The sequence below is a fragment of the Magnolia sinica genome, chromosome 9 (genome assembly GCF_029962835.1).
Source record: "Magnolia sinica isolate HGM2019 chromosome 9, MsV1, whole genome shotgun sequence".
NCBI lineage: Eukaryota > Viridiplantae > Streptophyta > Magnoliopsida > Magnoliales > Magnoliaceae > Magnolia > Magnolia sinica.
In genome coordinates this window covers 27,395,122-27,467,210 of record NC_080581.1, presented here as the reverse complement: position 1 = coordinate 27,467,210, position 72,089 = coordinate 27,395,122, and the positions used below count along the sequence as shown (strand labels likewise).

Here is a 72,089-nt window from a genome sequence, read left to right as displayed (position 1 = left end):
GCCAAAAACTTGTTCACTCCCCAAGTATAGGGTTGTGATGTAGTAATAAACTCGGTAAGACCGAGGTCGAATCCACAGGGACTGATACCTGTACGTTTCCTGAAACTAGATAGAAATAGAACTAGACTAAGATATGATCTAACCAAATAGAAATTTAAGGAATAATTGTGGAGTAATTATCTAAAACTTTTAAGGAATTCAGAAGAAGGAAACTAGGGATTCAGAGGATCCACTTGTAGGGATCAGGGAGATCTTATGCCATTACCACGAAAAATACTGAACTTCTTTTAATATAGTTTAAAGAGATGAAAGGTATATGAATTAGAATGGATTCCATCATCAAACCATGCCCAGGAGGCAAAGCAAACAATAGAATTAAACTAATTACCAACCACTCAACAATGCATGAAGGTTAAGAAGGATATCGTCATCCAACCATGCCCATGAGACGATGGTGAACAACAGGGCTTCCTGACATCATAAACATCAAAGGGAGAGAGAAATACTCAAAGTCATCGCAGATCTATTGTAATTTTAGTCACAACAAACCATTAAAAGAGAACTGAAAGTATTCCTTTTAATTGAACTAAAATCATCATTGGTCAGTCAGCATAATTCAATGGCATAGAGTCAGTCCCATCACGCCACAAGCTTCCCCTCTTAGCCCCAGCTAAGAGGTTTAGCTCGCCATGATGCGGCTAACCCTTAACAAAAATAAGAAGAAAAAGAAGAAACAACAAAAAAAACACTTTTCTCTCACTTCTTTTTCTGCTCCACATTCAAAGTCCAGTCCTAAGCTTTTCCAGCATCTTCCCTTTTCTCCACGGTTCTGCCTCCAGCCAAAACACTGTCGTTCCCTCGATCCAGCCGTGGATCACCTGACGTGCAGCAGCAAAAAATGCCAGCCTTTTGCTTCCATTTTTCCCTCAAACCGAGCACCTGCCAGCGGCCAAACTCCTCCTATCTCTCCCTCGTTCAAAACCGAATTCGAGCACCCTCCAAGAATGCCTCCCTCTTCTCTCTCCCTTTTCCTTTTATCCCCTGCTAGGGACGGAGGAGCGAGATGTTGTATTCGAAACGGAAACAAATCCGTTTACGCAGACAGAGCTGCCGTAGCCGAGAGTTTCGCCACCGGAAGAATGACATGGTCGGTGATGTTCACCGTGAATATCTTCGAGAAAACTTCCTTGCACGGTCGGTTTTCACTCCTGCTCCATCTGAATGGCTTGGATCATCATGAGGTATGATGATGGTGGCCCACCAGAGTCGACGCAGCTTCCTGCTGCGGAACAGAGTTGCCGCAAGTCGACTCTGCCACCTGCGATGGCCCATTTTTTGAGGCCGGGTTGAAAATCCACTCCGTCCATTGAATGAGGAATGAAAAACTAGGTAGGAATGGCTGGTTTCGGATCAAACTTGGTGTGGCCCACGGATTTCTTCATTGCACCGTCTATCCTGCGTTTACATGCACTGTACCTGTGCGTGTGTGCATGGGACAAAAAAGAAAGCTAGGCGACGGTTTTGGTCACCTCTCGGAGCATATGGACGGTTCTGATTTCCGATACCTGTGACGGATGGGGCCCACTAATGAAAAACGGACGGACAGCGTCCGTCCGCTGTTGATGCGGAAGAAGAAGACGGGTCAGCCCGTCTTTGACCGGGCTGACCGTCCGGTGCGGCGCGGGCAGCGGTGCACTATGTACACGCGATGTACATGCGGAGTCCACTGAGATGTTTGTGAGGAATCCGCTCCGTCCATCCGTATTGTCAGCTCAGTTAACGCGTTGGGACCAATTTTCAAGTACATCTGGATAGCGGGCGGGCCCAAACTCAATGATTTTATGGGCTAATATGTCTGTTGGGCCAATTCCACAGCGATCCAATGGATGAAATTTTACGTGTACGGTTCATTTATGGTCTTCAGGCCACGTATGGAGTTTCAAACTGATTGGATGGTGGGAACCTTATAATCCTGCATTCTGGATGTTTTTCAGGCCTGTTTGAGCTTCGGTTTCTCGATTTTTCTGGGTCCCTGATGTATAATTCTGTTGATCTTGGGTCTCTGGAGTCCGTCCCATGCTTTGGTATCATTAGAGCGTTAAGTCCATGCTTTAAGCACCCTTTTCGGTCCAGGCTCATATATACACTCTGCATTACAAACACGATTAATCAGGCTATTAAGCGGTATCATGCGTGTAAATCTATGCAACAACTGGGTCTGATATGCAATATTTGACCCTCAACAGTGTTGCATAGTAAGGTGATTCCACTTGTAAAGGTTCTGTAGACACACCACACTGAAGAAGAGGCTACTTGGGAAACAGAAGCCGAAGTTCGCAAGAACTACCCTCAGATTCTCGAGGAGTACGAAAAGGTACTAATTTCGAGGATAAAATTTTTTCTTTAAGGGGGGTAGATTGTAACATTTCAAAAATATCTACACAAAGACTCGAGTACCACCTTAGGCAGAAATCATTAAGGACCAAATCCTTTAGAAATTAGGCGGGAATTAACTAAGTGTTAAATAAGATTACCTGTGGAATTAGCACTAATCACTTTAAATACGATCTGTAAGACCCAAAACGAGTAGAACCGTGAATGCCACATTACCTTAAAACTTAGGATCCAACTCAAAACCCAGTTGCTCTCGGGAGCATATTGAAACTCCGTATCGGACCTAGACCGCACATCGAAAGCCCGATTACTGTGAAACCATACGGTTAGGACCGCCTTACTAGACTTGACATCTATCATAGAAATCAAGTCCTAATAGTATCCAGAAATGCACAACTTAAGTCTGGAGAGAAGTGTGTGAGAAACGCGAATATCTTTAGGAAATAAACTAAAACTTAAGTGAATTGAGTCATTCACTTGTAGGCCAAATCTAAGGATTCAAACCATAAGATTCAAACCAAATTATACCCTCGGATCAGGAAAAATTTCCAACACATGTCAGTGCACTCGTGGTCCTGATCGAGTACTGGTGACTGTTGAACTGAAATTGGTCCGCCACGGTCGATCTGTAAATTCGATCGAACCAAAAACTTAACTCAACCTAGATCCAATGTTAGGAAGCTTAAGTCCGACTGCATGCAGAAAAAGGGCCCCTAGATGTGCTTCGTTGGATCAGAACAGTCTGTATTTGGTTATAACTTAAGTATACCATGGCCCTGGGGCCATTCTCATCACTTTTGGACCTATATAAGGGCCTTAAACCCTCTCTGTCATTCCATACGAATTTCTAACCCTAGGTGAGAGAAAAAAGAGAGAAAAAAGAAGGAAAGAGAGAGAAAGTGAGAGTTCAAGCTGGAGTTTGTTCCTGGGATTCCATCCCGCCGCTCCACGTGCTTAACCACCCTTCCCGTATTGTTATTCTGGTGATTCCGATTCTGTTCTTAAGTAAGAAAACCTAACCCTAATATATTTTAGGGTTTTCAATAGTGTAAATGGTGGAATAGCTAACATATTCCCTGTTATAGGTCATAGTGGTGCCGTAAACAAAGACTTAGCTTTTAAACTGAGTTCGTTACGAGTCTACCGACGAAAAGTGTGGATTATAAATGTTTAGGTTATGTTTTTCAAGGCTTTCAATGATAGTTAATGATTTATGACTGACTTGGATGCTACCACATGCTTAAATGCGATATTTCCCACACTTTGCACATATATATGAATTATGTTGAATATAGTGAAATCCATGTGTTTGTTGATATGCTTGAGTGAACATGGAAGTATGATTCATGCTTGCCATGATTATTGATTGTAAATGCATGATCGTTGTATACGTGGCATCTCCTTTGTGAAAGGATTTGCTATAATATGTGTTTTAACTGAGTTATTACATGTGTAATATGTGTAGTTTAAGCGTCGGATAAAATGTCTGAACGAGGAAATACTTGTTGAAATGTGGATAATGAGAGTGTTGAGATAGGATTCTCAATTCCCTTAACTATGGCTATAGTTTCTTTTATGTAACCTATATCGCTACTACGTGCTTTATGGTTGAAATGCCTATGTATGTTAACATGTACCCTATGTGTTTATTGAAATGTTCATGTGAGATCTGTATTTGATTTCAGTCACCACATGCTATTTTGGCTTACTATATGTGAATGCTATTGCTTGGAAGGTGTTTGGGACTATTACATGTCCATGCAATCGATAACAGGTTCTGACCAGGTGGTTGAAGTTGTTTTCGCCACACAGGACGTGTTCGATGAAGCCGTACCTCGGTTGTCGATGGTGGTTAGGCCACATGGAGTGCTTACGCACTTCATGTTGATCAGCTCGATGTGCGCTCATACTAATCGGGCTCCTCAAGTAACCCGATTGACCCGATGTATGTTCACCATGTATGGACGCTACTGCTTGAATCTAAGGTACCAAACTCACCAGTGGAAAGCCTGTTTAACTTTGGTACCTCGATCCGCTAAAACTCATGAACCGAGCATGGTAGTATGGGACACCGTGGTCGAGCTGTTGGCCTACGCTGAGGTGACGAGCCTCCTCGTAGTGACTAGTGAGCAACACCACCTCTTGAGCCGAATATGGTGGCATGGGATACTATATTCAAGCTGTCGGCCTACACTTATCAGGTGATGAGCCCTTTGTAGTGACCTCGAGCATACTCTGAGACTGCGTCGAGGTTACAAGCCTTTCCGTAGCAACTAGAGTATAAACTAGGCCTGCACTGATCAGGTGACGAGCCCTTTGTAGTGACCTAGAACCACAACATCGTATGAGATTTACTAGGACTGACGACCCTAGAATGGATCATTGTTCGAGAAATGATATAAGGGAGGTACCTTAGCTTTCCAATCCTGTTGTATGAAAAGGTCTAATAAGAACTCGGTAATCACGCTCATGCACCACATTGGATGTGACATTGGCGTTGGTGTTGAGCACAGGAAGGGGTGCATGCCGCAACCGTAAGAGGAAGATCGCAGAGGTAGTGCAAGTGAGCGCATGCATCATTAATACATATCATTTTTGCATTAACCAGAGTACTTAGGGATGCTTGATTGTATTGCTTTATCATTACTGCTTGATTGAATTGATCACATGTTAACCTCTGCCTTATAACTCCACTGAGTTGATCAATCACTCCCACGTTCTGGGACAGTGTTGTACACACCAACTAGACTCTGTCTTAGCTGCAGGTGATGGCGATACTTATGAAGCAGAGCCGGACTATTGTGATGACAAGGAGGAGTTCTCCTATATGCAACTCTCTGACGGGTCTATGTAAGCCTGGAGTTACGTTGTCGGGGCTAAAGGGTTTTAGATAGAGAACATTATACATTTTGATTTTGTATATTTTGAATCAAACTTATAATTATTTAACCTAGTAACGTTCATACTCTGAGGGCTTGCTATTACTTTTGTATAGTTTATATACACATCACAGTCTTCCGCTAATGCACTTTAATTGCCTCTGGAGTATGATATGTTGTTTTGGTATAATCTCATTCATGTTTAAGGCACTAACATGGACAACATTAATTATCATTATCTATGTTGCATAAGTGATGTTTTGGGACTCGGGAGTTGGGCTCCTGCTTGACCCCGGATTTTCAGGGCGTTACAAGCCTATACCCCTTCACACCACCACCATAACCAACAAAGATGTACTTTTTAGCCCTTTGGTCCAGCTTATATCTCTCAACTAACGGTATGTAAGAGTAAGTATCTAATTAAATACACGCAGTCTCGACTAGTCTACCTACTAATCACTCCACACTACCTCTAGAAATTTACATTTAATGGTCGTAGAAGGGGATCAATTCACCAAGTAATAAGCTATGTTAACAGCCTCAATTCACAATTCCTTACCCAACAAGCCATGCATTGGGCCATCTCCAAGAGAGTAAAATTCATTCGCTTAGCCACACCATTCTGCTCTGGTGTTTGGCGCATTGTGTTATGCCTAATGATTCATTCATCCTTACAATATCAATTGAATTCCCCATCATTATTCATTCATCTTTACAATATTGATTGAACAAAGATCCTTTCATCCTGACTGCTTTTCCACCATCATATTCCATTGTTTGAAGTTGGTGAAAACATCGATTTATTTTTCATAAAATAAACATACTTTTTTGGAATAGTCGTCAATAAACGTGATAAACCATGACAACCATTCACCAGAAACCACAGGCAACGACCCCCATACATCAGAATACACATAATCAAGAATTTCCTTACAAACATGTTTCCCAAACTTAAAAGATAACCTTGATTTTTTACCATTTATACGATGCTCATATATACTAAAATCAATGCATTTAAAAACTGAAATTAAACAACAGTCAAAAAGTACCTTCATGTCCCACACACTTATGTGGCCTAAGTGTGCATGCCACATACGTGCAGACGTGGAATTCACTATAGACGATGCAGCTCCACCCAATGAAGTGCTTCAGATCAACCTGTAAAGGTTTCCATTCCTCCATGCCTTCATGACTATGAGTGCTCCCTTTGAAACTTTAAGGACACAATCAAACCTGGTAAATTTACACCCCAATGCCTCGAGTGCTCCTAGAGATATCATACTCTTCCTCAACTTTGGAATGTGTCTTACTTCGATCAAGATATGCTCCATGCCATTAAACATCTTGATGCGCACTAATCCAACAACTTTACATGCATTATCACTGCCCATGCATATTACAATTTACAATCAAGTACAATAAATTGAACCTGATAAGAGATCAGGTCTCAGGATCGGGTCTTATCTTTTGGACTTGGTTTAAAATCTAGCCAAGTTAGGTATAGGTAAGGTCCATTTAATTGACTTAGTTAAATTTGGGCTGAGTTTAGTGTAGCTCATGTCTATAAAATTAAATACATTTGATATGCTGCAACTATTCTAGTAAAGAAACCTATTCCATACACATGTAAGAGACCCTATCTACACAACATGCATGTGTCAAAGGGACGTGTGTGTGATCTAATCCATCCATAGTGTAGGGCCAACCAAATGCTCCTAATTGTCCACAACCCAACTCAAACTTAGATCCAAAAACCCCATAGGTACTCAATCAGTATCTTCGGTCTCGGTTGGTGTACCTCATGTCGATAAAATTATGTACATTTAATATGCTACAATTATTCTAGTAAAGGAACATATTCTGTACATATATAAGAGAATCTATCTACACAACATGCATGTGTCAAAGTGACACTTGTGTGATCTAATCCATCCATAGTGTAGGGCCAACCAAATGCTCCTAATCATCCCCAACCCAAATCAAACTTAGATCTAAAAACCCCATAGGTACTCAATCGGTATCTTAATCCTATTTAGATTTGGGTCCGACTCTCCAAGATCCCGATGCAGACCTGGCTAGCCTAAGTTTGGGTACTAACCCAACCCATTGACAACTTGGGTCAAGTTTAGGCCGGGTATATAAGTTAAAATTAATTGCCACCAATTATGGTGGTGATCAATTTTGATGGTGGTAAAAAAAAAGGGCAATGGAGGAGGGTGTAGTGGAGAATAAATTTTGGTTCATTTTCCACGTCACGCTATCCAGATTGTCACAAGTAGTTGATTATGTGTTAACTATTTCTTGTTATTTTAAAGGAATTAAAATTTTCAAAAAAACACATGTAATTTACTTTTTCTCGTTTAAACTACTACATATTGTAGGCTTCCAGTGGGAGAAAACATAAAAATATTTGAATAATGAATTGAACCTGAGGGATCACATACATTTGTTGATTTTGACAGTGTACCTAGTGGATCACAAAGTGGATAGGCCATATCCCATTAGAAAAGGGATTGGCTTGTAGCGAACATCATATCACTGGGCTTCTAAAAGGAACTGTTAGAAGAAGAAGTCTACACATTCAAGTTTAATCCTTCAAGCTAAGACAACAATCGAGAGCCCGACTCAGTCGTTTATATATATATATATATATATATATATATATATATATATATATATATATATATATTTATATATATAAATATATATATCAATAGCCCATCCATATAGTGAGGCACCAGATCTACCACCCTAATAAAAACCATCATTTGGTAAAACTCAGTGGGACGATCACGGACAGTGAACTTTGTCCAATCAATGCAATTTTTAGCTTATGACCCATCAACTTGGCTGAGGTTCCAAATCAACAGCATGATCAATATGGCTGTCATGTGTGCCTTGATCAATGGCAATACCTAAATAGAAATGCAGAAATAGTACGTATTCAATTGAAAAAAGGTTTAAGATTGATGTAGCAAGTGTTATATTTTGTTTTAAAATAATATTAAAATTTGAATTTTCAAATTTTTAGTGATTTCCCTCCAAATTTTAAAAGTTTTGGTACTTTTGAATTGTGTGTTTTATCCCACATCAGATTTGACAAAGTAAACTATCTTGTATATACGATAGTCTTTTTGCCTAGGGCTTGAGCCCCTTTCAGGGGGCATATGAATTTGATCCTGTGGGGGGGCTATGCCAATAGCTCTAATCTATGCCATTGACCACACACGCGTGTGCTGCTGAGTCGAGCCCGCGTGCGCGTGCAGTGTGAGTGTACTCACGTGAGTGTGTGTATGGGTACTCGCGGGACTTTATTTGTAAGAGTGTACTCGCACTTGCACCTTTTTGTTTTAAACTAGAGAGATGCATCCCTTCCGATTGGTCGCACCTATTGGGTTTAAACCCAACGGACCTAACCTTTTGTAAAGGGTGCTTATGCACCACTTCAGAGTCAATAAAAAGACTTTCGATTCTAGTTTCAAAAATATAAAAATTATTCTCTTTTATAAAACTCTCTCTGCTATTCTGGTTTAAGAATTTTACTGAGTTCATCGCTGAGTCAACTCAGCACTTTCAGATTAAACTGCAAGTGATTTGAGCCCGCGTACAGTGAGTGCACCGCTGGGACCGGGTCATAGTCGTTGTATCCTGGAGGTCGATTGCTCTGGAAACCTGTTGCACTTGGGACACTGTCACGCCTCGACTCAATTCAATAAGTTCTTCTTTCTCAAAAATTTTATTTTCTTTTTTCGTTCTCGATTTTAATTGTCTATTTAATTCAACCAAATATTCCAACAATCTTGAAATCAAAATTGTTGAATTACATAGACTATGGCTATAGTAACTGTAAATGCTTCCACCGAGTTAGCCAATATCGAACCGTTCGCTGGACAATGCTTTAAACGGTGGAAACAGAAACTGATGTTTGCATTGACCACCCTTAAAGTTTCATACATACTATCTGAATTATTTACTATAGATCCAGCAAATCAAACCGAAGTAGCGGATGAAAATAATTGTAAAAACTACATTCTAAACTCTTTGTCCAACAAACTATATGACGTGTATGCTTCTTATAAATCTGCTAAAGACATATGGACTGCTTTAGAAAAGAAGTACATATTGGAATATGCAAGTGCTAAGAAACATGCAATTGCTAATTTCCTTCATTATGAAATGACATACGATAAACCTATCATAAATCAGATTTACAATTTTCAAAGTTTAGTTCGCAAACTATCGACAGAAGGAATTAAGTTGGATGAAGTATTTCTTTTAGGAGCACTAATAGAAAAGTTACCGCCCTCCTATAAAGAATATAAGAATAGAATGAAACATAAAAAAGAATGGTGTTTCTTTAGAAACCACTATCATATATATACGAATAGAGGAGGCCAATAGAATCAAGGACCAAAAAGGAAATAGAAATGAGATAAATTCCAAGGCCAATCTTGTGGAATCAAGTCGGGCAAATAATAAGAAAAAGGGCAATTGTCATAACTGTGACAAACCTGAACATTACGCAAATGAGTGTAGGCTCAAAAAGAATAATATAAACAATCAATTTAAGAAAAAGGGAAACTGCTACAACTGTGGAAAGCCTGGGCATCATGGTAAAACTTGCAGGCTTAAGAAAAATAAAGACAAGCCGCAGGCTAATCTTACAGAAACACGAAATGAGTCTGACATGGTAGTAGCTGTAGTGTCAGAAGTCTTCCTTGTAAATAACTTGGAGTTGGTACTAGACATTGGTGTAACTAGGCACGTGTACAAGAATCGTAGCATGTTTACCTCCTACCAAGTATAAAGAGATGATGAACAAGTATTCATGGGGAATGCTAGAATGTCTCCAGTTGTAGGGAAAGGAAAAGTACTTCTGAAACTCACTCCTGAAAAGACTCTAATGTGAATGATGTCTTACATGTTCCTGACATTAGAAGAAACTTGGTCTCTAGTTCGCTCCTCAATAAGGCTGGTGTCAAGTTAGTATTTAATTCAGATAAGCTTGTAATGACTAAGAATGAAACTTTTGTTTGTAGGGGATACTGTAGCGATGGTTTATTCCTTGTAAATGTATCCAATGATAATAATAAGAAAACATCCAGTTCTGTTTATATCGTTGAACCTTTTTATTTATGGCATAGTAGATTAGGTCATGTGAATGTAGTATCTTTAAAAAAATGAAAAGATTAGGTTTATTACTTAATATATCTAATGACGGATTCGATAAATGTGAAACATGTGTAGAATCAAAATTCATTAGAAAACCTTTTAAACAAATAGAAAAATCATCTGTTCTATTAGAGTTGATACACAGTAACTTAGGTGATTTTAAAAATCACATGTCTAGAGGGGGAAAAAGATATTACATAACTTTTGTAGATGACTGCTCTAGGTTCACTAGAGCCTATCTGTTAAGAAACAAAGATGAAGTTTTAGATGTTTTTTCTAAATACAAAATTGAAGTTGAAAATCAGTTAAAAATAAAAATGAAAAGACTTAGAACAGATAGAGGAGGTGAATATGAATCTTCTCAATTTAGAGAATTATGTGAAAAGAATGTAATAGTTCACGAAACTACAGCTTCTTATACACCAGAACAAAATGGAATAACAGAACGTAAGAATAGAACTCTAAAAGAGATGATGAATGCTATATTAAATAGTTCAGGCTTACCCTTAAATATGTGGGGAGAAGCAATTTTATCTTCTTGTTATATTCCTAAGAGGATTCCTTCTAAATCTTCTGAACAAACACCTTATGAACTTTGGAAGAATCATGTTACTAGTTATAAATATATTAAAGTGTGGGGGTGTCTTGCTAAAATAGGATTATTTGAAACTAAGAAAAGAAAGTTAGGTCTTAAAACGACCGACTGTGTATTTATAGGGTACGCACAAAACAGTGCGGCCTACAGGTTTCTAGTTTTAAAATCTAAGGATAATATTCTAAATCCTAATACAATTATAGAAGCTAGGGATGCAGAGTTCTTTGAAAATATATTCCCTATGAAATCTAAATCTATAGGAATAGAGGAAGTCAATGAATCAGATATTTTGTCTACTAGTAAAAATGCATACGAGAAAGTAGTAGAAGAGATACAACCAAGAAAAAGTACTAGGGTTAGAAGAGAAACTAACCTATGAGATAATTTTTTTACCTTCTTAATAGAAGATAATCCTACAACATATATAAAAGCAATTAACTCTCCAGATGCGTCCTTTTGGAAGGAATCAATAAATGATGAGCTAAAATCTATTATATCTATTAACACGTGGGAACTTATGGACCTACCACCTGAAAATAAACCAATAGGCTGTAAATGGGTGTTTAGAAAGAAACTAAAACCAGATGAGAGTATTGATAAGTTTAAGGCTAAGTTGATAGTGAAAGGCTTTAAATAAAAAGAAGGAATAGATTACTTTGATACATATTCGCCTGTAACTAGAATTACAACTATCAGGGTCTTAATAGTGATAGCCTCCATATATAAATTGGTGGTACACCAGATGAACATTAAGACAACTTTCCTAAATGGAGACTTAGAAGAAGAAATATATATGAAATAACCTTAGGGTTATAAGATATCAGGTAAAGAAAATAAAGTATGTAGACTAATTAAATCACTATATGGTTTAAAACAAGCTCCTAAACATTAGCATGAAAAATTTAATGGTGTTTTAAAATCAAATGATTATCATATAAATGATGTAGATAGATGTATATATAGTAAAATTTCTGAAAATGATTATGTTATTATATGTCTTTATGTTGATGACATGCTTATTTTTTAAACTAATATTAAATTAGTTAATGCAACTAAGAAATTCTTGTCATCTAAGTTTGACATGAAAGACTTAGGAGAGGTTAGTGTAATCTTAGGTATTGAAGTAACCAGGAAATATGATGTTATTATATTATCACAATCTCATTACATTGAGAAGATATTGAGAAAGTTTAACCATTTTAACTGTTTACCTATCAGAACTCCTTATGATTATAGTGTGACTCTCATGAAGAATATAAAACATAGTGTGTCTCAATTGGAGTATTCCAGAATAATTGGTAGCCTCATGTATCTAACAAACTACACTAGACCAGACATATCTTTTGCAGTAGGAAGGCTAAGTAGATATACACATAACCCTGGAAAAGAGCATTGGAATACCTTGTCTAGGATTTTAAAATTCCTAAAAGGCGGTATGACCTATGGTTTACATTAAAATGGTTTCCCTGCTGTATTAGAATGATACAGTGATGCTAACTGGATCAGTGATTAAGATGAGACAAAATCCACTAGTGGATATGTCTTCACTTTGGGTGGAGGAGCAGTCTTTTGGAAGTCTACCAAACAGACATATATCGCTCGGTCGATTATGGAATCCGAGTTTATTGCCTTAGAAAAGGCTGGATGAGAAGCCAAGTGGCTTAGAAATCTCTTAGCTGATATACCATTATGGCCAAAGTATGTATCGGCCATGTATATTTATTGTGACTGTCAAGCAGCTATAGTAAAAGCAAAGAGTAAAATATATAATGCAAAGATCAGGCATATTAGACTCAGACACAATATAGTGAAACACATGTTGCGTGATGGAGTCATATCTATTGACTTTGTGAGGTCAGAAAAGAATCTAGTAGATCCTCTGACAAAATGACTATTTAAAAGGTTAGTCAATGATACATCGAAGGGAATGGGGTTGGGCCTAATATATGAGTTGCCAGTGTTGGCAACCCAACCTATACAAGTGGAGATCTCATGAGATAGCTTCAATGGGTAAACAACAAGACACGAGGTAGACGATTACACTGAGTTATATGAGCCTCTTCTATGGTGTATAGTGCAAGCAGCAACGCAGAAGGGTGAGTTTTTTAGAACTCTTAATGGATCCATAACCATATATTTGGTGGTGTATACAGTTGCTGCATACACTTGATGGAATTCACCTATATGGGTGTAGAGGTGGAGACCGCTTCCTATGAGAATCTAGGCGAATTCTCTAGAGCACTCATGAAATTCAGGTAATGGTGTATGACCGAAACGCACCGAACTGCAGAATCACTTGCAGAAGAAGAGTTGTGTGAGTGGCATGTACTTGCAATCTACGTTAAAAGGATTCAGGTTCAAAACTATGGTGTCACCTAATTCCTGTAAATCTGTTTTGCTTACTCTAATGTCGGTTCAAGTTTATGGTGACACCGGCACCATTGCACAACTATTACGCTTTAACCTGAAAGAGTTTTATTTTAAAACATGTTGGGGATTGTTATATTTTGTTTTAAAATAATATTAAAATTTAAATTTTTAAATTTTTGGTGATTTTCCTCCACATTTTAAAAGTTTTGGTACTTTTAAGCTGTGAGTTTTGTCCTACATCGGATTTGACAAAGTAAATTATCTTGTATATAAGATAGTCTTTTTACCTAGGGCTTGAGCCCCTTTCAAGGGGCATGTGAATTTGGTCCTGTGAGGGGGTTATGCCAATAGCTCTAATCTATGTCATTGACCACACCCGCGCGCGCGCCGAGCCGAGCCCGAACCCTAGTCCGAGTCCGTGTGCGTGTGCGGTGTGAGTGTAAAACCAGAGAGATGCATCCCTTCCGGTTAGTCGCACCTGTTGGGTTTAAACCCAACAGACCTAACCTTTTGTAAAGGGTGCTTATGCACCACTTTGGAGTCAATAAAAAGACTTTTGATTCCAGTTTCAAAAATATAAAAATCATTCTCTTTTATAAAACTCTCTCTGCTATTCTGGTTTAAGAATTTTACTGAGTTCATCGCTGAGTCAACTAAGCACTTTCGGATTAAACTGCAAGTGGTTCAAGCCCGCGTACAGTGAGTGCACCACTGGGACCGGGTCATAGTCGTTGTATCCTGGAGGTCGATTGCTCTGGAAACCTGTTGCACTTGGGACGCTGTCTAAGGGGAGCAAATTCAATTTTAAGCCGAGTGACTTAGTCACGCATCGACTCAATTCAATAAGTTCTTCTTTCTCAAAAATTTTATTTTCTTTTTTAGTTCTTGATTTTAATAGTCTATTTAATTCAACCAAATATTCCAACAGTCAGGATCCTTCATTCTACCATGTTTTTGGGTGACTAGAGTATCAAATAACTCTTCTCTAGCTTGAAACAATGATAGCAAACTCCTGACTGTCCATGAGTATATGAGTGTAATGGTCTTCATATGCATAATGTACGCTACATCTACCATTGATCGTAAGCCACTCGGCATATATTGGATGTCCAACCATGCATCCGTCAATTGGCTCTCAACATGCTGGAGAGAGAGAGAGAGAGAGAGAGAGAGGGGGAAGCTTGTGAACGATGGATTGGGTAAGAAAAGGAAAATGTAAGAAATGGGCGGACGAGTAATATAGGATTTTATTATTTTTAAATATTATATATATATATATATATATATATATATATATATATATATTATTTTTAAATATTATATATATATATATTATATTAGATGGCAATAGTATGATCAATTCACTTGCTAAGGGAAGAATTTGTACATCTTCTCTCTATAGTGGGGATTCTTATCCATTGCCTTCCAAAACTAATGTATATTTTCACCATTTGGGTTTCTTTAGTCATTTTTTGCTTAACTGTAATGATAATTTTATTAAACTGAACGAAAAATGCGAAAAGGAAAGGGGATGGCAAGGTGTCTTATAATCTATTTAAATCATCGTTCCAATATTCAAACAATGCAAGTTTTACATGTCTTCATCTACATTAGAGGTTCAACATCTTTCCTAATCAATTTATTAATCAGTTTTTCTTATCTAACGCAAATTTTCATGGCGTCCTCTCCATAGTACTAAGCCCATGGTCATATATCTTACAGAGAAAATATCACCAATTAAATGGCTAGGATGTATTATTCGATGAAATAGAGTTCCTCAACAACACCCATACAAAGTGAAACCCAATAGATAAACAACTAGGGACCAAAATCTACTACAATAACCATTATACACAATAAGATAAAAATCAAACCCTGTGGCCCACCATGTTGTGAGTGTAACATCCACTCCATCGATCAAGTGCTAATTCTCATTCTCTCACCGTACATATCCAAAACTAGCCCTATTATCCAAGAATCAAGTGGATGGAATATATGTCACACGCAAAATAAGGTGGGCCCACACACAACAAGTGTTTTACATGAATCCCATCCAACAATCAAAATAACTGATTGATGGGCCCACATGTGCAAAATACTGGCCCCAGATGAAAACAACACCAACCATTCATGTTGAACATTGAAAAACGCTAATCTATAATCATATGTAAGCCATCAAAAGAATCAAACAGAAAAAATCATTTTAGATTCCAACATGCAAATACCATTTTTCTATGATCTTTGAATCGAAAGAAAAGCCTTCTAAAGTCATTTTGGGTGGAAAGATGATCATGTCCATACCTCTGCTTCACTTCGTAACCATTGGCGTCAGAGGTGCCAAAAACAAATTGATTTTTAAAGAGCTTATCTTTAGCATTGTTGTGGTAGATGTTGTTGTAGCTCTCAAACGAAACAACGAAGTTCCAAGCATCAGCTAGAATGAGATGGAAGGCAGAACAACAATGGAAAAAAAATTAGTAATTAGGAGAAAAGGAAAAGCAAGAAAGAAATCAAGAATGGGTTTCTATAATTCCATAGCAAGGAAAAGCATTTTTCTTGGATGGGATAGATGGGAAAATCAAAAGCTAAAGATAAAAAGGAAAATATGAAATGAGGGGAAAACGATCTATACCAGCAAGGAAAAAAAGCACATTCTTTTGTTCGAATAAACAAGTTAAAAACTGGATCAAAGAGGAGTCTTTTTTAATCCATTGGAATTTGGCAAATTGATGGCATCTTTAAATAATTCTGAGCAAAGACTGCTTGAAAACCATTGAATTATTTGGAGGAATTAAATCAAAAGAAAATTTCAAGATGAAAATTGGTCAATAACACAGACAAAAGATGAAAAAAATCCAATTCCCCTATTAAGACAACAGAACTGAATTGTTTGAATAATAGATTCAAGTGAAAGTAAGAAAAAATCAGGGTGATCAAAGCACTCAGGACTGATAATTTCCTTAAATGTATGAGATGTTACTAGTGCTCCACTAGCAGATGAAGGATTATAAGGATTACGACCATATGGGATATTACCTCTAGTAGCACAATTCAAATTCCAAAATAAAGAAACATAATTGTATAGGTGGTCCGACTCAAACCAATTCCCACCAAAACCAATATGAATCTGACAATACCAAGTCATACGGTACTCTAAACCTTGGGCATACTTCCATGGCCCATGCCAACTTCCAACATTGTAAAGAAACAGGTGGACTGAGAAATGTAGCAGCCTTCTATGAGTTTTAAGATGGGCAAGGAAGGCTCCACAAAGAAAGGAAAGAAATGTTACTAGTGCTCCACAGTGATGTATGTGTTTCATCCACATCGTCCAACCGTTCTTACAGATCATATTATGGTATGAGCCCAAAAATGAGGTCGATCCAAATCTCAAGTGGACCACACAGTGTTGATTGAACGCCCACCATTAAAAACTTCTCGGGGCCACAAAAGTATTGGATCAAGCTGATATATATTTTTTCCCTTCATCCAAGTCTCTATTACCTAATCAACAGGTTAGATGTCAAATAACCATCACAGTGGGCCCTAAGAAGTTTTTAATTGTGGACATTAAATCACTACTGTTTTCCCATGGTGTGGTCCACCTGAGATTTAGATCTACCTCATTTTTGGGATAAAGCTCTAAAATTATCTTTCAAAATGGATGGCCAGCGTGGATAAAACACATACATCATGGTAGGGTCCACATAGCACTAACCACTAGCCACCTGGCTGGTGGCAACTCACTAGCCAAACAGCGTGGTTTCGCATGGCAATGAAATAGGATTGCGTACAGAGTTATTCAATATGCTCGTATGGTAATGAGTAAACTTTGTTGGGCCTACCGTGAATGGATGTGGTTTATCCACACTACACGTTCATCCATTTTCCCAAATCATTTAAGGGGTTGGTTGAAACCAAAATTGAAGCATATCCAAATCTGAACTCGACCATACCACAGGAAAATGTGGTAATAATGATCTCTACTATTAAAACCTTTCTAGGCCCCACAGTGATGTTTATTTGTCATCCAACCTATTCATAACATCACATAAACATGTATGAAGGGAAAACACAAATGTAAGCTTGATCTAAAACTTTTGTGGCCCTCAAGAATTTTTCAACCGTATATGTTCAATTCTTACTATTTCTCGTGGTGTGGTCCATTTGATCTTTGGATGTGCTTCATTTTTTGGGCTCAAGCTTAAAATTATATGATAAAATGGATGGAAGTAGTGGATAAATATATATAAATCACAAGGGACCCGACAGAGTTTACTCTATACGCTAAGCATATAAAGTTACTCACTATGCATTCTACTTCCATGGGCAATAGGATTTAAGAAAGACAAAAAAAACCCATTTTCTGTGGCCCCCTTCCTTATCAGCAACGGATTGCATCCTCTTCATACATCAACATTTTGTCATCTTCTGAAAATGGTTGGTTCAGTGAAGAAAGCACACACCACAAGTATTATATTTTAATATATTGCCTATTAGATGAAGCTTGCATCTAGGCTTTTAGTTCATCTATGTACACATCATCCGATGAACATAATGGATTACAAATAAAACATCATTGTGGGGCGTAGCAAGCGAAATCAGATTGCGTACTGAGTTACTAAGTACCCTCCTATCGTACTGAGTAAACTCAGTTGGGCCCACCTTGAATGTATGTAGTATATCCGCGCCGTCCATCCGTTTACCATGGGAAACAGTGGGGATAATGATTTCTACCGTTGAAACCATAGTATGCCCAACAGTGATATTTGTTTGTTATCAAACCTGTTCATAAGATTATACAGACATGGACTAATATAAAACACAATTATAAGCTTGATCTAAAACTTCTATGGCCCCTAAGAAATTTTCAACAGTAGAGCTTCAATTCAAAATTTTCATGTGGTGTAATCCATTTGAACATTGGATATGTTTATATTTTTGGACTCAAGCCATGAAATTATCTGTTAAGTTTGCCCTGCTCAATTTCATGTTTTCCCTGTTGAAATTCAAGTTTGCCCCGCTGAATTTCATCTTTGCTCCACTCAATATTCAGTTTACCTCGCTCAATTTCATGTTTGTCCCGCTCAATTTCATGTTTCCTCTGCTGAAATTCAAGTTTGCCCCGCTCAATTTCATGTTTTCCCTGTTGAATTTCATGTTTCCCCCACTCAATTTCTAGTTTGCCCCGCTCAATTTCATGTTTGCCCCGCTCAATTTTCAGTTTGCCCTGCTCAATTTTCAGTTTGCCTTGCTGAATTTTTAGTTTGCCCTGATGAATTTCATGTTTGCCCCGCAGAATTTCTAGTTTTCCTCATTCAATTTCCACTTTGCCCCATTGAATTTTCACTTTTCCCCGCTCAATTTAATGTTTGCACCACTAAATTTCATGTTTGCCCCGCTGAAATTCTAGTTTGCCCCTCTGAATTTCATGTTTGCCCCGCTGAATTTCATGTTTTACCCCACTCACTTTGATGGATAACCCACTCACGCATATTTAAAACACATGCCACCTTTCTCACTCCATTTCAACGAAAAACACTCGTAAGCACGTTTTTCTTCCCATTTGCCTCACTAAAACTTTGTTTATCATGTACATATTATCATTCTACATTTGCCATTTTCCATCTTGGCTAGGGTTATGTGAAATCCTCCAAACTGGTTACTGCTGCAATCTTTGAAATTGTAATGACCCAAAAAATTTCGTGCTAAGACCCGAGTACTACCTCTATTTTCCTTAGAAGTTATTTGTGGGTTAATTAGTGCTAAACTCGATTGCTTGTGAAATTAGCATCAATCACTTTAAATTTGATCTGCAGGACTCAAAACCTGTAGAATCGTTAGCGCTATGTTACTCTGAAATCTAGGATTCAACGCTAAATCCAGTTGCTCTTGGGAATTTTTGGAACTTTTGAATCAGACCTGGACCACGCATCGAAAGTTCGATAGCGATGATCTTAGATGGTTATGGTCACCATGTTGGACTTGACCATCACCTCAAAAATCAAGTCCAGATGATGTCCTGGGTCAATTTGATTGAGTCTAGAGTGAAGAGTGAGAATGGTGAGAAATTAAATATAATTTTATGAAATCTGAGTCGTGTCGCTTGCGTGACGATTTTAAGCAATCTGACCGTTGGATTCTGACCCAATTTCACCCTTGGATCAGGGAAGATGGCCTAGGCATGTCATAATGCTTGTGGACCTGATCGAGTTTCGGTGACCGTTGAATTGAGTGTGGTTCGCCACGGCTGATCTGTAAATTCGATCGTTACGAAAACTCAGCCTGACCTAGATCCATGGTCAGTGAGCTTAAGTCCGACCGCACGTGGAAAAAGGACCACCGGAAGTGCTCCGTTGGATTGAGAGAGGCCTGATTTGGTTATAACCTAAGTATACCTTGGCGCTGGGGCTATTTCCATCAACATTAGGCCTATATAAAGACCTTAAAACCCTCACTCTCTTTTCCATATGAATTTTCTAACCCTAGCTAAGAAAGAGAGAGGGAAAGAGAGAGAAAGTGAGAGAGAAGTTGGTGAATCATCTTAAGATTCTTTCCTGCTACTTACATCCTTAAACCATCACTTTTGAATCGTTATTCCGGCGATTCTAAGTTCCTTCTTGGGTAAGTTAATCTAACCCTAACCTATTTTAGAGCTTAGACTTGTCTATGTGTTGATGTAGCTCATTTCTATTCTTGCCTTAGGTCATCTAGTCGCCGTTGATGAAGACTTATCGTCTGAATCAGTTCTGTGCGTTCTTTCTGGTTTAAGGTGCGGATTATATTCATATAGGTTATAGTTTTCAAGGCTTTCAATGTCAGATAATGGTTTATTATTGTTATGGATGCAATTTCACATGCCAAATGATATGTTTATTTTGCGTTCCTGATATGTATGTGTTATATTGAGATTTGTGTATTCTATGTATATGTAGGAAGTATCGTATACGTATAAAATATGAACATGTGCTTGCCATGATGTCATGTATTTGTGCTTGTTGTATGTGTGTCAACTCCTTGGCAAAAGGGAATTGTCCAAATGCGTGTATTCCAACTTACGTCATGTATGTTGATGTAGTTTAAGTGTTTGTAAAAATGTCTGAATGGTCTAAAGTGTAACATATTATCCTATTTGCGGGCGTTGAGAAGTGATTCTCAACTCTCCTATTGGTGTGTATGATTTCCTACATGTAAGTTACATTCTTTGTTGTTTAACTTCAAGTATTACTTATGTGTAAATCCATGTTAAGTTGATATTCTTCAAATGCTCACATACTACATGATTTGAATTGATGTTCCGTTACTGTTCTAAATTGTATATGCATATCTGTTATAGTGGAATGTGTTTGGGACTATGAAATAGTCCAGGAAATCGGTAATCGGCCTTAAGTTCGTGGCTGAGGTTGTTTTCGCCACGAAGGATGTGATTTGACGAACCCGAGTCGTATTAGAGTTGTTGGCAGTGGTTTGGCCACACGGAGTGTTTGCGCACTCTATATCGTTCAACCCAACATGCGCTCGTGCTAGTCGAGTTCGTCAAGTAACCCGATTGTCCGATGTATGTTCACCATGTATGGATGCTATTGTTTGAATCTAGGGTACCAAACTTACCGATGAAATCCTGTTAACCGTTATACCTTGATCCGCTAAGACTCATGAGCCGGACATGGTGGTATGGGATACCGTGGTTGAGCTGTCAGCCTACGCTAGGGTGACGAACCTCCCCGTAGTGACCAGTGAGCACAGCAGACTCGTGAGCCGATTATGCTGGTATAGGACACTATATTTGTGTTGTCGGCCTACATTGATTGGCGAGCCCTTTGTAGTGACCTCGAGTATACCTTGATACTGCATTAAGGCGACGAGCCTTAGAGTAGTAACGAAGGTATGATAGGCGTGCATTGCTTGGTGACGAGCCCTTTGCAGCGACCTAAAACCATATGATCATATGAGATGGCCTAGGACTGACGACCCTAGAATGGATCACTGTGTAGAAATTGATATGAGGAAGGTACCTTAGCTTCCCAATCCTGCTGTATGAAAAGGACTAATAACAACTTGGTAATCATGTTCATGCACCGCATTGCATGTGCGTGGAAGTCGTTGGTACTACGGGAGGTTGTCATGCATAACGTAAGATGAAGACGCTGAGGGAGTGTAGGTGAGGGCATGCATCATTTATACATACATCCTTGTATTAACAAGAGTACTTTAGAGTTGTTTAATTGTAATGCGTTATCATTACTGCTTGATTGATTTGATATCATGTTAACTTTTACAGTATTGTTCCACTGAGTTAATCACTCACTCCCACGTTTTGGGGCGGTGTTTCAACACCAACCAGACTCTGTCTTAGATGCAGATGATGACGTGACCCCTGAGGCAAAGCAGGAGTTCGAGGATGATGAGGCCACATTTTCTTTTATGCAGTTCTTAGGCGGGTTCTTGTGAGCCATGTCCTGATATGCGGGAATTCTGAATTTTCTTTGTAATTGTAATAGATGATGTCATTTACTGCTTATACTTTTGATAGCAACACTTGTAAGTATGACCTGGCATGTATACGTATTTTAGGGACTTGCACATGGACACATATATTTCTTTAAGTCTTCTGCTTGCGTCTTTCACTTATACCTGAATTATGTTTGTAGTTTGGCTTAATCTATCCCATGTTTTATGTACTCTTACAGACAACATACATCCATCATTAAATATGTTGCATAAGTGATGCTTTGAAACTCGGGAGCTGAGTTATGCTCGACCCCCGAATTTTAGGGCGTTACAGAAAAGGTTCAAAATATTCCCTCACCCCAAAGCACCCTTCCTCAACTTGCGTTTGACCAGTGCTACGGTTGTTGAAGGTACAGATCTTAAAAAAAAGACTAGTGGGGTTTATAGTTACTTCCCTTTGTAGTATTGAATGACAATGCAGTGACAATTCACTGACTACCTGTGGAAATTCATGTTTGCCCTGCTGAATTTCTAGTTTGCCCCACTTAATTTCATGTTTGCCCCGCTCAATTTTTGGTTTGCCTCGCTGAATTTCTAGTTAACCCTGCTCAATTTCATGTTTGTCTCGCTGAATTTCATGTTTCCCAGCTCAATTTCATGTCTGCCCTGCTCAATTTTTAGTTTACTTCGCTCAATTTCTAGTTTACCCCGCTCAATTTTTCAGTTTGCCCCGCTCAATTTCATGTTTGCCCTGCTCAATTTCATGTTTGCCCCGCTTAATTTCTAGTTTGCCCTAATCAATTTCATGTTTGCCCCGCTCAATTTCATGTTTGTCACACTAAATTTCATATTTGGAATTTAAGATACAACTGATTGGGTCCTTCTAACCTTGGATCAATCTTACGTTTTATCTACCCTTCCTAGACCTAACATTTGTTTGATTTTAACCTAATCCAATCCCAAAATGATGCCATAGCTGCAGTTGCAGTTGAAAGTGATAGATGGCATAGGAGAAGTAACTATCTTCAACTCTAAAAGAGCCATTTCAACCATATAATCAGCAATCAATCATTTTCCAATTTGCCCCTTTTCTTAGTACAGAGTAAAGAGAATTGACTGAAAGCAGTCTAACAAACTATACTTTAGCAGCGATAAGATATGATGCAACTCTTTGCCGAATCTTTTCCCAAACTCTATTAACCATTTGGACTTGGATTTCTAAGTTTATATAATCTTTAGTACTATGTTGAATCTGAAGCAGAGTGATGTACCACGATTGGTTCCAACTCGACTTGAAGGAAGGTCTCACTGTCCTCATAGTGATGTACCATGATTGGATTTCTAGTTTGCCCTGCTGAATTTCTTGTTTGCCTCGCTGAATTTCATGTTTGCTCCGCTCAATTTCATGCTTGCCCCGCTTAAATTCAAGTTTACCTTGCTGAATACCTAGTTTGCCCCGCTCAATATCTAGTTTGCCTTGCTCAATTTCCAGTTTGCCCCACTCGATTTCGAATTTGCTCTACTCGTGGTTTTATGTTCTTGATAAAGATTACAAAAGTGACTTGCTTCCAATTTTCTCCTCAGCTTTTAGTGTTTCGTTGGTTCCCTCGACCAATGACTATGTCAACTTGTGGAACGACTATGAATTAAATAGTTAACATGAAGTGAGTTTGGCAAAGTGTTGCTCCTTTTGGACTCATGTACTTGAAAATTGGAACCCAAAAACTGAAGAGATTCTCAAAGAGAAAATAATCAAGTTGCCCTCCTGCACTGCCTCTGGAGATGGAATTCGCTTAGTAGAAAAGGATAAACTCTTTATACCAGATGACCTACAACTCAAGAAAATGTTTATAGAAGCTAGCGAAGATGGTAGTCTATTTGTTTGGTACACACAATCCGGCTTACAGACCATTGATTCAAGTAAATAGTATGAGGTTTACAGTAATCTTGGAGTGCAGAAAATTTTCAAGTCTGTGCATTTTCGTCCGAGTTCTTTCTCTAATCACAATAGCCTTGAAAGGGTTGATCCAAGGGATGAATTGATTGCAAAAGGGCTAATTAAAACTATATTGGGTTATCTTGCTGGTCCTCAAATCATTGTGCCAGTGAAAAGTGGATGAACCTTGCATCTGGGATTTTGATTCATCTATGTATACATCATCTGATAAAAATAATTGATTACAAATAAAACATCATTGTGGGGTGTAGCAAGTAAAATTGGATTGCATACTGAGTTACTCAGTATGCTCCTATCGTACTGAGTAAACTCAGTTGGGCCCACCTTAAATGTATGTAGTATATCCATGTCGTCCATCCGTTTACCACGGGAAACAGTGGGGAAGATGATTTCCACCGTTGAAACCATAGTAGGCCCAACAGTGATGTTTGTTTGTTATCAAACCTGTTCATAAGATCATACAGACATGGATTAATAGAAAACACAATTATAAGCTTGATCCAAAACTTCTGTGGCCCCTAAGAAATTTTCAACAGTAGAAGTTCAATTCAAAATTTTCATGTGGTGTGGTCTATTTAAACATTGGATATGTTTAGATTTTTGGGCTCAAGCCATGAAATTATCTGTTAAGTTTGCCCCGCTGATTTTCAAGTTTGTCCCACTCAATTTCATATTTGCCCCGCTTAAATTCAAGTTTGCCCCGCTGAATTTCATGTTTGCCCCTCTCAATTTCATGTTTGTCCCGCTCAATTTTATGTTTCCCCTGCTAAATTTCATGTTTCCCCCATTGAAATTCAAGTTTGCCCCGTTGAATTTCATGTTTCCCCCGCTAAATATCATGTTTGCCCCTCTCAATTTCAAGTTTGCTCTGCTCATTTTCCGGTTTGCCCTACTTAATTTCATGTTTGCCCCGCTGAATTTCATGCTTGCCTCGCTTAATTTCATGTTTGCCCCACTCAATTTTCAGTTTGCCCCGCTGAATTTCTCGTTTGCCCCGTTCAATATCATGCTTGCCCTACTCAAATTCCAGTTTTCCCTGCTCAATATTCAGTTTTCCCCACTCAATTTGCTGTTTGCCCCGCTCAAATTCCTGTTTGCCCCGCTCAAATTCTAGTTTGCCTCGCTAAATTTCTAGTTTGCCCCTCTCAATATCCAAATGTGGTTCACTCAATTAGTAGTTTGTCTCGCTCAATTTCATGTTTTCCCCGCTCAATTTCATGCTTGCTTCACTCAAATTTCAGTTTGCCCCGCTCAATTTTATGTTTGCCTTACTGAATTTTATGCTTGCACCACTTAATTTTCAGTTTGCCCCGCTAAATTTCATGCTTGCCCTGTTCAAATTTCAGTTTGCCCCGCTAAATTTTATGCTTGCCCCGCTCAAATTTCAGTTTGCCCCGCTGAATTTCATGTTTGCCCCACTCAATTTCATATTTGCCCCGCTGAATTTATGCTTACCTCGCTCAAATTTCAGTTTTCCCTGCTGAATTTCATGTTTGCCTCGATCAATTTCATGTTTGCCCCGCTGAATTTCATGCTTGCCCGCTCAATTTTCAGTTTGCCTCGCTTAATTTCATATTTTCCCTGCTCAATTTCATGCTTGCCCTGCTCAAATTTCAGTTTGCCCCACTGAATTTCATGTTTGCCCCGCTTAATTTCATGCTTGCCCCGGTAAATTTTCAGTTTGCCCCGCTGAATTTCATACTTGCCCGGCTTAATTTCATGTTTGCCCTGCTCAATTTCATGCTTGCCCCTGTAAATTTTCAGTTTGCCCTACTGAATTTCATACTTGCCCCGCTCAAATTTCAGTTTGCCCCGCTAAATTTCATGCTTGCCCCGCTCAAATTTACAGTTATCTTAGAGTGTAGAAAATTTCCAAGTCTTGGTGGCTTTTCAGTCCGAGTTCTTTCTCTAATCACGATAACCTTGGGAGGGTTAATCTGAGGAATGAGTTGATTGCAAAAGGGCTGATTAAAATTATACTGAGTTATCTTACTGGTTCTCAAATCATTATGTCAGTAAAAGAGAGGTACAATGCTACATTCCTTTAGCCTTTGTTTTTAAGCTTGGTATTCAACCGAAAACCTGCGCAATTTTCAATTTGCCCCACTGAATTTCATGTATGCTCTGCTCAAATTCATGCTAGGCTTGCTCTATTTTTAGTTTTCCTTACTCGCTCTCATTCTAGGCTCGCTCAATTTTCAGTTTTCCTGGCTCCCTCTCTTGCTAGGCTTGCTCAATTTTCAGTTTTCCTCGCTCCCTCTCATGCTAGGCTTGCTCAATTTTCATTTTCCCTCGCTCAATTTCAGGCTACTTAGATAATATTGATAGTATTTGATCCTCTCTGACGCAATAGATCCTTTTTGCATCATAAAAGCATGAATGCTCACTAAGGTACCCACGAAACAATCTCTATGTACTGTAAATTCTTTTCATTTGGCTTGACGTATCCCTTCTTTCACTTTTAATGAAATTGTTGTCTTTCATTAGATATTGGAGATTGGATTGAGAAACATAATAACCACTATTCAAAACACATCAATCAAAGAGAACTACTCTCAAAGGCTAGCTTAAAATGATGTTTACTTGTCACTAACTTGTGCTGATGTAAGGTATTTTGCTTTTAGGGCTTGTTTAGATACCCTTAAATGAGTTACTTTGTATACCTACAACAATAGATAAGTAGCTTATTCAAAAGAAGTAAGCTCAGTTTAAGATCAATTATAAGTAACTTTTTTACTTAAAGTTACTTAATCACTTCAGCTTATGAAGTAGAAATCAAGATAAGCTACTTAACTCATAGGTAGCTTATATCAAGTTACTCACAATCCAAACTCCCTTGTAACGACACTATTTTTCCAAATTTTATTTCATATAATTAAGAAGTTAGTAACATCCAAACATGAAATTGAGGAAACCCACTTGTCTTAAGGTTTGACTGTGAAACAGGCTACAATGTTTTTCTATCATGGCTCAAATATGTTGCAGCAACTAGCCACTCATGTGCATAAGCATAGTATGCATTCATGCCAATCATCTCACTCAAATTAGGGCCCCTATTGTGGATGGAGGATGGCCCTAAAAATAGCCTAAATTTCTTTTTTAAAAAAACTAAAAATACCCTAAATTTGATATATGTGCTGAATTTCATGTTTGCCCCACTAAATTTCATGTTTGCCCTACTAAATTTCATGTTTGTCCTGCTAAATTTCATGTTTACCCCATTAAATTTCAAGTTTGCCCCACTGAATTTCATGTTTGCCCTGCTGAATTTCAAGTTTCCCCCACTGAATTTTATGTTTGCCCCACTAAATTTGATGTTTGCCCCACTGAATTTCAAGTTTGCCTCGTTGAAATTCATGTTTGCCCCGCTAAATTTCAAGTTTGCCCTGCTGAATTTCAACTTTCCCCTGCTGAATTTTATGTTTGCCCAGCTGAATTTCATGTTTGCCCCATTAAATTTCAAGTTTCCCCCGCTGAATTTCATGTTTGCCTTGCCCTGCTGTATTTCAAGTTTGCCTCGCTCAATTTCATGTTTGCCCCACTCAATTTCTAGGTTGCCTCGCTCAATTCCTAGGTTGCCTCACTCAATTACTAGGTTGTCTCGCTCAATTCCTACGTTGCCTCTCTAAATTCCTAGGTTGCCTTGCTGAATTTGAAGTTTGCCTCCTTAAATTTGTAGTTTGCCTGGCTCAATTCCTAGGTTGCCTCACTTAATTCCTAGGTTGCCTCACTTAATTCGTAGTTTGCCTCACTCAATTCCTAGGTTGCCTCTCTGAATTCCTAGGTTGCCTCGTTGAATTTGTAGTTTGCCTCGCTAAATTTGTAGTTTGCCTGGCTCAATTCCTAAGTTGTCTAGCTCAATTCCTAGGTTGCCTTGCTGAATTTCTAGGTTCCCTCGCTGAATTTCTAGATTGCCTCGCTCAATTTGTAGCTTGCCTTGCTTAATGCTTCGGTTGCCTCGCTTAATTTGTAATATGTCTCGCTGAATTTCTACGTTGCCTCGCTCAATTTGTAGTATGCCTCGCTCAATTCCTAGGTTCCCTTAATTTCTACGTTGTCTCACTCAAGTCCTAGGTTGCCTCGCTCAATTCCAAAAGGCATTCTAAATTTGAAGTGATAATCACTATTCACTAAGATAGATTTTTATCATATAGGCAAATCTTTCTGGCAGACATAGTTGAGTTGGCAGAAAAAAAGATTCAGAATATTGGCAAGATAACCATACATTCTTGTTTTGACACTAATCCGAATGGTAACACATCAGCCATTTTCTCAAATACAAGAGGTTCTCACGAGTTGATTTCTTTTCTGTGAAAAATTAGGCAATAAAAGTCATCTTCAAATGAAAGTTAGTGTCTTAATATCTGGCGAGCCATGAAAATGAAGGTCATTCGGCTGTTCTGTAAAGCCAACAACACTATCTCATCTTAAAGAACTGCATCTTTTTATTTTATTTATTATTATTATTACCTTTTTTTCCATTAGGCCATGTTTATAAACCATGGATTCAGTGTCAAACAGCAGAAAAAGAAAATAAATTTCCTTTGATGTGACTATTTGTTTTGTTTGAATAGTAAAGAAAATCTTGTACGGTACTTATAGCTACGGTTATGATTCATAGCCATAGGTGGGCCGCCAGATTGGCGTGGCTCCACTGGATCGGCGTGGCCCTGCTAGATAGGCCATCAACCTGGGGGGGGGGGGGGGGGGGTATGCCAGTTCGGTGAGCCCGCCCCAATTCGGGTTTATTTCGGGCTATAGCTACGGATTATGCAATATATGGCTACGGTTATAATCCGTAGCTATAGGTCTATTTAACGCGCAAGGGTATTTTCATCCTCAACTCCTCCAACCGTACTTGCAAAGTCTAAGTTAGTAAGATAAGGTTTGTATCCTTCGTAAAAATCGCTGGATAAAAGGTAGCGTCTACAGTGGTAAATTTCTCATAGGATTACAAGGACGCAAATTGCCTTCAGCGATTTCCAGTGGACCGAGCTACATGAGACATGGAGATTCCTATGATAAATCTATTCCGTCTATCAATTTCTAAACATCACAGTAAGATAATAATTTAATGTAGATGTTTCTTTATTTTGATGTTTATAGACTCATGGGAGGAGAGTTTTCATGGAAAGACATGGATTTCTCTGGGTGGGGCCCACCGAAATGTTTGTTACAAATTCACTCATCTATACATTCTTCTAGTTCATTTTAGGCGGTGCAACCAAAAATGAAGTGTATAACTCAAGTGGACAACATGAGAGTAAAGAGTGGGCATTCAGTGAGCACCGTTAAATCATTCTTATGGCTATAAAAGGTTTGTATCAGGCTATCTTTTCGATGTTTTCACTTCATCTCATTGGGAATGACCTTATAAACGGTTTGGATAGCATATAAACATCAAGGTGGAGCCTAGGAAGGTTTCAAGGGTAGGAATTTCTTTCCCAATTTTCCCTCTCGCGTGACCTACTTGAGTGTTTTATCCACTTCATTTTTTGTTGCATGTCCTAAATTGAGCTCTCAAAACTGATGGATGGAATGGATTTCACACATACATTTCATCATACATTTCATTGGGCTCCACCCAGCATCCTTACGCAGGAACTTCTTGCTAGAAATCAGTGTCCCTCCGGCTTCCCTACAACCGCAGGAACTTATGTGGGGGGCACACGCAATTCTCGTATCCTCCCCACAGTGTGGGTTAATTGCGGCCTTGACCCTGGGCCACCTTGATATCTATGTTGAACAGTTGGAATTGAACAAGCACCATCATTGAAAACTTTCTAAGAGCTCACCTTAATATTTATTTTCCATTCAACCAGTTGAAAAGGTCGTAAGATCCTGGATGAATGTCATGATTTAAAACTTCTGTAGCTCACAGTAAGTTTTTAATGGTCAATCACTATTGTTCCTATGGCGGGTCCACCTGAGATTTGGATCTGCTTTTATATTTGCGATTATGATATAAAAAAAAATATAGAAAAACGAACTGATGGCTGGGATATACAATAAATACATCAAGGTTGCCCCATGACTAGGGCCGCACCTTTCTGGGTGAGTCAGGGGCATAGTCTAAGGATCCGCTTAGGTTGGCTGCGGGGCCCATTATAATATGTATCTTATATCCACGCCATCCATCAGTTTCACCCTAACATTTTAGGGTAAGAGCTCAAAAGTGTAGTAGATCCAAAATCAAGTGGACCACACCATGAGAAACTGGGGTGATTAAACGTTTAAATATTTGGATAAGTCTTTATTCATTGATTTTGATGTTTCCTAAAATTTATTACATTGTGGTCCTAAAAAGTTTTTAATTGTAAATCAACACTGTTTCATGTGGCCTTATATTGTAAAATAACCTAGTGAAGTAGATGAACAAGATGGATGTAAGACACATAAATCAAGGCAGGGCCCATAGTCAGGATCCACCGAAGCCATGACCAAAGTGCCGGATAGAATTCTGGCGTCCGCGAGCAAGGCAAAGCGCTTTCCATTACATGTGCATGCGCACGTACACAAGTGTATATATAGTACACGTAGATACATGCTTGCGCACCCACCTACATGCCATGCACGTTTATAGTACGCGCACTACACGTCAAATTCTTGTCCAAAAAATTTGAGCCCCCTCATTCACATCCGATGGAGGAGGTGAGAGATTTTGGGAGGACTTCCCTTGCATAGTGTAGCACACATCACCAATGATGGTACTATAGGTGGATGTATATGTCTTATCCACACCGTCCATCCTTTTTTTTATTTTAGGGCATGTGTCAAAAATGAGACATCCAAATCTCCGATGGGCCACAACAAAGGAAACTGTGGGGATTGAATGAAAACTATTAAAAACTTACTAAGGCATATTGTAATGTTTATTTATCATCCAACCTATTGATTAGGTCATATATACCTAATCAAAGGGCATGGATAAAACATATACATCACAGTGGGCCCCATAGAGTTCACACCATTGTAAAGGGTGGTGAACTCTCACTGCACCATCAAGTCCGGTCAATAAAAATCTTGTGTAATTTTGGTGGGATCTACCATTGTGTATTTTAAACATCTACTCCCAACCAGCTAGTAAATGGGCCAATATTATGAAAAAGGATGAAAAACCAAATTCATATATGATTCAGGTGGATCATAAGATTGAAAACAGTATACAAGCAATACTCACCTTCCAAACCCTTTTCTTTGGTGTGGCCCACTTGAATAAGCACTACACCAAAATCATTGAAGAGGAACTGGTGGGTTTTTGGTTTAGGAACGGTTTTAAGCCATTCTTGATTTGCTACGGTTATAAGCCATTGCAAATCCATTGCTATTTTAACTGTCTACATTGTTATTTACACTATTTTGTTGGTGTGTCCCAATTGAGTTTTGCATCTTCTTGTTTTTTTTTTTTTTTTTTTTGATCTATTGTCTTATTTTAAAACAGATGGATGAAATTGATTCGATTAGAACCCTCTCAGTGGACCCCACAAGGCCCAAGCGTCACATTACTCTATATTGGCCGCGGACTACCGAACCATTTCACCCTTTCCTTACGCCAAAACCCTAGCTCATTTCACATTCGCCTCATTTGCTTTTGTGCATCTCTTGATTTCCTTCTCCCTCTCCCCCTCCCGCTCTCAATCTCCCTCTCCCGATCTCAACCCCCCTTGTACTCTCCCTCCTCTCTCGAAATCCACCAAACACTCATCTCTCTCTTCCAGAAAGCAACACAGGTACCTTCTTTATCTCTCTATGTAAGATCTAAGGCTCTAAATTAGGCATTTCTCATTTCTCAAAGCTTTCTAGATATAGGGTTTCGATTTTCTTCCTTTTTAAATATATATATATATATATTGTATTGTATTCGTATATATTCATGATATCTACACCATCTCTTTTTGAGATGTAGTATTAGATGGGAAGGTTTTCTGCATCTGTTTTTATATTTTGTTGATTTTAAATAGAATTTGTATTCGAAACTGTAAAAATGCATTTTCGAGCTTCAATTTACAATGATTTTCGATCTCGTTATTGTAGTACTTCAACCTGTTGGATTTTATAAATTTTTTTTGGTAATTTGTTGAGTTTTCGATGGAAATTACATCCAGAGCTCTGGAAATGTGATTTCGAGTTATGATTTTGGGCATTTTATGTTGATTTTAGGGAGAGTTTAGTTGAGGTTTGGATCCGGTGTTTGATCCTGTGATTAAGGATGTAGGATGAAATCAGAAGTGTTTCTTGTTCATTATTATTCTATCAAAGAAGGCCATGGAAAGTTGTGGAAATGTCATTTTCTAGGAAATAGAAAAATAGGCAATAGTGAAAGTGGCTCCTCTCCATAGGTTTGATCTCTTCCTCTTTATATCTCTATTTTACTCTTTCAAATTTCATGCATGCTAACTGTTTGATGAAATGGCTCAACAAGGAAGGGATTGGACCTTCCCAACGAGCTGTGTTTATTTCTGAATCCTATCATCCTGAGAGGGATTTGACCTCGTGAAAAGGGATTGGTTTAAGTAACGATCAAGAGTAGGCATCCAATGTTCAATGTGCAAATCATGAGGAATAGGCAAAATCTTTCGCTGTGGTTCTTTACACATTCGTGCATCCTCCATCAACAATCTCATATGATTTTATGATGCATGTGGTTGCAATGTGACTTGATCTGATTTTTGTGTGGCTCCCTGTGGACAGTTTTAACAAAATTGTGTGCCTAGAGATCTTTGGTTTAATTAGCATCATTACAGTTCTGTGGGCCCCACCGTGGTGTATGTGTTATATCCACACCGTCCATCCATTTTGTAAGAGGCCTAGCCAAAAATGAGGCATATCCAAACCTCAAGTGGGCCACACCAAAGAAAGCAATTGGGACAATGACAGCCACTTTTGAAACATTCCTAGGGCCCACCATGATGTTTACTTGCCATCCAACCAGTTCATAAGGTCACACAGACCTGGATGAAGGGAAAACACAAATATCAGCTTAATCCAAAACACAAATATTTAGGGATGTGTATTGTCAAATCCCTAGTTGGGAATTTGCATTGTTGAATCCCTTTTTAGGGATTTGTATTGTCGAATTCCACATTAGGAATTTGTCCTGTCTAATCCCTAACTAGTTGGGGATTTCTTTATTATTATTATTATTTTTGTTTTTAAACGTTGAATATAATGTATTCAAAGATGCATCTAACCAGGATGAATGGACACTAAAAAACACCACACCCTTCCAAAACTTATGTTAGACACAAGATTTTACCCATGATTTTATACGATGTAGGCCACCTGATTTTTGGGAGGCAAGAAAAATAGGAAGGGATTCACATGATGGACGGATTGGATATTTTTAGAATATCACAGTGGGCTTTACACATTGATTTGTATGTTAAGCTCAATGTAGAAACATTTTTAGAACATCACAGTGGGCCTTTCTCCTTTACCCAGGCCGGGGACCAGCAGCTACATTGCACCAGGTGCAGCTAGATATTCTATTACATTTTAGCATATATTGAGATAGAGAATCTTAATTAAGAAAAATATTAATGATTAATTTATAGAATTTATTATTTTCTTTACCATTCAAATGACCAAAAAAAAAAAAACACTAAATCAAGAAAAACGATCTTCTTTATCTATAGAGTCCACCTATCCAAAGAAGCCTAGAAGTCTGACAGTTGAATGGGTGGGATTGTTTAGTCGATTGAACTTATGTAACTTCAGCCATACACGATACTATTCACTTAAGTGATTGATTACAATCAGCAAAACTAGGGCACCACACGTGATGGTGGGGCTCACAGACCTTCATATCAATAAGGATCCTCTTAATTAGAGACCATGAATGAAGCAAGAACTGCTTGTTGGACTTAATTTTTTATTTTTTGAAAAATTCCAGTTTATGCTTTTGAGTTATACGTTACTTTGATGGCAGGCTTTTCTTTTTTGGGTTGGTAGGATTTATGTCCTCTCTTCTTCTTTTGGGTCATTTTCTGTTTCATTTGTGGGTCATCTTCCTGTTTTCTTTTGCTTTGGTGGGCCATGTTCTTGATTGTTTCAATTGGAGTGCCAGGTGAACTCCATCCTTCTATTTTGGCACTAGCCTAGAATAGATGATCCACTTGTGCAAGATCCAAGTCACTCATTAGGTGATCCCAATTTGTAGCTCCATGGTTGAAAAAATCAGACTTCTTTTGTTTTTGTAATTGAGGAAGCATATGAAGAGTTTAAGCACGTGCTTCTTGCATTTATATTTGACAAAGAAGATCAGACATCTCATGTGGCAAATGAGGTATGCTGGAAGTTTATCTTTTTCAAAATTAATTAGATAGTTTTTGCCATCTTTGCTCTTTGTTCAAAATTTATTTCTCATGTGTTTATCTTGCACATGATGTGGGTCCTTCATCAAAGCAGTATTAATTTGCTGGAGAACAGACGAGCAGGGTATTTTGAGGAAAAGCAGGTCCAATTAATTTTCGGGGATGTATGCAATGCAGTATTTGCAATGCATTCTGAATCACCATCGACTGCTCATAGGTAAGGCCCTTTGATCCTTGAGCATTACTCTTTAACCTCTCTTTATGTTGATCTTCTTTCTGTCAATTTGTGTTGATTTATGATTTGAGAAGAACCCTGTTTGGTTCTGGTTGTGGTGGTTATCTTCTTCCTCTTAATTGCTCTTGGAAGGGTTATGAGATGTGATTCTATTCTGTTGGGAGAAGATATAGGATACTGATCCTAAGGAAATGTATAGTTTTTGGAGGATCTGAATTCCATGAATTTTGTATTGATGGTGTGGTGATCCAGTTTATTGAATCATTTGGAAAAAAATAAACCATTTTGTTGATCTACTGAGCCATGCTGTGGATGGAAATGCCATGAAGATTATCTCATTTTGGAAGATACCAACCCTCTAATTTTGTATTGATGGTGTTCAGAAGAGAAATTCTAAGCGAGAAGGTAGACATCTAGGTACGTAATTCAATCATCGCCCCGTATTTTATAAGAGACCAAGATTGGTCTGTCATTTTTTGAACAATGCATGTTAATGGTGTATTTTAATTTGACATTATCTACTTAGTACAACACATTCCTTTTCTACATGGCTAGTAGATTTAGCATATGCTGCAATTGCCTAATTGTATACTTTACCAGAAAATATAACACTAAGAATTACATGGAAAATCACAATAGAGGAGATCAAGTGCTTTAACTTGCATTCTTCTGTTGTCTTCTGTTTCCTGCTTCCACTTTCATCACTAACATCTTTCTCATTCATGACTTCTTGCATATGATTAAAATAGGGAAAAATTACTGTGTTGCATGATTATAAATTGGAGAAGTCTGAATTTTTTGTGAGTAAGATGTCTAAGGTTCTTAACATCTACTACCAAGTAATAAAAATAGACTGCATTGAATCAAAGAAAAATAGAATAAACTGGATTTCTCTAGAAAATCCCTCATTTGAAGCTAGGTATAAAAAAATGGTTATGTAACAGTAACAGTGGGACCTCGTTATGCGATAACAGGGCTGTAATGCCCGATTTGAAAATAAAAAAGGCTTGTAATGGCTTGTAATGGCTATAACAGGTTTGTAATGGACTGATAATGGGGGCAATATATATTTTTTTCTTTAAATTTTTTTTTGACTGTTATGGCCCCTATTGTATTGTTCATATGGCCAGCTGTTATGGCAGCTGTTACTGTTACCGTTACCGAATACTTTTATTTGAGGACTCTTAGAGCAAGTTCTGCATCCAATCAGTTTTCAAGACATAATACTTGCCCAAGCTGCACCTCTGGGTGAAGCCAAGAAGCTCATTGGTTGTTTCTGAATTATGAATAATACACGATGGTGAATGCTGTCTCTTCATTTCTCTTCAATTTTAGAAGCTAAAGTGTTGGATGTCTCCAAGTTTCAGCAGTATCAATTTCCATGTTTCCTTAATTCCATTTGATTTTTGTGTGATATTTACAGTTTCTATACACCAATCTATAAAAAGAGGTAGGATCCAATGTGCATCCAGTGCCATATATTAGATGGTATCAGTCCTATGATAAGATTGGCAAATGTGTCAATCCATCCAAACCAGCCAACTGGTAGACCAGGTTATGGATGGGTCACTGGTTGAAACTGTTTCCAACCATTTGATCTAAGATTTCTTTTTACCATCCAAAAATATGGTGCTCTGCTAATGGTATGGTTTGAATCCTCACCCAAGTGCACGAATCAAGGTCTTCTAGGGTTGTCACCATTTAGTAAATGGTACCAAAATGCATTCTAGATCCTAAATCATGCATTATCTACCTCGGGTAGGATATGAGATCTTTTAGAACTGTTGTTGCCAATGTACCACAATTTAATTGATTTTAGACATGATTTGACATTGTTTCAGGGGGCATGGTTCATTTAAGTTTAGATATGACTAATTTTGAGAAATCTTAGTTCTTTTTTTTTTTTTCCAGGTCTGCCAAGCCTGGCTCAAATGTTTGACATACATCATGGCGAGCCTCACTGTGATGTGTATACGAAATCTACTTGGACCATCAGATGTGTCAGTTCATATTTCAGTCAGATTGGTTGACGGAAGAAGCTTATTTCCTTGCACATTCTCCAGTACTTGGTTCATGGGTTAATCTATTCTTCTTTCTTCATCTTCCATTGCATTATATGAAGTCGAAGACGAATAGCCTTAAAATACTAATTTGTTTGTTTGAATTGGCTCAGTTGTATGTGTGGTGTCATGATTTTTGGTAATAAAAAATTATCGTTGCCTCCATGAATTATTTAATATTCATGATAATTACCTAATAGCCATCATATCCAAGAAATGAGTGGAGTTGTAGTCTTTGGTGTCATAGTTTCACGAATTACCAGAATATTGATGTTCCTGTTTCATTGAATTGGTCTCTTGTAGGAGAGACATGAAATCCCCATTGCTCCAGCTTCTCTGTTTCTATAAATACTAACTTCGAATTTTTGTTCTCAAGTGAAGGTCTTCGAAGAAGTTCCTGCTTAAATAGTCTCAGTTGCCATTGTGTTGCCAGAGTTCGTAGCCAGCCTGCGTCATGGTTCTGCCCACTGCAATGAATGCTACTTAAGGTGAGAACCACCTTTTTCATGTCTTGCATCATCATCATCATCAACTAAGCCTCATCCCAACTAATTGGGGCAGGCTACATTAATCCTCTTCCGTCGTTCTATCAACGACACAAATCCTTTTTCATGCCCTGGATGTTCTCCAAAAGTGACATGACAGGAAAGAAATCGATGTGGAAGCTCACATACAGTGCCTGTATGAATATATCTCATTAAAAAAATTGTATCCAACAACCGTACTTAGTTCTTGACTTTTTGTACTCTTCCTAAAACTTAGCAACTTTATTGAAATATCTTCCGGTTATGAATTTTGATTTTTAAACTCAACTGTTTTATTTCTTTTGGTTGGATTACCTCAACTGTACAGTGCCATTGTCATAGACAAAACAGTAGGCATCGCAATAGGTATGCCTCCAATCAAGAGAACAAGAGATTATCAATCCCATCCCTATACTTATGGTGTTGAATCGGGTAGATGACAATGATCTCTACAATCATGCTGACTGCAATTGAACAAATGCCAAAGTTACCAATCGTCGTTAGAATCTGCTGGAAATGTCCAACTTTGTTGGTACTGTCAACCAGATGGGCGGCTTTCCCAAAGAAGGTGTGAACACCAATTGAAAAACATTCCACTGTCATGTATGGTCACTCAACACTGGCCTTGTTGGATTATCCCAATAAATATTGGGTTACTGATTTAAGAAGGGTTACTGTCAACTTATTTTGATGAAGAAGAATATTATGCAATTAGTATTGGATTCTAGCGTTATAGTTGATTTTATTGTCATCTTTGCCTTTTTTTTGTATCCACTTACATGGACTATTGAGTTGCTTCTTGTGGACCCTTTGAAATGATGAAGCAAGAATCTGCATTATGTTTGTTGCCATAACATATTATGGCACTAGTTGTTTCATTGTTGCCATAACATATTATGTTTTGACCAGGAAATGGAACTAGCCAGCCATGATATCTTAGTGGGCAATGTAAGTCATTTTACCTCTTCTCATGATTTTGTGTAATATTTCTTTTTTCCTTTATGTTTTGATTTGTAATTTCTTTTAGCATGTAATTCTCTTCTTATAGAACCTTATTATCTGTACTTTCAAGTTTATTATCAAATTTTATCAAATACATGAGCCTCACTGGCATTCTTTTTTTGTTCATCAATTGAAATGAAGGATACAAAAGAGAAGCGTTTCTTGTATGGTATTGTTGCAAATGATCGAACTAGAATAGATGTTGACAAGTAAGGTGTATTTCACTATCAGATTTTGTTTCTTGCCATATGCCATTTTATAATTGGTTCCTTATCCTAAAACTTATGATATTAGTTTTGATTAAGGAAATCATTAATTTACAGGTTTGACTATATTGAACGAGATTGCCGAGCTTGTGGCCTTGGTTACAATTTTGAATTTCAGAGGTATGTCTTGAGAACTTTCAAATTTCAGATTACCTCTTTGTTTTTATGGATTGGTTATGCAAAATGTATGTCCATTATAATTTTCAATTTCATTTAGTTGTTTGCAGGTTAATGGAATGCATTTTTGGATTGTGCATTTTGTATATTTTTTCTTGTTTTTTATTCTTTTCCTTTGTATATTTTGTATATTTTGTATATTCTTCTTGAGCTGCTGACGAGGAAGGTGGCAGTACCAGTAAATAGTGGGCTCGACTTGGCTACATGGGTTCATTCAGTCGTTAGAGAAGAATGGACTGTTGAAGTCTTTGATAAGAGCCTGCTTGCTGAAGGTGCGAGCGAAGAGAGGATGGTGAACTTGCTCCAGGTTTTGAATGGAATCCCCTTCTATGAAAATGGGTTCAATGCCTATTGGCTGATGTATATGGGGTCAAGTCCATCTCAGAGGAGAAAGGTCTCAGCTGCATTCCAAGAAGCTTCTAGACATGGGCTTACAGTAGCAAGAACTTGGGCTTTCAGTGATGGTGGATATGGAGCTTTATAGCATTCCCCAGGCTCATACAATGAACAAATGTTCAAGGTCTCAAATACCCATTTCCCCATTTTTCCTTTTTTTAGTTATGATATTTTTTGGGGAAATGATATTTACACCCCTTGTTTTTGATACCTGCACCCCAACTGTGGACACACTGTAATATTGCAAGGACACACTGTAATGGTGATGTCCTTTGCAGAAGTCCCCAGTCATGGACAAGGTCCCAGTATGTACTGACAACAGCTGCAATTGCTGAAGTGATTGCAACCAATACCCTCCAACCCATTCCCTTTTCTATCACTCATGCATTTCATTTTAACATTATTAGTATCAATACCAAATATTGAATTTGATCTTGATCTTTTTTGGCATATGGAAATACCTTTTCAAGACGAGAATGATACTAATTATGAAGAAGAAGTGGGAGGTTGCTGATGAGTTTGACAGCGACTTTGATGAAGATGTGAGTATTTTTACATTTTTTTTTCCTTCGTTCATCCATGAGTAGTTCACATTTCAAGTACTGAATGGGCCTTCTTGTAGGATACTCCAGGTAATGAAACATAATGACACTTAACACTCCCTTTTGGAAGAATACCTTCTAATAGAGAGAGATGAAGAAAGCTCCGAGATTTCCAGAAGTGGAGAGGTTTCTCTTTTTCCTCACCTTTTTCAAATGAAAAAGAGGTTATTTCATGGCTAGAATTTTTAACATGCTGTATGCATTCTTTACTTGCTGAAACTTCATGCACACAGTTCCCATTCTTATATATCTGCTAAACATTTTACTTTATTTCAATATGCTAAATCTGGGTTTCATGGACCTGAAGGCTTTGGGAGTCATGGGAGAGGATATGAAGGATACAAAGGTGTCCACGGATGGCAAATTAGTCCTCGATTTCATAGAAGCCATTCATGCTGTTGAAAGAAACCAGGCTGAATTAGATGCTCGCATATATAGTGAAGAAAAGAGACTGTTGAAGGTTAGACTTTTAGATAATTCAACGTGACCATAATCACATATACAGGCTGAAAAGTGATATATGCGTATGAAGATTCTCTTGGAAAATCATCCAATATTTCAGGTAGAAAATTGATCCAAAACGGTCAATGCTGTTTGATGAAGGATACATTCGGGGAGTTTCGAAGGATTCAATCTACATGAAGACACTTTTGGGGTTGGAACTGGTGCTCCCGTCTATTTGGCTGCTGTTCTTGAGTACTTGGCAGCTGAGGTTTTGGAGCTGGCTGGGAATGTTGCTAGAGACAATAAGAAGTCCTACATCATTCCAAGGCATGTTCTTTTAGCTGTGAGAAATGATGAGGAACTTGGGAAATTGCAAGTTGGTGTGACAATTTCAAGTGGTGGTGTTTTGCCAAACATAAACTCTGTTCTCTTGCCTAAGAAGTCTGAGAAAGGGAAGTTCGAGGAAGCTTCAAAATCTCCAAAAAAGGATTGATTGAGTTGGGATGAATGCTTGGGCCCCTCTTTGTAATTCTTATTTAATGGATTTTTTTGGAATTTCTTCAAATTTTTAATTTTGGTTTTGGTGTTAGGATGGTCTCTGTTCTTTTTCTATATTTCGTAAATAATCTTACCGTTAAGGTTTAGATGTATGCAATAGATGTTATCATTGGATCTCCATCAATGAAGTTTCATCTAGGGTTTAAAATTGTTCCTAAAATATGACTATTGGCAACATTAAGAAGGGTTGGGTTTAAAACTATTCCTAAAATGTGACTGTTGGCAATGGAACGGTTTAAAACCGTTCCTAAAATTTTCAACGGTACCACTGGTTCTGAACCATTCCTTTGTTTTGCGACGCCTCATTTAGGAACGGTTTTAAGCTGTTCCTGAAGCAGTTAGAAACAGTTTAAAACCATTCTTAAATGACAATTTTTGGCGTTGTTAGGGCTGATATTTGGGCCTTGAGCCTAACATGGGAAGCACCTAGTAGTCGAGGTAGATTTCACATGAATATCATGGTGGGGCCCACTTTACCCATCTTATGCTTATAAGAGTAAGGTCTCCTTGGATGTGATTTGCAGTAGACCACTTTCTATTCTGATTGAGGCAGGATCTACTCCAACCACTTTCAGGTTAAACTAAATGTACATTGCAATCTATAGGTCCAATACTAGGCTTGTATAAAATCCAATCCGTCCATCGTGTACATCTAACGATGTTTTCCTTAATGGCCAAAATCAATTCCAATCCAAATCTTAGGTGGGCCACTCAACTGGGGACAACATCCTGACCCTTCTTTACTCCTTGAATGGGAATTTCATCATTTTGTAAAAATTAAAGGTACTCACAAAAAATTTGTTTTCTCAACTCTTACATGCACACTGTCATGCACAAAGATTTTCCGCCCAAAAATTGTTTTGGTGGGAAGCTATGTGAGGGAAGCAATGTAGAGCCCACCATGATGTTTATGGAAAATCTACCCTATTCATCCATTTTTCCAGATCATTATAGGACATGGGACAAAAAATAAGGCAAATCCAAAACTAAATTGGGCCGCACAACAGGAAACAGTGAAATTGAACATCCACCATTAAAACATTTGTAGGTTTATAAAATATTTGGATTAAGCTAATATATGTGTTTTCAGTTCATCTTAATGACCTTATAAATGGTATGGATTCCATATAAACATCACGGTGGACCTAGGGAGGTTTTAACAGTAATCATTTCCCTACCCACTGTTTTCGATCATACGGCCACTTAGAGTTAGATTTGCGTAAATTTGGGTCCCATGTCCTAAAATTATCTTTGCAAAATGGATGGATGTTGTGGATTTCTCACAAACATCAAAGTTCCAGCATTGGGATGCTAGGTGGGGGCTCACCGTGATGTTGGTGAGAAATCCACCCCGTTCATCAGAAAACAAAAAATGAGGCGGATCCAAAACTAAAGTGGGCTATGTAAGGGAGAAATTTGGTAAAACAAATGCCCACCATTAAAACCTTCCTGGTTGTCAACTTAATGTTTATATGACATCCAAACTGTTTATAAGGTCATTACCACTATGATGAAGTGAAAACACCAAAAACTTGTCTTGGTGAAAAACTTTTGCAGCCATACAAATGTTTCAAAGTGGTCATTGAATCCCCACTTTTTCCTATGGTCTGCCCATTTGAGTTTTAGTTCATTCTCAATTTTGGTCACATAGACTAAAATGAGCTCACGAAATGGATGGACGGGATAGATTTCTCATCAACATCACGGTGGCCCTACCTAGGCATCCCAAGCGGAAAGCCTTTAATAGGAAATCCATTTCCTGAATTGCCTGTTGACTCTGTAGTAGTGAGGTGGCTACTGGACAGTGCTTCATGTGCTCACCTTGATGTATTTGTTTAATCCATGCCATCCTTCTATTTGATCAAGTCATTTTAGGGTCTAAGCCAAAAAATGAGATATGTCGATATCTCAAGTGGACCACACCACAAGAAAAGAGTGGTGATTGACAACCCATTATTAAAATTTTCCTATGGTCCATTGTAATGTTTATTTTCTATCCAACTTATTGATTAGATAAACAAAACATGGATGAAGGGAAAACGCAAAGATTAGCTTCATCTAAAACTTTGGTGGCCCTCAAGAAGTTGAAGTTTTTAATGGTGAGTGTTGAATTACCACTATTTCCTATGGTATGGTCCACATGAGAATTTTATCCGCCTCATTTTTGGTTCATTCCCTAAAATGATATGAAAAAATGGATGGATGGCATGGATAAAACATATATAATATGATATTTGTGTTTTCCCTTCTTCCGCATTTGTGTACTTATGAACATGTTATATAATAAATAAACAACAACGTTAGCCCGATGGATGTTTCAACAGTATATATCATTTTCAGACTATTTCCTGTAGTGTAGTGTAACGCCCTGAAAATCGAGGGTCGAGTAGAAGTCCAACTCCCGAGTTCCAACGCATCACTTATGCAACATATTTAATGATGATTAATTGTTGTCTGTATTAGTGCATAAAACATTAATAAGATTAACTCAAATTAACAAAATATAATCCAGGGACAGTTGTAATATGCAAGCGAAAGACTGACTTAAATATGTATAACTATATAAATCAGTATAAGTCCCCCAAGTATGTATGCATTGCCAGGTCAATAATTACATGTATTGTTTCAAATACAAAATGTCAAAAATGTAATAGTCCACTACAAGTATAACCCTGAAGCCCCGTCGATCAGAACAGTTTATGCAAACCCGCCTAAATACTGCATGTAAGAGAAGGCATCCTTACCTTCCCGTAACGTGGGAGTGAGTGATCAACTCAGTGGAATAATAAAGCAAAGGTTAACATGTTCTCAATTCAGTCAAGCAGTATGTAAAATAATACAATCAAACATTCCTAAGTACTCTGATTAATGCAAGAATGGTATGTATAAATGATGCATGCCCTCACTTGCACTCCCTCTGCGATCTTCATCTAACGGTCGCGCATGTCAGTCACTTCCTCAGTGCTCTGCCCAACGCCAAACGGCACATGCAGTGCGGTGCATGATCGTGATTACTAAGTTCTTATTAGTCCTTTTCATACAGCAAGATTGGGAAGCTAAGGTACCTCACCTATATCAATTCTGAAATGATGATCCATTCTAGGGTCGTCAATCCTAGTAAATCTCATATGATGATACGGTTCTAGGTCGCTACAAAGGGCTCATCACCTTATCAATGCAGGCCTAATATGTACTCTTGTTGCTACGTAAGGGCTCGTCGCCTCTACGCGGTCTTAGAGTGCGCTCGAGGTCACTACAAAGGACTCATTACCTTATCATTGTAGGCCGACAGCTCGAATACAGTGTCTCATACCACCGTATTCAGTTCACGAGGCTGTGTTGCTCACTGGACACTACGGGGAGGCTCATCACCCCAGTGTAAGCCGACAACTTGACCACAATGTCCCATACCACCATGCCCGGCTCATGAGTCTTAGCGGATCTAGGTACCAAGGTTTAAAGGGGTTTTCACTGGTGAATTTGGTACTTTAGATTCAAGCAGTAGCATCCATACATGGTGAACATACATCGAGTCAATCGGGTTACTTGACGAGCTCGACTTGTACGAGCGCACGTTGAGTTGATTGACATGAAGTGCGTAAGCACTCCGTGTGGCCTAACCACTGCCAACATCCCAAGTACGGCTCGGATTCATCAATCACGTCCTATGTGGTGAAATCAACCTCAGTCACCTATTCAATGCCTATTACCGATTGCCTGGACTATTCCATAGTTCCAAACACATTCAATTATAACAGATAATCATACAAGCTAATCAGAACAGTAATGGATCAACAATTCCAATTATACTAGCATATGAGCATTTGATGGATTTCAACTTAAACATGAATTCACATATATACAGTGCCTAAGTAAAACAGACAAAGAATATAAGTTACATGGAGGAAATCATACACACCATTACGGTAGTTGAGAATCTCTTCTCAACGCCCATATAAAGTATAATTTATTACACACTTGTTCATTCAGACATTTCTACAAACACTTAGACTACATATTCCAACATACATAACGTATATTGGTCATAACATATACTGGGGCAAATCCTTTCGCCAAGGACTTGTTACACATACAACTAGTATATATACACGACAATTAATCATGGCAAACACACTTTCAAATTTCATACGTATACGATCCTTTCTACAAATACATGTAATATACTAAACTCAATATAGTTCGTATATATCTGAAACACGAAATAAACATCGCATTTAGCATGTGAAATAGCACCCACATCAGTAATAAACCATTATCCAACATTGAAAGCCTTGAAAACCATAACCTATACGTTTATAGTCTGCACCTTACGCCGACAAACGCGTAACGGATTCGTTTTAGACAGTTAGCCTTTGTCAACGGCGGATTGGCAACCTATAACATAAATTAGGTTAGCTATTTCATAACTTACACTATCTGAAACTCTAAAACAGATTAGGGTTAGGTTTTCTTACCCAAGTATGTTGTCGAAAACGCTGGATTTGTGATACAGAGGCGGTGGCTAAGTGTGTAGAGTAACGGGATCGAATCCTAGGAAGAATCTCCAACTCTCTCTATCTCTCTCACTTTCTCTCTCTTTCCTTTCCTTTTCCTCCTCTCTCTTTCCTAGGATTTTAGAATTCGTATGGAATATGAGAGAGAGAGAGTTTAAGGTCCTTATATAGGCCCAGGTTTGATGGAAATGGCCCCAAGGCCAAGGTATACGTAGGTTATATCCAACGGGCGTCTGTTTTAGCCCAACGGAGCACTTCTGGTGGCACCTTTTCTACATACAGTCGGACTTAAGCTCCCTGACCATGGATTTAAGTCAGGCTGAGTTTTCGTTCTGATCGAGTTTACAGATCAGTTGTGGCGGACCCGTTTCAGTTCAACGGTCACAGTCACTTGATCAGGGTCACAAGTACTCTGATATGTGTGGGACATTTCTCCTGATCTGAAGGTGTATTTGGGTCAAATTCTGACGATCTGAATCCTTATATTTGGCCCGCAAGTGACACGACTAAGATTACTTAAATTCAGAATTTACTTCTAAATATATTCACGTTTCTCACACACTTTGTTCCAGGCTCAAGTTGCGCATTTCTAAACACAGTTAAGACTTGATTTTCGAGGGGGTTGTCAAGTCCAGTAATGTTGTCATAACTGTATAGTTTCGTGGTTATCGGACTTTCGACGTGCGGTCCAGGTCCGATACAAAGTTTCAAGATGCTCTTAAGAGCAACTGGGTTTTGAGATGAATTCTAGATTTCAGGATAATGTAGCGTCAATGATTCTGCACGATTTGGGTCTTGCAGATCATATTTAAAGTGATTAGTGCTAATTTCATAAGTACTCTAGTTTAACACTTACTAATATTAATTTAATTTCTAAAGGTTTTGGTCCTGGGTGATTTCTGCCTGAGGTGGTATTCGGGTCCTTGTATGGATTTTTTCGAGAAGTTACATGTAGTCTCTTCAAGCTTTGATTGTGATTCAATTTTGAGATCATGCTTGATCATCTTTTCTTCCATAACAATTTATGACATAGATCCAAATCATAAGTGGACCACATTATAAATTTTGCTTGTTTCTTACAAAATGGTCTTAATAGACGTTCATCATTTTTTTTTCATTGGTGTGGTCCACTGGAGATTTTGATAAGCTTATAAGCTGATAGGTCATACTTGAATGTCCTAATGAAAATAGATAGGTAGTGCAGATATGCAACATGTTCATCAAGGCGTGCCCCATCAAACGCACGCTGATTCGTCTTGCATCGCAACCCCTTTGAACACATGTTGAACACTTTCACTGAACTATGAATGAGTGCATATCCACTTGAGAAGATGTTGCATCAGTGGTATGGAGATTCTGGAAACAATCGAACCTCACACCAATGCACACTGACCTACACTGAACCCTTAAAATAGCACCGATCCATTCTGAGTTATACTGTAGCCCTCGTACGCATGTCGACCACTTTCACTGAAGTACAAGTGGGTGCATATCCACTTGAGAAGGCACTAAATTAGGGTACAAAGACTCCGGAAACAATCAAACCCCACACCGACGAACACCAACCCACACTGAACTCCTTAACTGACACCAATACATTTTGACTTGCACTATAACTCCTTCGAACGCAAGTCAAACACTTACACCGAACTATGAATGGGTGTGTATCCACCTAAGAAGATGCTACATCGAGTATGGAGACTCCAGAAACCATCGAACATCACACTGATGCACATTAACTCACACAAAACCCCTAAAATAATGTCGATCCACTCCGACTTGCTCTGCAACCCCTTCGAACACATGTCAAATGATTTCACCAAACTACAAGTAGATGTGTATCCACTTGAGAAGATGTTGTATCAGGATATGGAGACTCTGAAAACACTTGATGCTCACATTGATAAACACTAACCCACACTGAGCCCCTAAAATAACATCGTTCCACTCTTACTTGCACTACAACCCTTTCAAACACACATCAAACGCCTTCACCAAATTACGAGTGAGTGCATATCTACTTGAGAAGACAATGAATTTGGGTATAGAAAGTCCAGAAATAATCGAACACCATACTGATGAACAAAGACCCACATCGAACCTCAAAACTATCACCAATTCACTTTGACTTGCACTACAACCCTTTCGAACGCACATCAAACGCTTTCACTAAATTATGAGTGGGTGTGTATCCACCTGAGAAGACATCGCATTAAGGTACGGAGACTCCAGAAATAATCAAACCCAACATCAACGCACACTGACTAACAACGAACCCCTAAAATATCACTGATTTACTTCGACTTGCACTGCAACTCCTTCACTACCAAAAAAAGGGTAAAACAGACCACACTAGTTTTTGCTACGGATATAAACCGTAGCTAAATTTATTACGGTTGCCACACCATTACCAATTAATGGTGTTGTAAGAGGCTCTACGGGCCCTAAATATATATATATATTCTATCTAAGCCGTCCATATATTTTCAAATATTAATTTAGAAGACGAAGTAAAAAATCAGCTATATCGAAGGCTCAAGTGGACCACACGGTAGGAAACATGGAGATTAAATCACATTTGCTTCCTATGATGTGGTCCTCTTAGGCTAAGTTTGTCATAATTAACTAAAATAATTTAATAAAATTAATGGTCGGAATGGATAAACCAAATACATCATGGTGGGCCCCATGGAGCCCTTGTCAGGACCGTCCACGGTCCTTGTCACGAAACGACGCCCAACGGCGTTATTTCTCTCTCACTCTCTCTCTCTCTCTCTCTCCGTTTCCCGATCCTCTCTCCCCCTCCCGATCTCTGCTCCATCTCTCTCATTCTCCTCCCTCTCTCTCCAACGCAACCCTGCCGTCTCTTCTATCTCTCTCCATTGCAGCAGCCCGGAAGCTCTTACCCGAAGAAGCACACGCCGTGAAGTTCCTCTCCATAGGTTTGACATCATGAATAAGCAATTTTATTAGTTTCTATTCATTAGATTACTGTAAATCCCTATCACCCATCTCTCGGCCCTTTATTTTAGATATCATTTGCTTCCTGATTAATGTTTTTATGATGTAATCGGCCTCAAAAGAAATGCCATCATGATGTACGCTTCATGGGACGCGAGTCTTGGTCCACCAGGCCAATAATCTGGTGGCCCACCAAGTGCAGGGACCATAACGTAAGAAATGCAGTGATTGGACCATCATAACCGTTGGATTGTTGAATCCAGACCACTAGTCATTTTGTGCTTAATTTTTTTAACGGTCCATTTGCAGATCACCGACGAGATAGCTATCATAGCCCAACTGCCATACTTTTGGGCCGTGGCCCATCTGAATGATGGCCACCAAAATCAACAGATCTGATTACCCTACATTTTTCAGATGTAGGGTGGTCATGGAATCTTGTTTATCTAATTACTGTGCAGTGGTAGCATATATATATATATATATATATATATATATATATATATATATATATATATATATATATATATATATATACATATATATATATATATATATATATATATATATATATATATATATATATATATACACACACACACACACTTCTCTTTTTCTGTCTTTCAGATTTGATACATGCTAACTGTTTGATGAAATGGCCTGCTATCTGTTTGTTGAAATGGCTGGATGAAATGGCATGCTATCTGTTTGATGAAGTGGCTAGATTTCATGCATGCTATCTGTTTGATAAAATTCCTCTGTTTAATATATTAGTCTTTTAGAAGATCATTTCTTAAACTACACTTTTTCAGTAGAGAATGGATCACCTTCAGGATAAATCATTGCCCTTGTGGCGCCATACCATCTTTCCTGTCAACATGAAAATGGTAGGCCCCATCATGAAGTTCACTTGGCACAAAAATCAGGACAGTCTGCTCATCAGATGCACCAAACTGTTGGAATCAATGGACAGACGACGATCTGATTTGACATATTGGTGTGGCCCACCTAGAGCACAGATCAGCAAGAAGGGTGGGGCATACCATGTTCATGGTTTGGATGTTTTACACGAGTGGCAGGTTGGAGAGAGATCATATCAGTTCTCTTTTTCAAACTCATGTCAGTACCCAGATTAAGAAAAATTCCAACTTCCAATCACTGTTTTCATGATACAACAACATGGGTGTGGAAACCATGCAAAGCTCCTCACCTTCCAAATTCAAGTCCATCAATGAATAGATATTGTTATCATACAATAAAAGAAGAAAAGAATAATGGGGGACCCACCTCCAGAAAGGAAATAAAATCTGAGGAAAATTAGATTTCTTACTCTTCGTCCAATTCAAAGCCCGGTATGTATTCCAAGCTCACATCGAAAATCACTGGACTGTTTGGAGCCACTCTAGGCCTTCCAGGTGCTGAATTGAGGCCTTTCGGAAATGCCAACTATCCCAAAAAAAAAAAAAGTTATGACTTACAACATAACATTGATATGATGGAATTGGGTCTGTTTGGATAAACTTAATTGTGAATGTTCCCCGTTCAACAATATGGAACAGATTGTAATGGAATGTTCTTTTTCTTTTTTCATTCTTTCATTCATTCTTTTTTCTTTTTTAAAAGAGGAAGCAGCCTCAAATTGCCGTTGTCTTCCTTTCAAGTCTTAGTAGAAAGCAATATAATTGCAATTCTGAGCCTATTTCATTCATATGAATAGTAAGGGCGGTAGTTGCAATATTGATTGTTTCTGTATTTTTTATATGATCGTCGATAACTTATGCATCCAAATGCAGCAATAGTCAATTGTAAAGGTAAAAGATTGTTGGCCACATTAAAAAAAAAAAAAAAAAAAAAATCTTAAAATAATGCATATAATTGATAAAAATTGATGACTTACAGTTTGATGGTGATCCTTGATAAAGTGGAATGACACAATCAAATTCGTATAGCTGGACTCATCAGTTGGGATAAGGCTTATGTTATGATGATCGTCATCATCATGAAAATGCATATAATCATAGTATTAAAAAAAAGGTTATGAAATGGCTATTATGTAATAGTAAAAATGGGACCCGTTATGTGATAAGATGCCTAATGCCATTTTGAAAAAAAAGAAAAAGAAAAGAGGTTGTAATGAGCTGATACATTTTCTTCCTTTTTACCAGGCAACAATGAATTACACAATTTTTAGTTGTTTGTATTGAGAAGGTAAATAGCCATGCTAGGCAAGTGAAAAATCTCAGGACAATGCATTTGTCAGACATGCATACAACTGTTGAAAACCTGACAGTTGACACATCCTTAAAATCATGCGGTGGCCCACACAGCACCGTCAGTGGGCAATCCAGGTCCCTCATGATATGCCCATGAAAAGTTAAAGCTATTCAAAGACTAAACTCCAATGACATGACTGTACATGTTGGAGGTAAAAGAACCAATGGAAGATATCTACTGTTGAGGCAAAGGGTTGAGGTTAGTTTCTGTTCTAGAGGGCATTGGGTTGGATCCTTGCCTGTAAGAGACCTCACAAAACTAATACCTGTTTGGTTTCAATATAGTTTCCAGGGGACAAACCCAATCCGATGTTTAATTGGTGCCACGGAAATGCTCTTTGAGCTCATCTTTTAATGCTAGAATTATAGAAATGTCAGATATATGAGGTATTTTTTAGTCACAGTTTATACGAACAAGCAAAATGTCATCGAATTGGATTTGTTCTCCTCTTTCTTTGGGAAGGTAATTTTGTACTTGTTTGTTTGAATTTTGATTGGTGTGAATTTTCTTTCACAATATAATGATAGAAAACAACGAATTTTAAATAATCCATGTCGTGGATTCTGCTTTTTCACCTCATCAATTCCACCTGGAACTATAGGAATCAGCGGGTTTTCAACCTGGTTTTCTGAAATTTGGTTAGTGTAGATAACCATTTCCTGGAAAGTGGTCTTTTGTCCTTTTCTTTTTCCCAATTTTCTTTCATGCTAGAATGATAGAAAACAACAGATTTTGAGATTAGAAAAGAAGAAAAGAAAAAGAAAAGATGGTCGATATGAATAACCCATGTATTTTCAGTTCATGTCAGTAATCCATGTCACGGAGAGATATCTTTGGGATTTTTATTTCGTTCCTCATGATGGAATGATAACCAATTGTCAGTCTAATTTATCTTGCATGGAAATCATTCTATGGATTTATTTGAAATTTATCTGGCATTTGTAACACAGAAAGCATTTCTATGGACATTAGAAATTCATTTGTCATTGGTACTGTAGAAAGCATTTCTTTGGAATTGTTTCTTTTTCTTTTTCTCGTCATGCTAGCTTGACTAGAAACATCAGATTCTTATCTACTTTACAGGCATCAGTTGATACGAATTACGCTTGTTGCAGCATGAGGTCTTTCATTTCCCCCCCTCCCCTCTTTATCCATGCTGAAGGGTTTGAAAAGGAAGGGATTCAATATATTTTATTTGTATTTTCATATGAGTAACCCATATGTGGAAATTGTCTTTTGGGCCCTTCTTTCCTTAAGCTAGAATGACACAAAACAACGGAATTTCCAGTTTTGTTTGACCACTATAAGCCTTTTGTCAGCTCATGAAGTGATTCATAACTTGCTCAATGTTTCTAGAACTTGTCCAATATATTCATATAATAATTGCATAAAATGTATTGATCTACTTGAGATGGTATGAATGACTTCTTCATGAAAAACTGCAATTTGTTTCTCATCTCTTATAGTTTTCTAGTTCACTGTATCCCCCTCTTTCCCAAAGTATAGAAGAACAAACTTTTCTTTTTATTATTGTTTATTTTATTTTATTTTATTTTAAGTTACTTCAAATTGAAGCATTCGACACATAAGGTTCATATTTTCTTGGTTTTCTGTATGCATCTGTCCTGTGACTAAATGCCCCAAAATTTGAGAAATTTATCTGTATTTGTAATTTATTAGGATCCTATAAGAAGTGCAGTAATAGATTCTTGCATACGTGTCACAGACAATGGGAGAGAGAGCATTAACAGGAAGGTATGACTGTAAGAACGCCATTTGGGCAATTATATCATTAGGATAACAGTATGTTTTTTTACACTAATTTAATAATAACAGTTCTTTTTTCAGCTTACCTTGTGCCAATTTATGGTTCCTATTTATAACTATTCGCTGGCAACTTACAGGTATTCTTCATTTTTACACTATATAATGCTTCTAATCATGATGACCGACTTAAGGTGTGGAGATTTCTTATGAAAGTAAAGCCGACATTTTTCTTAATTGCTATATAGATGAATGCTTTAAGCGATAGCAATCATGAGTGTGCAAGTATAGTTCCAGTGGGATCTTGCAATCAAGATCTAGAGAAGTAAGCAAGGTAGATTATATTCTTCTCATTTATGCTAGTTCACTGGTCTTTTTGTTTAACCATTTCTTGGTTAAAGGAAAAAAAGAAAAAGAAAAAGATAAGGAGCCTGACTCCTTCGGCCTTCTGAGTTTTGGATGTCCTAAAAAAGAACAAGATCAGAGTTGTTTAGACTAATCATTGGTTAAAATCTATAAACCAATGTCATTTTGAAATCATATCCAGTGTTATGCAGCTTGGTATGCTCACGTTCCTGGGTTGAAAGTTCTGACTCCATACTCATCAGAAGACGCTCGGGGCCTTTTAAAAGCTGCTATTAGAGATCCTGATCCTGTAGTTTTTCTTGAAAACAAGTTGCTGTAAGTAGCTTTTCGAACGTGGAACTATTTTTGTCATGTGAAACTTGAAGTATTTATCTGATTAGCATTGATTTTGGGATGCTCCAGATATGGAGAGTCTTTCCCTGTTTCAGCGGAAGTTCTTGATTCCAGTTTCTGCCTTCCAATAGGAAAAGCTAAGGTATGATTTTTTGGAGTGCTAAGTACATGTTTTGTCTTCTATCAGTATTTACTTATGATGTAGTGCATCTTGATTTTCCAAAATCAATTGAACTCCATTGCTCAACACTTACTATCCTTTCTTTGAATGCTTGAAGATGTAATGAGACTTGAAAATCTCAAGCGTTTACAATCCAACAACCGCTTTACATGCCATCACATATGCCTAGATAGAAAACAACTGCAAGATCCAAGCTGTCCATCAGTTGGGCCCTGTTCCTAGTCAAATCTAGCAGTCGATCCATCAGATGTGGCAAAGTCTAGAAAACAAATGTGATGCAGGACGTGAATTTAAATATGATATGCAAGATTTCAGGCTTAGATCGCACCAATTTAGAAACAATCACACAAATTCCACATCCCGCATGAAAATCTAAACATTCAATTAAAGGGGAATCTATGCGGGTCCAAGCCGGCACAGGCTAAGACTGGACCAATAAAAATTATAAACCAAACGATGTTAAAGGGAAATAAAATCAACTACTCATGCATAAAAATCAGTCCCTAATCCAAGTGATTCCCTAATTTCAATTCAAGGAACCCTAAGGTGATAAAAATGGGCAAATCAATTAGGGATCATGTAATTTAGGGTTAGGATTTATGAAAAACGGCTATGAGAGGATAAAAGAGGATAAAAACCTGAGCCAAAAGATGATCCCGCGTGTGGACAGCAACAATGGCCCAGACGGACGTGCATGTGATCCCGGCCGCACGTGTGTGGGGCCCACTATTCAGAAAAATGCCACCTTGGCCCTGGTCAGCCAGGGATGGACTCCAAAACTCCCAAATTTCAGCTTGATCCGATGTACGGTTTGTGCGTGGTGCTCCACCGAAGTTTCAGCTCGCCTGCGGGCCGAAATCTGGAAACCTGCTGTAATGAAGAAATCGGATGCAACAAAAGGACAAATTTGAAGTACGAATGGTGAGGGAAGATGAAAAAAAGATGATGGAAGATGGGTGTGAATTGGGATCGATGTGGCTTCGCACCATGGTAGTTAGCCCTTCGAAAAGGGAGGGCTTCGCACCCACTTTTGAATTCTTCCACAACTCACGAAGAAGCAGAAAAATAAAGCAGGAATTTTTTTATTAACTTCAATGAATGAAAAGAACTACAAGGAGTGCCTATTTATAGGGAGAATCCTATACCCAAAAACTCGCACCATGTGCGACACCTATTACTTGGCGATTAAGTAAACTAAAATAAAAATCAAACGAGGAAATCTAAAGCGTTCACAATGTTCTAAATAATAACAATAAGCAAAACCTAAAATATAAAAACAATCCGATGAGTGGGCCACGATCATGAGATCCCATGGTGGGCTTTTCTTGACTATCGGGCCACTTTTCTGAACCAAAACTTGTCTTCTAGCTAGGAGGCCCTCTCTGGACGTCGTCATCGAGCCAGATCGATGGTGGGGTCCTCCTTCTGCGTACGTACGTGCGTAGGGGGGGCGGCGTGAGTGCGCGTATGCGCATGATGTCCCCATCAAAATGGACAGCTAAAACTTGCTTGGACAGCTATCAATTTGTCCCATATTTAGTGGCCTACACAATCATAGAGATGGGCCATAGCCCAAAAACCAGGGGAATCGACTATGTTAGTCATCTGATCAATGGTACAAATGGACTTAATGCAAATTTGAGTGCACTTACAGAGCTTCTGTTGGGTCACTTCAGTGTCATTTCTCAAAGAAGAAAAAAAATGTTCTTACTTGATAGATAGATTGGAATCCGCTAAATTGCAAATCTAAGTGCCAATCTAATTACAATTGGGACTGGATTTCAATCCAAGGACTGGATTTTTCTTTTTAATTTTTTGTGTTTTTATTTAAAGGGACTGGATTTCAATCCAAGGGTGTTTGGCCACTTCAGCATGAGAATCAAGATGGTCTCAGAAGATTCAGCTGGAACAGTAACTGCATTAACATGGTTAGAACAGATTTTTTTTTTCCTTCTTTTTCTTTTTCTTTTTATCTTTAAAAACAAAATAAAATAAAATAAAATCTTTTTAAGAAGATTTAGAACAGAATTGGTAGGACTGGACGACTGATCCTGTTGACCATGTCAACTCAACACGACCCATTGGGCTTGAGCTAGGGACATGAATGGGGCAGGTCAGCCTAGGGGTCAACTGGCCCAAGATGCTTTTGAGATGGGTTTAGACAAAGCTAAATGTATAATAAGGCTTGGGTTGGAAATATGGCCCATTTAATTAAATGATTGGGCTTGGGGTTTTTTTTTTTTTTTTTTTTAAGGTTAGCTTGTTAGTACACACCCATGTCAGTACACACACTCCATGTTAGCCACCCCCGCTAGGGATACCCAACCTGATCTGTGAACATAGCTTATCCATGGGCTAGGGCTGATGAAGTGGCCCAACTTGTCCCAAAACCCAACAAAATTAATGTGTTTACATGAGGGAAAGGAGATAGAGAGCAGAGGATTTATTTGTGGTTTGATCCTACAAAAGACTACCATTCCTACTCAGTCCTGTGGAACATGTATCAGATAGTGTATGTGAACCTCTGTCCTTTTGAAATCCTTACAAAGTATATAAATTTGAACTTCGTGGATTTGGTTTGATTAATGATTAGTTGATTGCTAATTTGATAAATACATTTTTATTTATTTTTTGGCTGGGAATTGGAGCCGCTGGTGGTTGCAACTCCTTCGACCATACAACCAGCAGCAAAGCCAACTTTATAATAAATTTTCTTTTGTGATAGAGAATTTTCCCAAAGGTGGTTAAATTTTGTTACATGGGTTATTGATAAGCTCTTTTCAGGTGATTACGCTATAGTACCTGGCACCAGAAATCGTCCTTGGATCCTGACATTACTCTACTCCTATTGATGTGTGGTAAGTGGCACTACACCAAAATCGTTTATTAGGAACGGCTACACCTTTTTTTCTTTTTTTTTTTGCGGAATTGTGATTTATGTGGGTCCACTTCCTTCTCACAGAGTTCTCGGGTTTTGAACCATATGCCCATAAATGTATAGGAACCAACATTCACTGATTAATATAAAATAGCTGACAACCTAACTCTGCTAGCTTTCCATCCATGGCAGTCTGAAATAGCAATAAATCCCTACTGGCCTAATCATAGGCAAGTCCAATCCGTTTGCATCAACAACAGAATGTGGACCGTCAGAAAGTTTTTGTTTTTTCCCCCAACAGTTCGTACCTTCTGTGTCTGTCCAGAAAAAGAGCCAAACTAATCTATAAGGTGGGTCCACCTAATGTGTGTAATATCATCTGGATCTACAATCGCTGGGCTCTTGAAAGCAGTCCCAGGATGTGGTGATGAATCTCTATCTGGGACAGTTTTGCATTTTTTCTAGTCTTAGATCACCCAAATGCCATTCTAAATTAGAAACTGATCCACTACAGCCTGTTGCATGCTTCCTTATAGAATGCAGACCATCTTTCCTGAAGTGTCGCTTGTGAAGGGCATACAAGCCATATAAACAAACAGGCCCACCATAAAGATCTGTACGCTGAGGCAGAACATTGGCATCTACGGATTTCAATGGTGCAGTCTGCCTGATGAGTGGATGAGCCTGGTTTTGACACCAGGTGATCTTTCATTGTGGGCCCTGCTGTTTACATGGATGGTATGTTCTGTGTGAGTGGGAATAGCGAGACTGCAAGCTAAGTTAACATACATTCGCTGTAGGTGATCAATTCTCTTCTTAACTTTCCCTATTTTCCTTACATTTTGTTCTGGATAGAAAGAAATGTTACTCAAAATCAAGATGCAATAGAAAATTGAAGCAGATTTTAATACATTGTGTCATATAAGAAGCTAAATGTTCGATCCAACCAATTCATTCATATAAGAAAATGAGATATGCTATCCGTACGTTTTGCAGTGACAAAAAGAATCCAAAAATAAAAGAAATAAAACCCATCAATCCCATCCGTCTGTTGTTAAAACCCTCCAAAATTGCGCAATGCTGCTATCAAAACAACATAAGTAGAAGACCCAAGAGTGATCACACATGCCATCAAGACCCAAGAGCGTGTCTGGCATGCAAATGCAGTGTGGATTCTGGATTGAGACAACAGGTTTTTACCTTGGGCTTTGGATTCAGTTATCATGCAAAGCCTTCATTAAATATAATCTGTCGAAACTCTGGCCTGCCACCCTGCAAAATCCAATCCAAAAATAATAATAATGGTAGTGTTAAGGACGATAGAATTATAGCATAAGCAATTAACTTTGGAGTTGACTGGTATAGTTTAAAATTCAAAACTCATGTCAAATGTATTTTTCTTTCCTGATACTTAGTTTCTTCTAACATGCACTTATCTTTCTTTGATTGCTATATTGAAAGAACATAAAAGCAGGTGGAAGAGGAAGAAAAGTCATAAACATCATCGCCATCTTAGCCTTTTCTCCTAGCGATTTCAGGGTGCCTTTTGAATTGTAGATTGGCAAGAGTTCTACAAACGGCTCTACCCACCAAACATTACTCTCCATCACTAATAGATCATCACATGTCATCTGCAAATTTAATGTTTTTCTTCAAGTTCCTCATCTCATGCCCTCCATTAACAGATAGAACGAGAAGGAAAAGATGCGACCATTACAGCTTTCTCAACAATGGTGGGTTATGCCCTCTAGGTGCGTGTGCTCTTTCTTTTAAGCTGTGGTGCCAATGACCAATATGTGATTAATAGGTTTATTCACAAGCTAAAGATGTTGAACTATTTAGAAATGTGAATGTAGGATGCATTGTATGATTTGATTGCTCCAAAAAGAGTGCAATACAAGCAGGTATCATTTTCTTTCCTGATTGCATTTTATGTACTATTCCTAGCAGCATTAATTGTATTAGTTTAGATGAGTTGATCAATCACAGCAAGTTCTTGCAATGGTAACAGACATCATTGTTATAATTTTTTTTTATATTATATATTAGCCGTAGCTCTTCTTTTGAAAATCGTAGCTATTGCTAACTTCAGTATGTTGCTACGGATTTCATTCTATCTTCGGCTACAGATATTATCCGTAGATATGTTTACATGTGCTACAGAAATTATAGCTATTGATATCTAAATTGCTATGGATTTAATTCGTAGCCATAGCTTTTTGACCTTTAGCTACACCACCAATTGCATGGTCGTGCTACGGACTATAATCGTAGCAATAGATATTTAGCAACGGTTTTTATCCCTAGCCTTTCCCCCTTTTTCTGGTAGTGCTTAGAACGCATGTCAAACACTTTCAACAAACTATGAGTGGGTGTATATCCACTTTAAAGATACTGCACCAGGATACAGAGACTTCAAGAACACTCTAAGCCCACACCAACGAACATCGACCCACATGGAACCCTTTAAATCACACTAACCCACTTCGACTAGTACTGCAACCCATTCGAATGCATGTCGAATGCTTTCACCAAACTACAAGTGAGTGCGTATCCACTTGATAAGACGCTGCATTAGACTATGGAGACTCTTGAAATAATCGACCATCACATCGATGAACACCGATCTACATCGAACCTTTAAAATAACACTGATCCACTCTGACTTGCACTGCAACCCATTCGAACCCACGTCAAAAATTTTCACCAAACCACGAATGGGTGTGTATCTGTAACATCCCGAATTTTCATGGCCAGAGTTTGTACTTATGCCCGAGGAAACCTGGTGTTAATAATGTATAAATTGGATGCTTTGGAAATCGCACCTTATTATTATTATTTTTTTCTATTTGGATTACATCCAGATACATTTATGAAGGTAACATTCACAAGAATAAAATCTACTGTATTGATTATTTCATCGGAGTAAAGAATTCAGTAAATAATCAAATTCCCTCTCAATGGGAGCTTATTACATGCATCGAGTTCGCAGCGGAAGTATAAAACTAAATCATAAAACTGTCTTCTTATTCTTTCAACATAATCTTCCTCAGGAAGATTGTCCACTAGGTCTTCAATCTGTACGTCACCTACATAATCTGTACGGTTGGAAGAGGGTCAACGCCCTACTCATACTGATGGTTATCATTTAAGATTAACATTAATTCAAGAGATTCATAAGAGTTATGTAAGGGTTCTGATACATCACGTACTTCATTATTATGAGAGATATCAGTATTCACAAACAATTTACATGAATGTAAGCTAGTAAAGTGTGTGCGGCTCATCATACGTAGTGATCACTATCACAATGTGGAAAATAGTTCATAATATCTGGCTCGACTCGCACTCTCACTATACAGATATTCGCCGGCGTATCCAACGTTAACATGACTTTACGCAAACACCTCAAGGCGACACAACGACGTGATTGAAGGATTTACGTAATACGATGTGTTCATTGAATGACTATTTGTGACACCCAATCCCGATAAGTGATGTAACACGCATGACGACTTACTTACATCGATTGTGTACCACGCCAACCAACTCATAGAATTATGTGCTAACCAAAAGGGATGCTACCCGTAACGCATTACGTCCACGATAAATATTTGATTCACTAGTTGTGATACCTTTAACACATCACTTGCAGTGATAGGGAATGTAAACTGAATTGTGATACCCAAAAAGGGTAAATAAATTATGGTAATAAATCAATTGAAAGGATAACTCTCAGTAATAGGTGAACATGAAAAAGCAAGATAATAATCATCAATTAAATCAAAGTAAGCTTAAAGGATAAAACTCTCACCTTTAGTATTTTGGTCGTCTGTCAATAAGGTTGTTGGCCTAGGGAGATCTTAAGGCTACACATGTTTTCCTTTATCTAATTCACGGATTTGAGATGGTTAGGATTATAATTGCGTTGCTAATATTACTATATTTTATCTAAGTTTAGGAAAGGTGGTTTATCATAAGATCCACCACTTCTATTGTTGTGGGAGAAAGAGAGTTTGCAAGGGAATGAGAAGGAATAGATTTTGGACCTGACTGAGCTTGAGCAATGACCCAAAAGTCGGTGTTTTCCCGAAATGGCCTGACGGAATTTCGGCTTCTCTTCATTCCTCGCTCGCTCTCTCTCTCTCTCTCTCTCTCTCTCTCTCTCTCTTTTTCTTCCTTTTCTCTTTCTTTTTCTTTTCTTTCTTTCTTGTTGTTATGTACAGCAGAATCTGGACCATTATTCTCTCCCACGTTTCTTTCCTTCCTATCTTTCTTGTTGTTTTCCTCCAAATGCCCGATGGAGTTACTTTTATAGCGGTGTGGACCTTTTAGATTTTCCCTGCGTATCTTATGCAGACGCGTTTGCGTATCGGAGGAAACGACGCAGCCTTGCTGCGTAACCTTGTTTCTGCGCAGCGAAATAAGAGGAGTGGCCTGCGTAGCCATTAAGATCAGCGTTGTCATCGGCCTGATCCTTCCGATCCAATTTCGTGGAAGTGGTCGGAACACTCCTTGCAGAGGTTTGGATGGTCTGGATAGGAGCTATGATTCTAAGGTGGGCCGTCCAACGTGTCGAAATGCCCAAACTGCTTTCGGATTCTCTGCGCCTGTCATGTTTTGCGGAGGGAATAAATTGAATCATAGCTAGGATGACTCTAGTTTGGAGGGCAGAGATGGATCGTAATGGGTGGTTGAGATGGCCAGAAGGTTACACACGCAGATTGTTAGGTGTGGAGAGGGAGAAAATTGGGATTCTTTCTGTTTCCAAAAAATCAACCGCACACAGCCTAACTTGTGGCTGAGATTGTGTGCATGTGCTGAGATTGTCTGCGTGTGGGAGCTTTTCATTTTACGAAATGTAACGCCCTGAAAATCGGGGGTGGAGTAGAAGTCCAACTCCCGAGTTCCAACGTATCACTTATGCAACATATTTAACGATGATTAAATATTGTCTGTATTAGTGCATAAAACATGAATAAGATTAAGCCAAATTAACAAAACATAATCCAGGGACAATTGTGATACGCAAGCGGAAGACTGAAACGAATATGTATGACTCTATAAATCAGTATAAGTCCCCAAAGTATGTATGCATTGCCAGGTCAATAATTACATGTATTGTTTCAAATACAAAATGTCAAAATGTAATAGTCTTCTACAAGTGTAACCCTGAAGCCCCGTCGATCAGAACGGCCTATATGAATCCGCCTGAGTACTGCATATATGAGAAAGCATCCTCATCGTCTGCAAAGTCCACCTCTGCCTCATCAATCGGGTCTCCATCTGCAGCTAAGACAGAGTCTGGTTGGTGTGTACAACACCGTCCTGTAACGTGGGAGTGAGTGATTAACTCAGTGGAACAATAAGGCAAAGGTTAACATGTTATCAATTCACTCAAGCGGTAATGATAAAGCAATACAATCAAACATCTCTAAGTACTCTGATTAATGCATGGATGATATATATAAATGATGCATGCCCACGCCTGCACTCCCTCTGCGATCTTCATCTAACGGTCGCGCATGTCAGTCACTTCCTCAGTGCTCTACCCAACGCCAAACGACACATGCAGTGCGGTGCATGATCGTGATTACCAAGTTCTTATTAGTCCTTTTCATATAGCATGATTGAGAAGCTAATGTACCTCCCTTATATCAATTCCCAAATGGTGATCCATTCTAGGGTCGTCAATCCTAGTAAATCTCATACGATGATTCGGTTCTAGGTCACTACAAAGGGCTTGTCACCTTATCAGTGCAGGCCTAGTGTACTCTTGGTGCTACGTAAGGGCTCGTCGCCTCTACGCAGTCTTAGAGTACGCTTAAGGTTACTACAAAGGGCTCGTCACCTTATCAGTGTAGGCCGACAGCTTGAATACAGTGTCCCATACCACCGTATTCGGCTCACGAGACTGTGTTGCTCACTGGACACTACGGGGAGGCTCGTCACCCCAGCATAGGCCGACAGCTCAACCACGGTGTCCCATACCACCATGCCCGGTTCATGAGTCTTAACGGATCGAGGTACCAAGGTTTAAAGGGATTTTCACTGGTGAGTTTGGTACTTTAGATTCAAACAGTAGCGTCCATACATGGTGAACATACATTGGGTTAATCAGGTTACTTGACGAGCTCGACTAGTATGAGCGTACGTTGAGTTGGTTGACATGAAGTGCGTAAGCGCTCCATGTGGCCTAACCACTACCAACATCCCAAGTACGGCTCGGATTCATCGATCACGTCCTACGTGGCGAAATCAACCTCAGCCACCTATTCAATGCCTGTTACCGATTGCCTGGACTATTTCGTAGTTCCAAACACATTCAATTATAACAGATAATCATACAAGCTAATCAGAATAGTAATGGATCAACAATTCCAATCATACTCACATATGAGCATTTGATGGATTTCAACTTAAACATAAATTCACACATATATAGTCCCTAAGTAAAACAAACAAAGAATGTAAGTTACATAGAGAAAATCATACACATCGTTAAGATAGTTGAGAATCTCTTCTCAACGCCCATATAGAGTACAATATATTACACACTTGTTCATTGAGACATTTCTACAAACACTTAGACTACATATTCCAACATACATGACGCATGTTGGTGATAGCACGTATTAGGGCAAATCCTTTCATCAAGGAGTTGTTACACATACAACTAGCATAATCACATGACAATTAATCATGGCAAACGTAATTTCAAATTCTATACGTATACGGTCTTTTCTACAAATACATGGAATACACTAAACTCCACATAGTTCATACATATCTGAAACGCGAAACAAACATCGCATTTGGCATGTGAAATAGCACTCACATCAGTAATCAACCATTATCCGACATTAAAAGCCCTGAAAACCATAGCCTATACGTTTATAGTCCGCACCTTATGCCGGTAAACGCGTAACGGATTCGTTTTAGACAGTTAGCCTTTGTCAACGGCATATTGGCAACTTATAACATGAATTAGGTTAGCTATTTCACAACTTACACTATCTGAAACCCTAAAACAGGTTGGGGTTAGGTTTTCTTACCTAAGAACGGAATTGGAATCGCCCGTATAGCGACACAGGAGTGATGACTAAGCACGTGGAGCGCCAGGGAAGGATCCCGACATCTATCTCTCTCTCTCTCTCTCTCTCTCTCTCTCTTACACACTTTTTTATCCTCTTTTCTCTCTTCTCTCCCCTTAGGGTTTGCAAAATTCGTATAACATGGGAGAGAGAGGGTTTAAGGTCCTTATATAGGCTCAGGTTTGATGGAAATGGCCCCAGGGCTAAGGTATACTTAGGTTATATCCAAATATGGACCATTTCGGTCCAACGGAGCACTTCTGGTGGCCCCTTTTCCACGTGTGGTTGGACTTAAGCTCCATAACCATGGATTTAGGTCAGGCTGAGTTTTCGTTTCGATTGGATTTACAGATTAGCCATGGCGGACCAGTTTCAGTTCAATGGTCACGGGCACTCGATCAGGGTCACAAGTACACCGACATGTGTGGGACATTTCTCCTGATCCGAGGGTGTATTTAGGTCAGATTCTGACGGTCTGAATCTTTATATTTGGCCCGCAAGCGACAAGATTCAGATTACTTAAATTCAGATTTTTATTTCTAAATATTTTCACGTTTCTCACACACTTTGTTCCAGACTCAAGTTGTGCATTTCTAGACATAATTAGAACTTGATTTTCGAAGGGGTTGTCAAGTCCAGTAATGCGATCATAACTATATAGTTTCGTGATCATCGGACTTTCAACGTGCGGTCCAGGTCCGACACGAAGTTTCAAGATGCTCCCGAGAGCAACTGGGTTTTGAAATGGATTCTAGATTTCAGGGTAATGTAGCGTCAACGATACTGTATAGTTTGGGTCTTGCAGATCGTATTTAAAGTGATTAGTGCTAATTTCATAAGCACTCTAGTTTAGCACTTGCTAATATTCACCTAATTTTTAAAGGTTTTGGTCCTGGGTGATTCTACCTAAGGTGATACTCGGGTCTTTGTACGGATTTTTCCGAGACGTTACAATTTACACCCCTTAAAGAAAAATTTCGTCCTCGAAATTAGTACCTTTTCGTACTCCTCGAGAATCTGAGGGTAGTTCTTTCGAACCTCGGCTTCTGTCTCCCAAGTAGCCTCTTCTTCCATGTGATGCGTTCACAGCACTTTCACAAGTAGAATAACCTTGCTACGCAGCACCTGCTCCAAAAATAATTTCGAGGTACATCAAGGTATAGGGACTCCAAAAATAATCGAACTCTATAACGATGAATACTTACCTACACCGAACCCCTAAAATAGCACCGATCCATTCTTGCTTGCACTGCAACCCCTTCGAACGCACATTAAATGCTTTCATCGAACTATGAGTGAGTGCATATCCACTTAAGAAGATGTTGTATTAAGGTACGAATACTCCAAAAACACTCTACCCCACACCGACACACACTGAGCCATACCAAACCCTTAAAATAACACTAATCCACTTTGACTTGCACTGCAACACATTCGAACGCACGTTGAAAGCTTTCACCAAAATATAAGTAGGGCGTATCCACTTGAGAAGACACTACATCAAGGTATGGAGGCTCTGAAAACACTCAAACCCTATATCGAAGAAAACAAACTAACACTAAACCCCTAATAACAACACCGATCCACTTCGAATTGCACTGCAACCCCATCGAATGCATGTTGAATTCTTTCACCGAACTATGAGTAGGTGCGTATCCACCTAAGAAGACACTGCACTAAGGTATGGAGACTTTACATATACTGGAACCCCACATTGACGAACACTAACCGACATTGGATCCCCAAAATAACACCGATCCACTCCGACTTGCACTCCAACCCCTTTCGAAACCATGTCAAAAGTATTCACCGAACCATGAGATTATGTGTAGATACCTAAGAATAAATTGTATTAGGGTACGGAGACTCAAGAAATAATTGAACCCCACACCAACGCACATTGACGCACACTGAACCCCTAAAATAGCATCCATCCACTCCGAGTTGCACTACATCTCCTTCGAACACATGTTTGCTGACTAGGACGATCACGGACATTGAAATTTGTCCAATCACTACAATTTTTGGCCGATAGCCCATCAACGTGGTTTAGGTATCAGATTAGCGGCCTAATCACTATGGCTCCCATGTGTGCCTTAATCAATGGCCATACCAAAATAGAAATGCAGAAATAATACACATTCAACTAAAAAAAGGCTGAAGATTGATGTAGCAATGATCCTTCATTCTACGATGTTTTTGGGTGACTAGAGTATTAAGTAACTCCTCTAGTTTGAGACAATGATAGAAAACTCCTGATTGTCCAAATGAGTCTATGATTTTAATGGTCTTCATATGCGTAATGTATGCTACATCTACCATTAATCATGAGCCTCTCTACATAGCCACCTGACATGCATTGGATGTCCAACCTTGCATGCATCAATTGGCTCTCAAAATGCTACAGAGAGAGATGAGGCAAAGGTCCACATTCTACCCAAACATGTGCCTCCCATGATAAGGTTGATGGTACCACCTTTTTGAGTTAGGTTACCTATAGAATAGAGCCACCTAATCCACAAATTGGATGTCCCACACATGCTTGCATAACCGCATATGAACCTAATCAAATTGGTTAGAGGGTTGGAATATTCCTCTTTCATAAATTTTTTGGAAGCCCCCCACCTATAGTGTGCTTAATTAGATCAATGATCCCGATCATTGGACAATGGGGTGCCCATGTATTTGTCTAGACTGAGGACCTCCTAATTTCTCTCCATAATAAGTCCATGAATGAACATTTCAATAAATATTTCGAACAAAGGAATAAAGCATTAATATATGCTTACACACATTAAGTGGTTTTATAATTGAAGTATGAGAATAACATCTCAAACAAGTTGCTTGAGATACATTATACTTCCAGAATAACTTATTAATGGACTGTGGACAACTAATCAAAGAAAAATATTGTATTGCAAGACCTTTTAGATTTTGTTCAGATGTAAGGCATGTGAATTAAATTAACCGTACAACAATACCATGCATGACACAACTGCCTTTTGACATCAGTAAAAATCGATCGCATTGAATATTTCTTTCATATAGCTAGAAAAATAATAATTAACAACTTATGTAGCTACAAAGCAATATGAAAATGAATATGAAATGCAAGGAACAAAACCATTTTCGAAGGAAGACAAAGCCTTAAGCCACCATTTAAGTTGGAGAAATGAAGTAAGAGACTAAAAGGCAACTGCATCTGGATGTTAACTTAGCGGATGGGTCCGCAAGAAATAACTTGATAATTTTGATGGGGCAATACGATGATGAATGAGTTCAACAAGAACTTGTATGCTACTAAGAGCATGGTTTGGATGTGATCTTGATAGATGATCTTGTCACTTTGAATGGTGAGGGAGACTTGTGATTGTGGACTGAATATGGTATATGATTCAATAAGATGACACAATACAGGACATTGTTGGGCATCTTCAAACAAATAATGATATGCACCATCTGAGGTACATTGGCCAGAAGATCTTATTAGCGTGACAAGTTGTTGACCTATGACCAGCTGTGGAAAAGCATATAATGTAGCAAGGAAGTACAAGTTTGGATTAGAGCTAGTAATAAAATACTCAGAATAGCCCACTCGATTTTCTCTACTAGAAGAAATGCTAGTGAAGTAAAGATGCTAAGGCTGTGGAGAGACTTAGTGGGCATGCTTTATATATAAAAAAAAAAGATCTATTTTCAAATAGCATGTGAGATTGGAACCCTAATACAATTAATATGATGAGGGGTACCAGATAGTTTTGATTCCACCTACCATGGTCTTCACACATATCAAACATAATTACTATGATTTTCCCCATCGGGACCTAGATAAAAAATTAAGTTGGTGCATACTATCTAGTGAGCCACATGTATCACACAAATGAATACTTAAGGAAAAAAAAAAAGGAGATGAGTTGCACCATTTATATTTCTATCTACTCGTGCAGCTCACTGATTTTAGAGTCAAGGCGGGAATGATCATAATGAGGACATGGATGAGTTGTCCATATCTTTCACATGTTTGCAACTTGCATATTTCCTTAAACACATCTACGTGCAAATAAAATCATATCCGAATTTTCAAAAAAGAAAAGAAAAAGAAAATTGTAATTTTACAAAAATACTACCTACTTATTATAGAATTTATGTTCAGGTACCTTTATTAAGTTACCTCATTAATTTAAGTAATTATCAATGGAGTAACTTCAGTTAGAATTATTAAGAAGTTAGGCTTTGTTCTTACAAGCTAGGGAGTGGGCAAATTGAATGGGCCCTATAATGATGTTTATGTGAAATCCACCCCAACAGGTAGGTGCATTACCCATGTTAGGCCAATAGCCTAAAAAGTTAGCCCTCCTAAATCTCAAAAACAGTGTACAAGGCAACCCTTACCCTCCAAACTCTTTCCATTGGCATGGCCTGCCTAAATCTCGGATGATACTAATGTTTGGGCCACAAGCTTAAATTTTCACATGGTATGTAATGGTTCGAGTTGATTCCACATAATCATCACGATAAGGCTGGTAAAAAATAAAAAGTGGACATATCTCTCCAAATTATTTCCTTTGGTGTGTGTAAGCCCCGTATCCTAGATTGTACTGTTCCGTAAACTTCCAGTCTTCCCGGTTGAATTCCGGCAACCTTAGACCCTTAACCGGTATTTGTGCGTGACCCTGAGTCACACGCCATCAACCCGAGCCGACTCGAGACATGTACCCTAACGACCGTGCCGTCGCTGCTGTTCTGATGCCGCGACTCACGCTCTGAGGCGATACCCAAGCCAGGAGATGTGGGCCCGTGTTCGGTTCGAGGAAAACGCCGCGCGTTGCAAAATTCAAAAGAATCTCTACAACATGTCACCTCAATCCATCAATCAATCCCATCAACGGTCAAGTACATGTCAAGTACACATCACCTCTCACCCTTCCCTAACCAACCCCTAAAGTCAAAAGTTTCTTACAAGCCCATACTTTTCTTACACCATCTACCACAAAAGTAAAAAAGTCTCTTACACATCCATCACCACCACCTCCATCACCCATCTCTCTCTCTCTCTCTCTCTCTCTCTCTCTCTCTCTCTCTCTCATTCTCAAAACACTTTCCCAAGCAAGAGAGAGCCACACGTCTAAGCTCTCCCAAAGCTCTCATGGAGGAGCTTTATTGTGGCCCACTTCCAACCCCTCTCATCTCCCATCTCAACCATCCAAACTCCATCTCCTCCATTAGGATCGAAGCCAAGGAGTGAAGGAAACCAAGGGAGCAAGAAGGAGACAGTGGGTGATCTTGGACCTACATTTTCTCTTTTTGTTATCTATTTGTCTTATGATTTAAGGGCCACAAATGGTGGGACCCACTTTGATTTATACTTGTATCCAAGAGGGGCCCATAGTGGCGGGGCCCCTCCGTTATCTCCAATCTCGTTCTCTCTTTTCTCTCTCCCTTTTTCCCTAATTATTGCCCACCATGAAGTATATATTTTATCCATGCCATCCACCTTCATGGGATCCACCCGTTGGATGAGTTGGATCTACACTGTCTAACCCGTTACCGGACATAGACGGAAGGAAAACACAAATATTAGATTGACCCAATCAAGTGGGTCGCGTCCATGTGGGGCCCCCCATGATGCCTGTGTCATATCCACACTGTCCAGTGTCCAGGGACGCTGGACGTGGGCTAGGAGATCAGTGCCACGATCGAGGAGGATCAGTCACCACCATTTTTAAATGGTGACAAACTAACCAAGGAAGCTAGCATATGTCGACGGTGGGGCCCATGGGATTACCGATCTGAATTCAGATCATCACACTATAGTGGGTGTTTTATCCAAACCGTCCATCACCCCTAGACGGTGGGGCCCACGCCCGTGTGGGGCTCGTTTTCCACACCCACATCCATAGCTCAACTGGCAGACTGAGTGAAAGATACCTCATTTGAACGGTGGGACCCACTCACAGCTCCATTGGTAGGTTGAGTGAAAGATACCTCTTTTCAACGCTAAGGTGTTGGTACGGCTCCCTAGTGAGGGTGGCTAACAGAGAAATGTGAGTGACGGTGGGGTCAATGGGACCCACCCCTGTCCTCCATCCAACCAGATGGGCCACGCCATCATGTATGTGTTTTATACAAACCGTCCACCATCCTTGGACGGTGGGGCCCTCCTTGATGTATGTGACGGTCCAGGCCATCCAAAGGCCTGGACGTTGCACTGTGGTAATATAAATATTATTATATTATATATATATATATATATATATATGTATATTCTATTAAATATATTATATATTATATATATTCCTGAATGGTGGGCCCTTCGTGGGACCCACCTCTGCCCTTTTAATGCAGAAGCTGCACGGCAGCAGATATGTATACCATATGTATTATATATATTTTATATTTTATATAAAATACATGAGGGTGGGCCCTGCATGGGACCCACCTCTGCTTTACAAAACGGGCAGCAAGCTGCACGTGGAGCAGCTACATGGCTCTCTCTTGACGTCAGCAAGTTGCATGTCCCACATGCTGTATGTGTTTTACACAAGCCATCCATCCATTCTGATGGTGGGCCCATGCTTGATGTATATGTTACATCCAAACCATTCATCCAAAGGGCGAGTCAGTTTATGGCTTGAGACCAAAATGAGATAGATCTAATATCTGGTGGACCATACTGCAGAAAACAGTGTTGAGTGAATGCCCACCATTGAAACCCTTCTTGGGGTCACAGCAGTTCTGGATCAATTTGAAACTTATTTTTCATCTTAATCCAGGTCTGTGTGACCTCATGAATAGATTGGATGGAAAATAAATGTTATGGTGGGTCTTGAGAATTCTAATGGCGGGAATCATTATCACCACTGTTAATTGGAGTGCAGTCCATGTGATATATATATATATATATATATTAAAAAAATACTCTAAAATGATCCCTAAGGATAGATGAACAGTGTAGATGGTGCGACCCACTTGAGGAAGGTTAGGCCCAAGCCATGCAGCCCTTGTGACATGTATTGGGCCCATTAGTGCGACCCATATAATGCGGTCCATGTAATGCGGCCCACTTGTTATGTAAGGCCCATGGGCGAGGCCTGTGGAAATGTATTCAAGGCCCATGGGTGTGGCCCATTGTGGTACAGTTGAGGCCCTTGTATGAAGCCTGATGCGATATATCTGAGGCCCATGAGTGAGGCCCAATATGATGTATGTGTGGCTGTTACATTGTGTATGAATTCCTTATGTAGGCAACTCTTTGGGAGCAATGTTGGTTAGATATCCACATTGATGGGCAATGATGGTTAGATGTCCTCATTGTGACCTTACCTTAGGCCTTGTTAAGCCCATTCTCTGTGTGGGTTAACCCAAATAAGTGAGCCCCATTTGCCGTATGTGACTATTAATTTCGATTATGAGTATATGACAACATAGTATCATGATACATGTTCATACGTATCATCTGCATGCTTGTGATGAGATGAGTGATTGATCATCACACATGCCCTTAGGCAGATTGTTATGGACTCCCTGGTAAGGGAAGTTACCCACATGAGCGCGCGATACGCGCATGTTTGCCGTATGACTGGATTGCGTGATTCATGCATCTTATATTGTGTGACATGTATACTGAACGCCTTAGCGACATCAGGATCGTAGCCTCCACAAGTGTATCGTGGTTGGTAGGATTGGATACCGAAAATCTTGTTCTACATGGGATGCTATAAATATCCCTGGATGAAAGTCCCTAAACCCTTGTAGTACCAGGAGGTTGCTCCAACGTATAGACCGAGTGGGTGCATGAGCGCCGAATGCTGATTACCAAAAAGTCGCGCTTTCCACCGTGTCGTGGTCAGCTGGAAGGTGGTGCAGCCTTACCCGCCCGAGAGAAGGGGGCAAAGCTAGGCTGAGTTTGACCAGCTCGAGGAATGGGTTCGCTATCGACGAGCCGAGCCCGATATTGGCAGGCGGATAGTGAGGTCTCTTCTACTCACCTTATTGCGCGCGATGGGGCGGCAATCTGGTTGGAGTGTACTAGACCTCGGTAATATTCCAGATTTGACCTGTATTGATATGTGGACTTAGATGAGGATTTGTATGCTTGAGTTGCATCTTGCATCGCATGGCCTTAGTATGGTCGACATCATTCATGCCTTGTATCGCATAGCCTTGGTACGGTTAATGGTATTCATGGATTCATCAGCATGTTCCGCGTTATTCTGATATTGTATAATTGTATTACTACCTTGCACACACACTTTCATCACCCTTTAAGCTTTCTATAAGCTTATGCACGACTGTTGCGTACAAGTGACGTTGGACCGCAGCAACGCTGAGGCAGGAACACATAGCTGATCATCTTGGAGCTTTTGTCCATTATCATTGTATTTCTCTTTATGCTCATTGTATTTGTAAAGTTTTTAATCATAGTGAAAATGTGATGGAGTTTTTGGTTGTTGTTTGTGGGTTATGCCTTTAATTATGCTTATTACGAATCAAATTGATATTGAAAATCCTCCTTGTATCATTCCAGGATCGGAACTTGGCGAATGGGCTCTGGGAGCCGAGAATGGGGTTCTACCTTGACTGTTGGCGCCGGATTCGCCAATTGAGAATTTTGTGAGCCCAGTTTCCGAGTTTGGGGTGTGACAAAAGTTGGCATCATAACATAACTTGGGAATAATCGAGAATAACATCACATGTCTGCTATGAGTTTAGAATGAATAAGTCCCGAAGTTCGGATAGCTTAGCGATCTTCCATGATAGGCATTTAACGTGCGTACCTTCTAGAGTTTTCAAAGTTGATGGGCGCCTTCGCTCTTTCCTGCAGGTATGCCGCGCAGGAGAGTGACCCGATCGACTCCTGCTTCATCACGTGAGACTCCCGCTCCACCATTCGCGGCTCCCTCCCTACCACCTACGATCCCCACTCCACCACCAGAGGTTCAGGATGCTGCTCCTTCACCAGAGACCGGTGCAGATCCGACCATATCTGTGAGTGCCTCCCAGTTATAGCAGATGTTGCAGGCTATGACAATCGCCCTTCAGGGGCAGGGCAGGCACCCCGTCGTTTCGCTAGCCCAGGCAGAGCAGGAGCACGCGAGTGCCCTCCTTCGAGAGTTTTGAAGGCTCGATCCCTTGTGTTTTCAAGGCGAGCCAGACCCGACAGTAGCTGAGAAATGGCGCTCTGATGTGGAGAAGATATTTAATACGATGGGATGTACGACCGAGCGGTGAGTATGATTATTAGTATTTCTTCTCCGTGGTGAGGCTCAGCACTGGTGGACATCAGTCTCCCGAGCAGCAAGCACCGATTTTGTGTGGACCTGGGATGA

General features: G+C 39.0%; 1 protein-coding gene and 4 long non-coding RNA genes across 17 annotated transcripts; 4 read left to right on the top strand and 1 right to left on the bottom strand.

Annotated features, from left to right (window-relative positions):
- Positions 1–31,470: 31,470 nt before the first annotated feature.
- On the top strand, positions 31,471–34,658 carry LOC131254769 (uncharacterized). The gene is made up of 3 exons (XR_009175860.1): positions 31,471–31,548; positions 34,023–34,103; positions 34,226–34,658. It is a non-coding gene; the product is annotated as an uncharacterized LOC131254769 (long non-coding RNA).
- Positions 34,659–36,499: 1,841 nt separating this feature from the next.
- Positions 36,500–38,163, top strand: LOC131256185 (uncharacterized). The gene is made up of 3 exons (XR_009176635.1): positions 36,500–36,914; positions 37,860–37,898; positions 38,094–38,163. It is a non-coding gene; the product is annotated as an uncharacterized LOC131256185 (long non-coding RNA).
- Positions 38,164–39,261: 1,098 nt separating this feature from the next.
- On the top strand, positions 39,262–40,456 carry LOC131254768 (histone H2A.1-like). Of its 7 annotated transcripts, none has more exons than XR_009175856.1 (4): positions 39,262–39,333; positions 39,424–39,519; positions 39,701–39,853; positions 39,956–40,140. XR_009175856.1 is itself a non-coding variant. In XM_058255495.1 (2 exons), exons 1-2 carry the CDS (start codon positions 39,305–39,307, stop codon positions 40,328–40,330), a joined length of 363 nt encoding a protein of 120 aa, XP_058111478.1. In that variant the 5' UTR covers positions 39,300–39,304; the 3' UTR covers positions 40,331–40,456. The 7 variants fall into 7 exon arrangements, 1 of the variants encoding a protein (XP_058111478.1); XR_009175857.1 differs by having other exon boundaries at positions 39,424–39,557; XR_009175854.1 differs by having other exon boundaries at positions 39,263–39,333; positions 39,414–39,519.
- Positions 40,457–47,665: 7,209 nt separating this feature from the next.
- Positions 47,666–57,700, top strand: LOC131254765 (uncharacterized). 7 transcript variants are annotated; one of them, XR_009175852.1, is made up of 8 exons: positions 47,666–47,851; positions 51,825–51,899; positions 52,103–52,242; positions 52,456–52,589; positions 52,677–52,749; positions 54,622–54,716; positions 55,573–55,646; positions 57,128–57,700. It is a non-coding gene; the product is annotated as an uncharacterized LOC131254765 (long non-coding RNA). The 7 variants fall into 7 exon arrangements; XR_009175847.1 differs by having other exon boundaries at positions 52,049–52,242; positions 52,466–52,589; XR_009175846.1 differs by having other exon boundaries at positions 52,049–52,242.
- LOC131254767 (uncharacterized) lies at positions 49,003–50,174 on the bottom strand. Its single transcript, XR_009175853.1, has 2 exons — positions 49,768–50,174; positions 49,003–49,316 (listed from the first exon to the last, which is right to left on the bottom strand). It is a non-coding gene; the product is annotated as an uncharacterized LOC131254767 (long non-coding RNA).
- Positions 57,701–72,089: the final 14,389 nt, after the last annotated feature.

What these genes read in the sequence shown, in the direction of transcription:
- LOC131254768 (XM_058255495.1), top strand. Translation starts at nt 39,305, where the DNA reads ATGAGTTTGACAGCGACTTTGATGAAGAT. An exon ending in ACAGCGACTTTGATGAAGAT is followed by an intron (nt 39,334 to 39,996) that starts GTGAGTATTTTT and finishes TGTTTGATGAAG; the next exon opens with GATACATTCGGGGAGTTTCG.